Source organism: Zalophus californianus, chromosome 12, assembly GCF_009762305.2.
Source record: "Zalophus californianus isolate mZalCal1 chromosome 12, mZalCal1.pri.v2, whole genome shotgun sequence".
Classification (NCBI taxonomy): Eukaryota; Metazoa; Chordata; class Mammalia; order Carnivora; family Otariidae; genus Zalophus; species Zalophus californianus.
Window position 1 is genome coordinate 29,089,256 of NC_045606.1, and position 72,089 is coordinate 29,161,344.

General features: G+C 36.9%; 1 pseudogene; it reads right to left on the reverse strand.

Moving 5' to 3' along the window:
- Positions 1-26,317: 26,317 nt before the first annotated feature.
- On the reverse strand, positions 26,318-52,618 carry LOC118356126 (annotated as a pseudogene).
- Between the last annotated feature and the right edge of the window lie 19,471 nt (positions 52,619-72,089).

The following is a 72,089-nucleotide window of genomic DNA, read 5'->3' on the forward strand; positions in this document are numbered from 1 at the left end:
CTATGTTAACTAATCTTACATGCCCTACATGTTAACTACATTTTACAGTGTAATTAATACCAACGTTATATAACCTCCTTAATCCTCTCAGGGAGAAAGTTATAAGAGTATGAAGTCCAAATCCTATCCATTATATGAAACCAACTTTTTTTTACATGATTTTCTTTGTTTAACCTAAAATGTCAACCATCCAAATGAATGAAGTTTCAAAGAAAACTGCTCAGTTACAAAACTTAATTAGCAGCTTCTTTGGGGCATGTAGTGTTTGTCTTAATCTCAAATTGGACTTCGAAAGTCTAGAGTTGAATTAGAAAATCTGAATTATAGTACTCTCAGTGGAAATCTCTTATTGGGTTAATGGGAAAAATTGGAATAAATCCTTCAGCCATGTGAAAGTCACCTAAGCCACAGACACAGAATATTGCCAGGAAATTCTCAAAGCAAATAAAGTAGATTATGTGGATATATTTAGAATTTCATGAGAGCAACGATTCATTGCTAGGGTCAGTCTGATTAGACTGAATGGTTCTAATATTTACATTCTGGAATTACTACTAAAATCAAATTTTCTATAAATAATACACTTTTATTTGAAGGGTTATATCCTCAAATCTGGAAAATAATATAAAATGACACATCTAGCCATATAATAAGCTCCTTTGATATTGGAAAAAAACTGTCAAAATTATTCCTTTTGAAATGTTTGTATTTATAGTAACTGTAATATTTGATATTAAAATAACTCCTTTTTCTGTTAATTGTTTTAAATAAAAGTGTGGGTCTGTGTCATTTTATACATTGGCCTTAGATGAGAAGAAAGAAGCAGAAGTTGATCAGGGCCATCAAGAAGATACTGGCGTTGGGTGCCTGGATGGCTAAGTCAGTTAAGCATCCAACTCTTGATTTAGGATCAGGTCATGATCTCAGGGTTGTGAGATTGAGCCCTGCATAGGGCTCTGTGCACAGCATGGAGGCTGCTAAAGATTCTCCCTCTCTCTCTGCCCCTACCCCCTCCTTCTCAAAAAAATTTAAAAAGATACTGGTGTTGCCTACTGGGTATTTACCCCAAAGATACAAATGTAGGGACCCGAAGGGGTACATGCACCCCAATGTTTATAGCAGCAATGTCCACAATAGCCAAACTGTGGAAAGAGCCAAGATGTCCATCGACAGATGAATGGATAAAGAAGATGTGGTATATATACACAATGGAATATTATGCAGCCATCAAAAGGAATGAGATCTTGCCATTTGCAACGACGTGGATGGAACTGGAGGGTGTTATGCTGAGTGAAATAAGTCCATCAGAGAAAGACATGTATCATATGACCTCACTGATATGAGGAATTCTTAATCTCAGGAACAAACTGAGGGTTGCTGGAGTGGTCGGGGGTGGGAGGGATGGGGTGGCTGGGTGATGGACATTGGGGAAGATATGTGCTACGGTGAGCGCTGTGAATTGTGTAAGACTGTTGAATCACAGATCTGTACTTCTGAAACAAATAACACAACATATTTTAAGAAAAAAGGAAAAGAAGAAGATAGCAGGAGAGGAAGAATGAAGGGGAGTAAGTCAGAAGGGGAGACGAACCAGGAGAGATGATGGACTCTGAAAAACAAACTGAGGTTTCTGGAGGGGAGGAGGGAGGGGGGATGGGTTAGCCTGGTGATGGGTATTAAAGAGGGCACATTCTCCGTGGAGCACTGGGTGTTATGAACAAACAATGAATCATGGAACACTACACCAAAACAAATTATGTAATATATGGTGATTAACATAACAATAAAAAATTTTTAAAAAAGATACTGGTGTTGCAAAATGATTGATGGCCACTTCAAGAAAATATTTGCTCAGGAGTTCAGGAAAAAGGGTTGAAAATGGGATGACAGAAAGAATCAAAGGCAGAACTGATACTCTTAGAGGATTTTTTTTCTAATCAAGTTTCCTTAGAGTGAGAAGGAGAAGACAAAGTCTTCATTTATACATCCATCAGTGTTTTAAATCACTAATAAATTGAGTTTAGCACATAAAAATATATTAATGAAATCAATAGTAGATAAAGTTGTAGAGAGAAGTTATTACCAGTATATATTTTGAAAACAGTCAAATCAGTGCCTAAGCTTAGGGAAATATGACATTTATGTTTCGATATTACTTTTACCAAAACCTGAGTAGGTTCTAAAATAGTCATAAAGGAATGCAAAAAAATCCTAAAAACTAAAACAGTTCTAAAAACACCAAAATTTAATAATACTTTAATTTTCCCCTCCTCTCCCGTGATATATCAATACTTGTGATTGGATAAAAACACACTGGACTGGGAGTCATAATACAATTACCGAGTTCTCTCTCTTCACTAATAAACTCTATGATCTTTACCCAGTGTTTCAGCCTTTCTGGAATGTATCTAATAAAATGGGAAAAGATAATTCCAGACACCCCTGGAGAACTTAGAGTCTTTCCCTTACATAATGTGGAGCATTAAGATGGTGAAAACACAATGGGGGGGGGGAAAGCCAAGTGAATGGGTACAAGACAATTAAGTTTTGAAAGGGTAGACATAGGACATGAAACTGGGGATGGTAGCAGAATAAAGGAGGGCTGCAGGAACATGAATGAGTGGGAATTGCCAAGAGTTTAGGATAAGGGTAACAAAGACCTAGATGAGGAGTGAAAATGAAAAGTAAGAAGAAAGTGGAACAGAAGTCTGAAGCAGGTATTTGAAATGCAAATCCTGAGGTAAAACTATTTTCAGTGACCCAGGTGCACGCTGCTGGTCTAACACGTTAAGGTTGTTTCGGGAACCACCTAAACTGAGATTGTTACATTAGATTGTTTTTCAACTGGAAAAGAGACTGGACTTAGTGTTGGGGTGCTTTGTAATCTAGCAAGCCTAAGAAAACTTTTGATTCTCTAAACCTGATTAAATAGCCCCCATTAACAGAACCCAGAAACATCTTTATGTCCACAGAGATTTATCTAAGTTTAAGTTAGGATTGTCTACATTTATCAAAGAACTTTGTTCATTGCAAGAACTCAAAATATTAAATAATAGAGCTCTTTTATTACTGTATGTAGACAAAACATTAGTACATGCAAAGTTCATAATGAAAAACAATTAAAAAGTATGTTACAAACATTTTTATTATGGAAGGATAACAGGTCACCATCTCAATGATTTGGATCAGGCTTGAACGGTTCATTGCTTTCCTTTTACTACCTGTCACTTAGGGACTCGGGGTTGACCTTCTCCCATGTAGCATTAATAATGAAAAGTATCTTAAGTTTCCCTTCTCGAGGTGGTTTATGTTCTTTCTTTGATGACAAAATTCCAGTGGACCTCTAATTAGAGTTTATTCTACCTGTGATATTTTAAAATGTATATATCCTTATTTTTTTATGATGTAACTTGTCAAGGGTTTCTTGTTCTAAAGAGGCCTTGGCAAAGAAGATATATTCTTGCCTTATGCCTCATGTACAAGCTACTCCCATCAAGGTTGGTTTAGAGAGAGGGAAAGGGTCCTTGTTTTCCCTAAGAAAACAAAAATAGATCCACGTCAGTAGATGGCTTCAACACTAATATTACATTTATTTATATACACTGTAACATATATAAACTTACAAAAGAAAATGCAACTTTAATTAAATGTCAATACAATTTTAATAACCTTTACTAAAACTGGAAAAAAACGGAAAAAATTATTTTAAGTGAGCAGTATTCTTTTTCTTTTCTATTCAATGAAAGGAAAACACTCCAGTCAAGTCCATTTCTTTATTCCCATTTTGCAAGGATTACAATCAGTTGAAATGCTAATTAGAAAGGACAGAAAATTGCTATTCTAGAGAGAAAGGAAATATCATAAGGTTTCTGCGACTTAGGGTCATTTTTATATTTCTGAATGTGAAAATAGCGTTTTCACTTACTAAAAGCTAGAATTTTATTTCATGAAGAGCTATGTCATTGCCACTTTGTTTTCTTGGGTTTTATTATTGCTAATGAGTATGAATGACTTTATTTAAGCCTAGTATTTACTTGAATTATTCAATGAAACTTTTCCTTCAGAACCACAAACCTTTGTTGAAACATAAAATGGATCAGAAGACTGTGTGGTTTCTGTAAAAAGATAATGAGAGCAGAAATTTTCAAATGTTGGGGTGAAGACCACACAATGTTACAAAAGCAGTTTAGAGAACTGACAAATTTAATACTTTGTTAAGGAAACATCAGGGAAGGGGAATCCACACAATCCCATCTTAGCTACGATCATTGGAATTTCATAAGAGAAAATCCTATTGTCTCTCTTCCTATAATTTTACAATCCTGGTATTCAAACTGTTTGAGAGAGTAAACAATTGAAAGACATGAAGAGGATCTATTTTACTGTTTTCACTTCCTTATCAGTATTCTATCTTCACTCAGAACATGGATTGTACTTTTTGTTGGAATTTTAAGAGAAGTTTAAGGGTTAGGGATTGTGAGCTCTGCCTGCCCATCATCTTAGTTTTTTTTTTTTTTTTTGAATTTTTATTTATTTTTTGCTCTTTATTTTTTATTTTGTCATGTAATTTAGAGAAACATGATGACATCAAAATGTATATATCATAAGTATTCTAGATGTATGTATATTTGTATCAAGAATAGTAAGTAAATGCTTGTGCTTAGCTCCTTTTTTTCCAAATTAGAATATTACTAAAACCAATGAATATCAGTACTAAAACAATGTCCTTGTTTCCCCTTCCTATTACCTTCTCCTTTGTCCCCATGGGTAATTAATACTCTTCCAAGATTTGCTTGTATCATTTGCTGTTTTCTTAAAATAATTTTACCACACCTAAGTAATAGGATTTTGTCTCTGAACTTCCTTTAAATTGTTTTCAGCTCTATAGTTTTATATGCCTTGCTTTTTTTTTTTCCAACATTCTATTTCTGAGATTCATCTCTGATGTTGAGCTGTTGTGTGTCCCTAGGCAGAACCTTTTCACTGCCGCTATTAAGCTACTACTTTTCTTGAAGTGACACCCCTGCTCTACATACGGATGCTTTGTAATGATGATACACTTCAATCTTCTCAGCTTGCCTCTGCTAAACGTGAACTGGTGCTAGAGTGTTTGGGGCACTCTGCCATATCTGGGGTAGGGCTTCCACTATAAAAGTGTTAGGGGCTGAGGGGAGGAAGGAAGCCGCAAACATCCAGCTGCACTTGCCTAGAGGAGAGCTTCTGCAGTACTCAACTGGATGAGGTGGGAGAGGAATGATAGATGCTGGTGGCCAGAGAGAAACCGTGGTTCATGACTGAGAGCTGGAGAGAGAGGGAGCCTTGTCTTCTTGCTTGCACCTGCCTAGAATAGAACTTCCCCAGCTGGGGTGGGGGAAGAAAGGAGGACGTTGTGACTCAAATATCAGAAACTCATTGTTAACACCCAGATTTAGTAGATTTTCCTGAATACCTATTTGTCCATTTCCTGAAATCCTTTTGAACTCTTTGCAGAGATTGTGAATGGTTGTTTTCACCTATTACAGTTGTTGCATGGAGAAGAGTTACCATGGAGCTCCCCACACTGCCATTCTGGAAACTAGTTTCTCTGTATTATTATATTTAACATGCCTTGCTGTAGACAGAAGATAATTGTTGCATATTTTTTAAAATTCTGACAATCCCTGTCATTTTATCAGAGTGTTTAGATGTTTCAATTCAATACAATTATTGATATTTTTTAAAAGTAGGTATAGCATTTCTGTTTGTTGGTTTGCTTTCTCTCATTCCCTTACTCTGTTCCTCTTTTTGTCTCCTGAGTTAATTGCACATTTATCATTTTACTTAAATTGATCTCCTCTTTGTTCTTTGTATAGTTTCTCTCTCTCTCTTTTTTTTTTAAGATTTTATTTATTTATTTGAGAGAGAGAGAATGAGAGCCAGAGAGCACGAGAGGGAAGAGGGTCAGAGGGAGAAGCAGACTCCCCGCCGAGCAGGGAGCCCGACGTGGGACTCGATCCCGGGACTCCAGGATCATGACCTGAGCCGAAGGCAGTTGCTTAACCAACTGAGCCACCCAGGCGCCCTGTATAGTTTCTCTTTACATAGTTCTTATGATCATTCTCCAAAGGGATTAATGATAAATTTTCACATTCTGCTAGAAACAATATTTTACTACTTGCAGTGGAAATAGAAACCTTAACAGAATATATATTCCTTACCTCTCCCCTTAGACTGTATTTGCCATAATAACATTTACATTTCATCAGAGAATGTTAAACTTTTTCATTCAACCATCAAATGTATCTTAAAGAACTCGAGGACATACAAATTGTCTATCACATTTACCCAGTACTTAACTATTTCTGCTGCTGCTCTTCCTTCATTCCTAATGATCCAAATTTATGTCTGGTGTCTGTGGCCGAAAACCTTCTCGTAGTAATTCTTTTAGGGCAGGTCTTCTGGCAACAACTTCTCTTGATTTCATTTCATTTAAAAGTGTTTCATTTCCCCTTCATTCCTAAAGGCTATTTTCACTAGATATAGAATTCTGGGGTAAAAGTTGTATTCATTCAGCCCTTTAAAATTTTTATTTCATTCTTTCTGTCCTCCCTTATTTCTGAAATAAAATTTGTCAACCTTCAAATCATTATTCTCTAACAATGATGGCAGGTTTTTGTTTGTTTTCTGACTGCCTTGAAAATGTTTTTTCCTTGTTTCTAAGTTCTAGCACTTTTATTACACCAGATATAAATTTCATGGGGTTTATTCTATTTGGGGTTGATAAGTTTCTGGAAGCTGTAAGTTCATGACTTTTATAAAATTGGGGAAGTGTTCAATCAATATTTACTCAAATTTTTTTTCTGCACTATATTTTTTTCCTCTCCTAGTGTAATTTGGTGTTGTTCAATATGTTCCTTAAGCTCTGTATATTTTTTTTCTAATGTGTTTTGTGTCTGTCATTTATATTTATACTAATCTATCTATAGTTTTACTTACTCATTTCTCTGTTATATCCACTCTGCTAGTAAGTACATCCAGTGAGGTTTTACTTGGGAGGTTATTTTTAAGTTACAGAATTTCCTTTTGAGCCTTGTCTATACTCTTTATTTTCTGAGCATTTCTAGCTTTCCACTGATTTCAAAAGTGATCACTTGACTTTTTGGAACGTTTTTTAACAGCTGCTTTAAAATCTTTGTCAAATAATTCCAACATCTGTATCATGTTACTGACATACATTGATTATTGTATCACATGCCTGTTGATATTTTCCTTGTCTTTTGTGTATGGAAAACTTTCTAAATGTATCTTGGACATCTAGAATGTTGTATTATGAGACTCTCACAGCTTCTAAAACCTGTAGGTAATGTTTATATTTTGTTTAGCAGACTTGGGTTTAGGCCACTGTTCTAGCTAGCCAACTCTGAATTGTGTTTTCAACATTATTTTTGTTTTATTTCCAAAGTGTCCCTAACACACTGCAATAGTCTAGGAACTGGGTGGTTGTCTGTCTTTTAGTTTGGTTCCCAAGATGATTTGTCTACTTTTTAGGACAGATCCATGCATGCATGCATACCTTGGCATGTATAGGAGGGTGGATACTCCCAGGAGCTGGTAACAACTTCACAGATTATCTTTCTCAAGTTCTTCCTTTTATTTGATGTCCATGATATCTGCCAATTCTCTAGAGCCCCCCCCCCCCAGTTTTGTTTCTCCAGCTGGAATGCTGGCACTTTATTTACCTCGTACTGCTGCACAGTCCCTGTCACAGTACTAGCATCTAGCACCAATTATCAAGTGGACAGAAAGAGAAAAGATCGACAGGAATGTGCCACGCATGCTGGGGCCACAGCTTCCCCAGTCTCCCCCAGAGAGGAAGGTTCACTTTCCTCAGAGTTCTAGATGACCATGGACTCCTGTTGCCTTGATGTTGCTGACAGAAAACCTCTTGTTCTATCTATAGGCCTGAACTAAAGAGTGATCCTACAGTAACCTGTACATATGCCAATGCTACCTTCCACTTAGGCCAAGGGATCCTAGAGGAAAAAACACAGGGTGGCTTGATTATTGATTCAATGTAACCTCTATTTCCTCTTTCCTCCCAGACTTCCTGTTACTATTTACTTTTTGGAGTTCACCTACTGTTCGATGCATTCTGTTTAGGAATTTTAGCTTCATTGAATGGACTCTGAGTACAGTATGTTCACTCCATCTTATCGAGAACCAGAATACTATTAATGTTCAAATATAATATCAAATCATAATTTCTTTATAATTTGCTAACCTAATATGACTTAGATGCATAGCTTTTGGTAATCATACTGGATAGATATTTTAATAATTTTATTTACTTATTTATTTGGGAGAAAGAGAGCAAGCACAAGTGGTGGGGGAGAGAGAGGGATAAGCAGACTCCACACTGAGTATGGAGCCTGACACTGGTCTCAATCTCACGACCCTATCATGACCTGGGCCAAAATCAAAAGTCAGATGCTTAACCGACTGAGCCACCCAGGTGCCCCATATATTGGATATATTAACATGCAATTTTGAAAGTCCTGGTAAGTAAGTCATTTTCAAGATCAGGGTAGATAATGGAATCCTAATAATCTATATCCTTACCCTACAGTAAAGGAATAGTGTCTTGACTTTGATACTTTTTATGTCCATCTAAAGGAAAATTATCACGCATTGCATACTTTCACATTATTAACCTTTTCTGAAAATAATAAGTATCCTATACAGATGTGATTTACACATATGAGCAAAATCAGAGCAGATTAATGTTTGAGAAATATTCCCTTAGAATATATCTTTCAAGGGTTCATTGTCCTGAGTTTTTATAGAGTTGGTCAGTAAATACCTCTTGATACAGTTTCTAGACACCTGCCTAGAATACTTAATTGAAAATAGGCCTTTTTTTGTTTAGATATCAATTGTCAAGTATGGGGATTTAATTACAAATAACAGACTGTAATTTTTGCCCTTCATTTAATAATATTTTTTTAAAACATGTTTTGACCTCTAACTGGGATAAGTATAAAAGTACCTGGTATCAGGGTCAACCTTTCCTTCAAGACAATGATCTAAAAATGGTTTTACACCAAATGCAGACTTAACAAAGGCCTATTGTGCCGTAACACAGAATATAATAACATATATCTTAATCTGAACTATTTTTAGAAAAGTATTATCATTTAATATATAAATTATGTGTGAAAAAGAAGTCCTATAATTATCTGACATACAGTGGGTAATTTTAGAAACACACCATTAGATAGGAAAAAATACACACCATCACATTCCTATACCATATTACCTAAGGAAATGCAACTCAAGATTTCACTGGATTTAAGTTCAAAATTGGGCATGATAAATTAGACTGCATTTACAAAGAATTGATGAAAAAGGGACGAAACCAAATTAACTTGGTCCCAAAGTCATTATCCTGGCTATATTTTTAAATGATCTTGTGTTATATCAACAATGTCGATGAATATAAATTATCCACGAATCCCAGGATACAAAGGGATCGAGCACACACGTTTCACACAATCTACAATGCCAAAATACAAGGTAGAAATATGTTACCAGCTCAAGAAAAGAAAATCCACTTTGATATTCAATATATAATCTCTTTTTGATAGGCCTTCCTAATAGAAACATTTTGTACATCAAATAATAAAAGTGGCTTGTTTTAATTAGGGGCATTATTTTAAAGTGCTTTGGTAAGCTGCTTGTAATGTGCGTTTGCATGCACTTAAGGGATCAACAAAAGAAAGAAAAGTCTTTTGATGATTCAAATCCAGTGCTCCTCCCAATAAGATCACTTTTTGTGGGATCTAGGCTACGTCCCAAGCTAATGGTCCATTAACTAACATGGAAACTGGCTTCTGTCATTGCTGCAACTCAGTCTATAGACTGAGCAGTAATAACCTAGAACAGACTTGTGGTGACCAAGGAAAAGCCAAATGCCAAGTCTGAATTATGATAGTTCTGCAAACGAGACATCTCACATTACCACAAACCTTTTATAGAAGATTGCTGGAGTGTTTTTAATTATGACTCACATCATTTCATCATCTTGTGTTATCTTTGCTGAACATCAAGTACATATTCATATGGGATGTGTATTTATGATTGTTTTGACCATCCGGTTCTTCCCTGCTAGGATAATCTAGGGTTTGGATTTTACTTAAGGGTTGTTAGCATGCTTTCTGAATTTTAAGCAATTTAAACAATATAGTAGACATAGCATTCTGGATTTTGGTTTCTCATTAAAAGGCTAGTCTCTTCCTTTGAAATATGTTACATATGTATGTACTTGACACAGGAAAATCTAGTCAGAATCTAACTTTAAAAATGTATTTGAGACTGATGTAGTTACATTCAAATTAAATCGGAGACTTAAAGGAGAAACTGTGGAGAGAAATTTGGTCAATGACTTGATAAATTGTTAAGGTAGGAGTGTGCCTGTGTGCCTAATAAATTATGTACCTAGAGAAGAGTGTGATACTTATGGTTGGTTGAGATTACTCCATTCCCAGGAGTTACTATCATGTTCCCCAATGAGCTTTGAGGTTTTTATTTTTAAAAAAAGACCATATGTTTTATTACTGAAATAGCTGCTTCAGGGTCCAAATTTTAATATAAATAAATAAATGTGTGTGTAAAGTATATATATGTATAGCATATATATTGTACATACACATAATGCTTTCATGTTAAGCTTAAATTCTGGTGACAATCAAGTAAATATGCTTAGTATATAGCAATGTAATTGTTCATACTTATTTCAAGGCTGAGTGTTGCATCTGTTTCTAAATAGAATTTGTTTTATTGTTAGCTCACATTTTATGTTATAGATCCAGTCTGTTTTTTTTATTTTCCCCACCACAGTGCTTCTGTCTTTTGCTCACTTGATCTATTTATCTTTTTTCTAAAGCATTAAATTTTTTTTTTTACCACCTTTACTCCATGTTTCCACTGGCTGCTTTTCATTCCCTGTTGAACTGATTGGGCATATAAGCATCTGTAAAAGCAGGCTCTTCAATCTCTATTTGAAACCTCAGTGTGCCAACCTAAGGACTTATGTAATTGTGGTAAAATTGCTGTCCAAACATCAAAATTATAGGTCATCAGAAATAAGTTGCCCAGGATTCTATCCAGATGGGTCTGTGTCAAAATATTTAGATGGAATGTGGTGATAAAATGACTCACATTTTCCTCAAGTTTTGACTTTTTTTCAAAATGACTGATTGGTTAAGCCATATATTCTATCAGACTTAAATACATGATATACCCATATGCACATCAACACTTATTACATACTTTCATATTATGATAGTCTAATCACATATTATGATAGTCTAATCATACAATGCTATTCTAAAATAATTATTGCTATGAAATAAAGCTGTGTAGTATATTATGTGTTTGCAGATCTATGTACAGTAAACTACTGGATTTGATGAATAACACTATTAAAATAAAACAGGTGGAAACTTACATTATAATTTCTATCAAGTAGTTTTGAAAATAAAAGTTTAATATTGGGTATCATTTTAGACATGTGGTCATGGAGAATCCTGCCTTCTTTAGGCATTACTTTGATGTAGTGTCAAGTGCACACTTACTGTAGGACTTTTTCTAAAGCTCAAAATTGCACTGTAACAGAAAAAGTAATAAAGTCTTGAGGTTGTTACTGCAAAATAATGAAGCTTTATTTACAAACAAAAACCAGTAGCTAGCACACTTCACATGCCCCTCACTCTTTTACTTACTACTGTGAAGTGTAATTAATGGAGTGAGCAGCCTTAGCAATGCTTCAGAATTTCTGATAGTATTAGAGACTGTCTGATAGTGTATATATCTTCTTTGAGGAACTGAATTTGAAAATCATATGAAGCTGTTGTCAGGATCTTTTTTTTCCTTTAAATTTTTTTTTATTGTTAATCACCATACATTACATCATTAGTTTTTGATGTAGTGTTCCATGATTCATTGTTTGTGGATAACACCCAGTACTCCACGCAGAATGTGCCCTCTTTAATACCCATCACCAGGCTAACCCATCCCCCCAACCCCCTCCCCTCGAGAACCCTCAATTTGTTTTTTCAGAGTCCATCGTCTCTCATGGTTCTTCTCCCCCTCCGATTTCCCCCCTTCATTCTTCCCCTCCTGCTATCTTCTTCTTCTTTTTTTTTCCTTAACATATATTGCATTATTTATTTCAGAGGTACATCTGTGATTCAACAGTCTTGCACTATTCACAGCACTCACCATAGCACATACCCTCCCTGATGTCTATCACCCAGCCACCCCATCCCCCCCACCCCACCCCCACTCCAGCAACCCTCAGTTTGTTTCCTGTGATTAAGAATGCCTCATATCAGTGAGGTCATATGATACATGTCTTTCTCTGAATGACTTATTTCACTCAGCATAACACCCTCCAGTTCCATCCACGGCATTGCAAATGGCAAGATATCATTCCTTTTGATGGCTGCATAATATTCCATTGTATATATATACCACAATTCTTCATCCATTCATCTGTTGATGGACATCTTCAGTCTTTCCACAGTTTGGCTATTGTGGACATTGCTGCTATAAACTTCGGGGTGCCCATAACCTTCGGATCCCTACATTTGTATCTTTGGGGTAAATACACAGTAGTGCAATTGCTGGATCATATGGTAGCTCTATTTTCAACTTTTTGAGGAACCTCCATCCTGTTTTCCAGAGTGGCTGCACCAGCTTCATTCCCACCAACAGTGTAGGAGGGTTCCCCTTTCTCCGCATCCCCGCCAACATCTGTCGTTTCCTGACTTGTTAATTTTAGCCATTCTGACTGGTGTGAGGTGGTATCTCATTGAGGTATTGATTTGGAGTTCCCTGATGCCAAGCGATGTTGAGCACTTTTTCGTGTGTCTCTTGGCGATTTGGATGTCTTCTTTGGAAAAATGTCTGTTCATGTCTTCTGCCCATTTCTTGATTGGATTATTTGTTCTTTGGGTGTTGAGTTAAAGAAGTCCTTTATAGATTTTGCATACTAGCCCTTTATCTGATATGTCATTTGCAAATATCTTCTCCCATTCTGTGGTTGTCTTTTGGTTTTGTTGACTGTTTCTTTTGCTGTGCAGAAGCTTTTTATCTTGATGGAATCCCAATAGTTCACTCTTGCCCTTGCTTCCCTTGCCTTTGTGATGTTTCTAGGAAGAAGTTGCTGCGGCTGAGGTCGAAGAGGTTGCTGCCTGTGTTCTCCTTTAGGATTTTGATGGACTCCTGTCTCACGTTTAGGTCTTTCACCCATTTGGAGTCTATTTTTGTGTGTGGTGTAAGGAAATGGTCCACTTTCATTCTTCTGCATGGGGCTGTCCAATTTTCCCAACACCATTTGTTGAAGAGACTTTTCCATTGGACATTCTTTCCTTCTTTGTCAGAGATTAGTTGACCGTAGAGTTGAGGGTCCATTTTTGGGCTCTCTGTTTTGTTCCATTGATCTATGTGTCTGTTTTTGTGCCAGTACCATACTGTCTTGATGATGACAGCTTTGTAACAGAGCAGGAAGTCCAGAATTGTGATGCCACAATTGTTTTTCTTTTTCAAGATTCCTCTGGCTATTCGGGGTCTTTTCTGGTTCCATACAAATTTTAGGATTTTTGTTCCATTTCTTTGAAAAAAGTGGATGGTATTTTGATGGGGATTGCATTGAATGTGTAGATTGCTCCAGGCAGCATTGACATCTTCACAATATTTGTTCTTCCAATTCATGAGCATGGAACATTTTTCCATTTCTTTTTGTCTTCCTCAATTTCTTTCATGAGTATTTTATTGTTTTCTGAGTACAGATCCTTTGCCTCTTTGGTTAGATTTATTCCTAGGTATTTTATGAGTTTTGGTCCAATTGGAAATGGGATAGACGCCTTAATTTCTCTCTCTTCTGTCTTGTTGGTGGTGTATAGGAATGCCACTGATTTCTGTGCATTGATTTTATATCCTGCCACTTTACTGAATTCCTGTATGAGTTCTAGGAGTTTTGGGGTGGAGTCTTTTGGCTTTTCCACATATAGTATCATATCTGCAAAGAGTGAGAGTTTGACTTCTTCTTTGCCGATTTCGATGCCTTTGATTTCTTTTTGTTGTCTGATTGCTGTGGCTAGGACTTCTAATACTATGTAGAATAGCACTGGTGATAGTGGACATCCCTGCCGCGTTCCCGACCTCAGGAGGAAAGCTCTCAGCTTTTCCTCATTGAGAATGATATTTGCTGTGGGTTTTTCATAGATGGCTTTTATGATATTGAGGTATGCACCCTCTATCCCTCTACTCTGAAGAGTTTTGATCAAGAAAGGATGCTGTACTTTGTCAAATGCTTTTTCTGCATCTATTGAGAGGATCATATGACTCTTGTTCTTTCTTTTGTTAATGTATTGTATCACGTTGATTGATTTGCGGATGTTGAACCAACCTTGCAGCCCAGGGATAAATCCCACTTGGTCATGGTGAATAATCCTTTTAATGTACTGTTGGATCCTATTGGCTAGTATTTTGGTGAGAATGTTTGCATCCATGTTCAGGGATATTGGTCTATAATTCTCCTTTTTGATGGGGTCTTTGTCTGGTTTGGGGATCAAGGTAATGCTGGCTTCATAAAACGAGTTTGGAAGTTTCCCTTCCATTTCTATATTTTGGAACAGTTTCAGGAGAAGAGGTATTAATTCTTCTTTAAATGTTTGGTAGAATTCCCCTGGGAAGCCATCTGGCCCTGGGCTTTAGTTTGTTGAGACATTTTTGATGACTGCTTCAATTTCCTTAGTGGTTATAGGTCTGTTCAGGTTTTCTATTTCTTCCTGGTTCAGTTTTGCTAGTTGATACATCTCTAGGAATGCATTCATTTCCTCCAGGTTATCTAATTCGCTGGCATAGAGTTGCTGATGATATGTTCTTATAATTGTTTGTATTTCTTTGGTGTTGGTTGTGATCTCTCCTCTTTCATTCATGATTTTGTTGATTTGGGTCATTTCTCTTTTCTTTTTGATAAGTCTGGCCAGGGGTTTATCAATCTTGTTAATTCTTTCAAAGAACCAGCTCCTAGTTTCATTGATCTGTCCTACTGTTTTTTGGTATCTATTTCATTGATTTCTGCTCTGATCTTTATTATTTCTCTTCTCCTGCTGGGTTTAGGCTTTATTTGCTCTTTTTTTCTCTAGCTCCTTTAGGTGTAGGGTTAGGTTGTGTATTTGAGACCCTTCTTGTTTCTTGAGAAAGTGTTGTATTGCTATATACTTTCCTCTTAGGACTGCCTTTGCTGCATCCCAAAGATTTTGAACAGTTGTGTTTTCATTTTCATTGGTTTCCATGAATTTTTTAAATTCTTCTTTAATTTCCTGGTTGACCCATTCATTCTTTAGTAGGATGCTCTTTAGCTAACTCCATGTATTTGAGTTCTTTCCAACTTTCCTCTTGTGATTGAGTTCTAGTTTCCAAAGCATTGTGGTCTGAAAATATGCAGGGAATAATACCAATCTTTTGGTACCAGTTGAGGCCTGATTTGTGACCTAGAATGTGATCTATTCTGGAGATCGTTCCATGGGCACTAGGGAAGAATGTGCATTCCGTTGCTTTGGGATGGAATGTTCTGAATATATCTGTGAAGTCCATTTGGTCCAATGTGTCATTTAAAGTCTTTATTTCCTTGTTGATCTTTTGCATAGATGATCTGTCCATTTCAGTCGGGGGTGTTAAAGTCCCCCCACTATTATTGTATTGTTGTCATTATGTTTCTTTGCTTTTGGTATTGATTGCCTTCTATAACTGGCTGCTCCCATGTTCGGGGCATAGATATTTACAATTGTTAGATCTTCTTGTTGGATAGACCCTTTAAGTAGGATATGTGTCCTTCCTCATCTCTTATTACAGTCTTTGGTTTAAAATCTAATTTGTCTGATATAAGGATTGCCACCCCAACTTTCTCTTGGTGTCCATTAGCATGGTAAATGGTTTTCCACCCCCTCACTTTCAATGTGGGGTTGTCTTTGGGTCTAAAATGAGTCTCTTGCAGACAGCATATTGATGGGTCTTGTTTTTTAATCCAATCTGATAGCCTGTGTCTTTTGATTGGGGGCCTTTAGCCCATTTACATTCACGGTAACTATTGAAAGATATGAATTTAGTGCCATTGTATTGCCAGTAAAGTGACTGTTACTGTACATTGTCTGTGTTCCTTTCTGATCTTTGCTGCTTTTAGGCTCTCTCTTTGCTTAGAGGACCCCTTTCAATATTTCTTGGAGGGCTGGTTTTGTGTTTGCAAATTCCTTTAGTTTTTGTTTGTCCTGGATCCTTTTTATTTCTCCTTCTACTTTCAATGACAGCCTGGCTGGATATAGTATTCTTGGCTGCATATTTTTCTCGTTTAGTGCTCTAAAGATATCATGCCAGTCCTTTCTGGCCTGCCAGGTCTCTATGGATAGGTCTGTTGCCAATCTAATATTTTTACCACTATAGGTACATATCTCTTCTCCCGAGCTGCTTTCAGGATTTTTCTCTCTGTCTCTGAGACTCGTAAGTTTTACTATTAGATGTCGGGGTGTTGACCTATTTTTATTGATTTTTAAGAGGGGTTCTCTGTGCCTCCTGGATTTTGATGCCTGTTTCCTTCCCCACATTACAGAAGTTCTCTGCTATAATTTGCTCCAATATACCTTCTTCCCCTCTCTCTCTTTCTTCTTCTTCTGGGATCCCAATTTTCTAATGTTGTTTCATCTTATGGTATTGCTTATCTTTCTAATTCTGCCCTCATGATCCAGTAGTTGTTTATCTCTCTTTTTCTCAGCTTCTTTATTTTCCATCATTTGGTCTTCTATATCGCTGATTCTCTCTTCTGCCTCATTTATCCTAGCAGTTAGTGCCCCCATTTTTGATTCCACCTCATTAATAGCCTTTTTGATTTTGACTTGGTTAGATTTTAGTTCTTTTATTTCTCCAGAAAGAGCTTCTCTAATAACTTTCATGCTTTTTTCAAGCCCAGCTAGTATCTTTAAAATTATGATTCTGAACTCTAGGTCTGACATCATACTTATCTCCATATTGACTAGGTCCCTCTCAGACGGTACTACCTCTTGTTCTTTATGTTGAGGTGATTTTTCCATCTTGTCGTCTTGTCCAGAGGAGAATAGATGAATGAGAGAACAAAATGCTAACAGGGTAACAACGTCCCCAGAAAATATACTCTAAAGAAATCAGAAAAGACCTGAAATTGGGGGAAAAGAAAGGGAAAGAAAGAAAAAAGAAAGAGGTGGAAAAAAAAGAAAAAGATAAAGATAAAAACAAACAAAAACAGGACAAAACAAAAAAAAAAAACAGAATATGATCAAATATCAGGCTGGTGCATAGATCAGTGCCACACACTAGATTTTGGGTGTATTTTTGTCTGTTAGAAGAAAGTGCCTCCCAAAATTTTAAAGAAAGAAAGACTTACATATGTACATAATAAGAGTTGATAAAATGAAGGGATGGAATATGACTGTAAAGATGAAAATTATAAAAAATTTTATAGAATGAATTGATAAGAAGTTGTTTGAAAAAAGAGGATTTAAAAAAAAAGAAAAAAAAGGGGGGAGAGAATGTGATCAGGCAGAAGGCTAGAACAAAGCCATACACTAGAGATTTAGGGTATATTTTGATCTGTTAGAAGAAACCATCTCAAAATTTTAAAGAGAGAACAACTTATATATATATATATATGCCAAAAATAAGGGTAACTACTATAAAGGGATAGAATATGACTCCAAAAATGAAAAATAAAAATGTTTTTTTAAAAAAGGGATTGATAAGCTGTTGTTTGAAAAAGAGAAAAAGAAAACCTCAGAAAGAAAATTTTAAAAATTAACTTTGAAAGACTAAAGAATCATGGTAAAAAAGCCATGAATTCTATGTTTAGTATTCCGCTTGCGCTGGAGATACGCCGTTCTCATTGATCGGTACACTTGGTCTTGGCTGGCTGTTCTCGCTGCTCTTCTGGGGGAGGGGCCTGTTGCCGTGGTTCCCAAATGTCTTTGCCGGAGGCGGAATTTTCCCGCCCTTGTCGGTCCGGGCTAAGTAATCTGCTCGGGTTTGCTCTTGGGAGCTTTTGTTCCCTGCAAGCTTTCCATTCGGCTTTGGAGGATGAGAGTGAAAATGGCGGCCTCCCAATCTCCGCCCTGGAGGAGCCGAGAACTCGGGGCCCCACTCCTCAGTGCGCCTCGAGAGCAAAGCAGTCAATCACTCTGGTCTCCCCGGTCTCCGGCCGCACCCTTTGCTCACCCGGCCTATGACCCAGCGTTTTTATCTCTGACTCGGTGTAGCATCTTTTTATCACCGACTCGGTGTAGCGTCTTCAAACCCAGCAGATACCTGCGCTCCCGCGCAGCTCCTCCCGGAGGAGGAAGGTGAGTCTCTGTGGATCTGCCACTTGTTGGGTCCCTGCTTCCAGAAAGTGGTCACTTTTCTGTTCAGAGGGTTGTTGCTATTCTTTTCTTTGATCTCCTGTTGAGTTCGTAGGTGTTCAGAATGGTTTGATCCCTATTCAGCTGAATTCCTGAGACGAGATGAAATCCAGGTCTCCTACTCCTCTGCCGTCTTGGAGCATCTTTTGCCTGTTGTCAGCATCTTTAAGTATAGCTTCATAATAACAAGGAATCACATTGAGAGAAATAAATTTTATTTTTTTTACATTTTTAAAATTTTATTATGTTAATCACCACGCATTACATCATTAGTTTTTGATGTAGGGTTCCATGGTTCATTGTTTGCATATAACATCCAGTGCTCCATTCAGTACGTGCCCTCTTTAATACCCATCACCGGGCTAACCCATCCCCCCACCCCTCTCCCCTCTAGAACCCTCAGTTTGTTTCTCAGAGTACATAGTCTCTCATGGTTTGTCTCCCCCTCCAATATCCCCCCCTTCGTTTTTCCCTTCCTACTGTCTTTTTTTTTTTTTTTTTTTTTAACATATAATGCATTATTTGTTTCAGGGGTACAGGTCTGTGATTCATCAGTCTTACACAATTCACAGCACTCACCATAGCACATACCCTCCCCAATGTCCATCACCCAGCCACCCCATCCCTCCCACCCCCCTCCACTCCAGCAACCCTCAGTTTGTTTCCTGAGATTAAGAGTCTCTTATGGTTTGTCTCCCTCTCTGGTTTCATCTTGTTTCATATTGCTCTCCCTTCCCCTATGAGCCTCTGTCTTGTTTCTCAAATTCTTTATATCAGTGAGATTATATGATAATTTTCTTTCTCTGATTGACTTATTTCGCTTAGCATAATACCCTCTAGTTCCATCCATGTCATTACAAATGGCAAGATTTCATTTTTTGATGGCTGATTAGCATTCCTTTGTGTATGTATGTATACATATACACACCACATCTTCATTATCCATTCATCTGTTGATGGACATCTAGGCTCTTTCCATAGTTTGGCTATTGTGAACATTGCTGCTATAAACATTGGGGTGCATAGTCTCCTTCGGATCACTACATTTGTATCTTTGGGGTAAATACCCAGTAGTGCAATTACTGGGTTGTAGGGTAGCTCTATTTTCAACTTTTTGGGGAAACTCCTTACTGTTTTCCAGAGTGGCTGTGCCAACTTGCATTCCCACCAATAGTGTAAGAGGGTTCCCCTTTCTCTGAGGATGGAGAGAAATACATTTTATATACCAAGTCTTAAAAATATTGTTCCTGATCATTTTCTCTATAAAACTGAACCACCTGGATAATGGGAAGCAGATGGTTACACTATTTCCAATATAATAAACAATTTTATTTAACTACTACTTTAGATTGATTTAACAAATCTGTGATTTTATAATTGAGAAGAGCTCAGTTTTGCAAAAGATACTTTCCTTAAGGCCGTGTGCAAATCAGAGATTATTTTAACTTTGGCTAAATGACCATGCATTATATTTTATGTTCCTCAAAGTACATAACAGAATTTAAATATAAAACTAAGTAAAAATAGAGTAATACATTCTTAGGCCAACTTTTTGTTTTTCTTCATGTTTAAGTATGACAAATTTTTCCTCCATGCCAGATGTCCTGGGAATTATCACTCCGTGTCCTTTTTACATTTGCATGATTTCCTCACACTCTGATAAAGCAATTGCTGAAAGTGTGGTGTATACATGCACTTATCCAGAAATTGGAAAAAAACATATTAATAAAAAGAAACCCTCTGTTTAGATTTTGTGGAGGCTTTAATTTGCTTCAGTATGACTTGTCAATTCCTGGATGCCTGTTTTACTTGTTAATCAGAGAAATATGTGTTTATTCAGCACATCTCTCATTTGACTGGCAATTAATCTTCATTCTTACACATTTTGCAGCTATGAAGAGCTGAAACTTCCACTCTCTTTTAGTGAGAATAGCTACTTATGAACAAAATCAAACTAAATTTCTATCCAGTAAACATAAACAGGGATATTATCATACCATAGATGTCATCATTAAACCATATAACTGTTCTAAATTGGAATTTTCTGACCACTAATGAGTGAACTAAGAAAAGCTGGAGTGTGCACTGAATTTTTCACAAAATTTCATAGGTACATTTCATAGACATGTTTGTGTTGACTTGAAATATGAAAGTCTGGGTGCTGTAGCCATCATGCCATAGCATAAGGGATATAAGATGGGGTTATCATCCTCATTTATGACATTGACTATAAAATCCTTTTTCCCCCTCTGGGGAGGTTGAGGGAAATAAAACAAAAGGAGAGACAATGAAACTTGCTCCACATCACTAAAAATCATTGATGTGCCTGAGGATTGAGAGCTACAGAGACTGTGGAAACAGGAATTGGGAAGATCTGGTATTGCTGATAAAAAGGAAATGTAAAAGGACTCCTGCGTTACTCTAGTCTGAGACATGAACCTTGAATTATGTACCATTCCTTATGCTATGTTAACTTTGATTCTCAAGGCAGGGTAACTGTGGCAGTTAAATTGCGAACTCTGAGGCCAGTCTACTTAATAACTTTGGACTGTGAGCCTAGCATGCAACTTTTCTGTGTTTCTGTTACCATCTGTAAAAATGGAATGAAAACAATATTACCTAATTCCTAAGGTTGTTTTGGAGATGAAATTAGATAAAGTCTGTGAAACATTTCAAATAGTGTCAGGAAACTAGGAGTCACTACATAACTGATTAATGTTATTACTCACATCTTTGGGAGCTTGTCTTCTCTGTGTTCTAAAAGACATGTTGTATCTATTGAGAGAGACACAGAACAAGAGAGAGACAGAGAGACAGAAGAGAGAGAATGAATACAAAGCCTTGGGGAAAACTTTTGATGAACTACTTTGGAATCCCTGTTATCATCCTAATAGGTATCAAGATATAACATGTTGGCCTTTTTTATAAAAAAAAAAAAACCATGAAGATGGAGATTTGTTTTACAAATTTTAGTTTGGATTCATCAGCAAAATGTGAATTTAGTACTACCATTAGTAATAACAAAATCATTACAAATCAGTGGGGTTTTTTTAATCCATTTCAGTGTATAACTCATTTTAGAGTACAAATCATGGTTTCTTTAGCAAAAAAAAAAAAAAAAAAACCCTGAATATATACCATATACCTAAGGGTTCTCTGTGTGTGTATGTATGTGTGTGTGTTTAGAAGTTTTGTGAATTTGCTGAATTATATCTTTGTACCTCAAGCTAAGAACTTCTGAATAAGAGACCATCTCATGAGATATTTGATACATAATGAAAATTTGTTTGCTTCAGCCAAGGTTAAGTTTAACTCCTTGACAGAAATAATAATGAATTACAATTTCATTATAAAAAAATGCCCCAAGTATATAGAATAAGTTACATTTAAGATGTTAATTTTAAGATCGCTGCTGATGGAGTTATTCTCTGGGTACATTATTCATTCTTTTAATGTTAAACATACAGATCTAGAAAAAAAAAGCTACTTAGAATTTGCTCATATTCTCTAAAGCCAAGTTCAAGAAATAGCCCTCACACATTGATACACCAGGCAGATGAGCCAGAACACATGTATCCCTAGATGTAACCATTGATCACATTCCCTGATGTACGCCTAGCTCCAGAGCGCTTCCTTTGAGACCACCATGTTTCCCTAGTGACTTGGCACATCTGTAAAATGATGAAAGACTGAACTGGTAAGCTGGGACAAGGAGGTGTTATTATCTTCTCTTTTCATGATGTAGCCAGTAAGTTCAGATTACTTTCACAGAATTGCAGGACTTACTGGACCCACAAGGGCTAACTTTAATGCTAAAATAGTTAACTGCAGTGCTTTCTAATCTCCAGTTACTTCTGAAGAATCACCTCTCCTCAAATTAAAGAAAATCAACATAAGTCTGTGCCGGTAATTCTGTTTTTCATCCAGTAATTACACCTCTTACCATAATAGTGCAAACTAATGTAGGCCATGTACACAGCACACAAACACTGCACGCTAGTTACTGAAGACTTTGCAGAAATACTGAAATGCTGTGTCCCATTTCCATTGAGCCAGAAGACTTCTTTCTTAAGTGAAGTCTTGAAACAGGCAGCAGAGCACTTGGCATGTGGTTTGAGTGAGGATAGCAAGCTATATCTTGAGCTCAGATAAAAATAATCCTGGGGGCACCTGGGTGGCTCAGTCGTTAAGTGTCTGCCTTCAGCTCAGGTCATGGTCCCGGGGTCGTGGGATCGAGCCCCGCATCAGGCTCCCTGCTCTTCCGGAAGCCTGCCTCTCCCTCTCCCACCCCCCCTGCTTGTGTTCCCCCTCTCACTGTGTCTCTCTCTGTCAAATAAATAAATAAAATCTTTAAAAAAATTCCTGAAATTTGATGCTGCTGAAGGGAGAACAGTAGAATGAGGTTACTCAATGGAATTCTATTTTCCAAATATGTAATATTCAATTTACCTCTTTTCTATATGATTTAGTAATCTCATTAGGAGACATTAAAAGGATAATCATTCATGAGAAGCTTTAAAGGAATAATCAGTATATCACAGTGATAATTATCCATAGTGCTGATTATATGATTTTTGTCCTAAACAATGAGATACAAAGACCTGCATGGAATTCAATTTCTTTTCTCTTCATCTATTATTATTTGTTGCATCTGGTAAGTTGCAAAGTTTGAGACTGAATTTCAAATGAAATTTCATAATTGTATCCCCAACTAAGCATGTTTTCAATACATAAGGGAGAGAAGAGAGGAACACATCCAGTTGAATAATTAGATAGTAGAGAGAGAATCCCACCATCTTTGCTCGACCTCCATCCTCCGAACCTCTAAGTTCTCAAGGGGCTGAAAAATGCTACCGAAGAAAATTATCTTTTTGTCTTACTATAACCTCAAATGGCAAAGGCAGAGGTGTTGTACCTATGATACATTCCCGAAGTTTCCCAGCAGCCTGATGGTGAACCACACCCGGAACTCACACTGAGACACAGCTTTACACGTCAAGCAAACATGTTCTGTGCATCACACAGAAAAACCCCTGACTGTGTGTAGGGAGGACGGAAAGCAAACAAATTCTGTTTTCACTCATTTACACATTACGTTACCATAAGTTTTACCCTTTCCAAATAATATACAGATGGAAAATTAGGCAACATGCTGCTGTAAATCACAGTTAGGGCTGCGGTGGTGGCAGAAGAAAACAGTTAAGGGATTCACTTTTCTTCCAAGAAAATCTTTGCAAATCCATCTGAATCACCGCCAAAGGATTACTTCTTATCTGGCTGTAATACATGCTCTTTCCACCAGTCTTGAATGTAAAAATACACCCCCTCGTTGAACTAAAAAGTACCGTCCACTCCAAGGTCAGCCGCGTTGCCCAGCTTTGCAATCGGCTCTGCAGCTTGTGTTTTCATGGAGGAAATAGGTGAGCTGACCCGGATGTAGTTCCGGCTTTTACGTTTCCTGCCTGAGTGGTTTCGAAATGAGTTTGAGCTTTAAGGTTCAGGTCTTTATGGCCTCCCTGGTGGCACCCATTTATTGGATTGGCGAAAAAGACAAGAAGGTGTTCTGTTCACTAGGATGCGGGAAAGACTTTTAAAGGAAATGACAGAGGCAATGTTACAATGTATGATCCCTGGGTCTCCCCACAGGAAGTCCTGCTGAGAGCCTAAATCATTTGTGTTAGAATGATGAGTGAGGAAGGAAGTGGTACAAGTCGGATGCCCTGAGCCTACCGCCAGCATTGCTGTCACACAGCTCCAGGTTGTAGGCCTCTTCCAGATGGGCCTAGAGTCCCAAGACTCACAAGGGCAGCTTGCCGCCAGCCTGCCATGCCTAAAATGCGTAAGAATCGTGCTGCAGGGCTATATGTGTCTATGCATATACCAGAGTTCGTTTCTCGCTTTGCATCATTCCCGTCCACTAAATGTAGACACTTTGCAGTATTAAGAAGGCAAGAAGCCTCAGAATTTCAAAAAGGAGCCTTGTAAGGGATGAATCAGATTGGGAAAACAGTGGAAAAAGGAAAAAAAAAAATACAAGCTAAGTGAAACTACTCATGTTATCATTTGGGGAATTAGGAACAGGTATAAAAATGGTGCCAATAATCCAGGAGAACAGTCTATAAAGAGACAGCATAGTTGGCATTTCACGTGACAAAAATGGAAAATTAAGGTAATTGTCCCTGAGTGCATTACATCATAAAATTGTGAGCTATGGCACCTCCAACTGGATGATTACTTCTTGAAGGACACAGCTGTTTGGTCCCACTTAGAGCTGAAGTTGTAAAGAGGTTGGAAACTTAAGTGCGTTTCCCCCCCCCCCCCCCACTTTCAGTCTAAAAATGGTTCGGGTTGCACATTTGACTTGGCAGATAAGATTAATGACGTTGATTTTAGATTTACTTTTTGGGAAACAAAAAGAATCCATGCATTCCCAAAAAGACTACACCAATTCTTCTGGAATATTTAAAGATATGAAAAGATTTTTAAGGTGGAAAGATCTTAGAGTTTTAGAAACTCCTATTCAGCAGAGCCAGAGCAGTAACTCCTTCTTGTTATCAACCATTTTTTGGAGCAAATTGAAGTTTACTTTCATGTATTTTCAAGCTTCACTGAAAGATATTGTGGGGTTTGGCTAAGGATACAGACAGGAGTTTGCCAATCAGATATTCTTCTTAATGGAGATACTCAGGCTTGCTTGTTTGCTTGCTTTCTAGTAACTTAACTGTAACATATGTACAGAAATGCACAGGCCAAGCAACAGAATATTGCCAACACCCACAAGTACCTCTTGTGCCCCCTTCCAATCACTAATACCACCTCCTCCCTCAATATTAACGAAATTTCCAGCACTATAGATGAGTTTCATCTGTTGTAGATTTTATATAAATGTAATTCTCGTAATTTTTGTATTTGACTCCTGTTGTGCTACAGTTTGTGGGTGAAGTCTATGTTCTATCAACAGTAGTTTGTTTTCTTGTTAGATACTGTGCCATTTTATGAATATGCCACAGTTCTTTTGTCCAACTCTGCTGTTGATAGATGTTGGGTTATTTTCAGTCAAATTTAGCACAGAAAATGCTGCTATGGATTTCCTTAGGTACAACTTAGGGTAATGAAATGTATTTCTCTTGAGTCAATATTAGGGATGGATATTTTGGTCATGATGATTCTGTATATTCAGCCTTAGTAGATACTGCCAAACAGTCTTTCAGCATGGATATAAAATTTACACTCCTACTAGCAGAGTGGGAGAGTTCCAGTTTCTCCATATGCTGTCAGCACTCGGTATCTTCTTTGTTTTAGCCATTTTGATGCTGTGCAGTGAAAGGTGCTTCTTTATTTTTATTGTTAATTTTTTAATTTATTTCTTTCTGGGAGGGAGACCACTGAACAGATGCCCAGAGTGGGCAGGGCAGGAAGCCTAGGGCCAGTTCCTGAAAATGTCACCCTTAGCAAACATGGGCCACGTCACCCAGAAAGAATGTATGAAGTGGGTACGGAGCTGGGCACTTGTGCAGCAGGGGTGTGTGATACAGGAAGGTGATGAAATCCATGCAGTTAAGCAGGTAACTAAGGGAGGCATGCTGAGGTCAGAGGTGCAGGAGGCACCACAAGAAGTAGGTGGGGTTATGGAAGACACTCCCACCTGAATGTTAAAACCTTAGTGATGCCTCTCAGCTCCTCCTGCTCCTTCATCCAGACACCTTGCACCTGCTGTGACTCTGTGTCCTGGAAGGTCTGTCTGTGCTCTAGCAGTCCAGTAAGCACTGCTGCTGAGTCCATGAATATAGGCTCCATTCTGCATCAATGATGTGGGTCTCCCACTCCAGGCTGGAGATGACAGTGGCCTGGCATCAGCTGTTCAGCAGCAGCCGATCGGCCAGCTCCCTGTAGAGGTGGTCTCTGAAGGAGAACACACAAGGGTTGCCATAAACCAGGTGTAGGGAGCCCAACAGTTCCCACCCCCCAATAGATCTTGGCCTTTTTTCACTGGTGGGAGAATTTCTCATTGAATTTTCTGAAAGCTTGTAACTGTCAGTGAAAAATTTATGCTTGTCCACCTGGGCAATGATCTCCTTGAAGAGTTGACACCATTTGAGACCTACCATGTGTCACATCACCTTGTCCATGAAGCGGAAGGAAGTGTTGGTAAAGAGGGCCACCTGTTTCCCATGGGCCACCAGGCTGCTCAAGGTGGCAAAGATTTCCTCCTCTCTCAGGAGGAACTTCTCCATGTCTCGCTGGATCCACTGGTATATGAGACCCTTTGTGGCACATCTCAACCAACATGTATCACATCCTTGTAGAGGCCCACTTGGACAAACTCCATGTCATGGGCCAGATAGTGGTCCACCAGGCAGGAGAGCAATGCTATCTCTGGCAACAGGAAGATGTCCGTGAACTACTGGATGGAGGGACTTTTGCTCTAGAAGCCACCGATCTGCTGCAGTGGAGTGTGCTCAATGCTCCCATATAGATCAGTCACTTCCATTCCTGCTCAATTAGAGGCCCCTGTAAGTAATCCCCAGTTGCACATAATGGAAGGCCTCTGTCTTTATCTGGAGGCCCCTATGAATGTCTTGGAGTATGCAGATAGCAAGTTGGAGTAGTAGTCATCCCTTTGAATCCCCCTTGGGTATTTGTGCTCAAGCAGGATGTCATGGTGTGGCACTGAACATCCCCCATTGTAGTGTATCTGTGTGCTATGCCAGCATATAGTCAGAGTTGAAGCTATACATCTCAGCATCACTCAGGCTCATCTTGTTATTGGTGTAGATGCCTGCTGGTTTCAGGAGACTGAAGACCTGGGGGGTTAGGAGTGGGAGGGGGGTGCAAAAGGTTATGCATCAGTCTCTGTATGTCCTGGTAAAGAACCTACAAGTTTGTGTCAAGCTTGATGCTGCTGGCAGGCACAGAGCATGGCCTGCCCAGACAGAGGTCTCTGGAGTGAGGAGGCTGCAGCCATGGCTGAAGGCAAGGAGAAGGCAGCTGGAGGCCCTCTATGGCCTCTACACAGCAGATAGTGTCAGCAAGTGCCAAAACCCCACACCCAGCATGCCTGCTGAGAGCCAAATGGGCTGCCTCTTGGGTGGGTGGATAGGCCAGTCCACCTCTCTAGCTGCGAGTATAACTCTGCATTTGAAATAAGTGATGCGGGTAAACATCCTTCCTTATATTTATTAACCATTTGGTTATGATCTTTATCAAAGTGATTTTTCTTTTGACCCTTTTTTTTTAGATTTATAGAGGTTTATATGAGTTTTCTTTGGTAAAATGTACTGCAAGTATTTTTCTCCACTTGATGTCTTGCTTTTTTTTTTATTGCTGTATTTTAGTGAAATGAAATACTTAATTTTTAATGTAACTCTCATTTATTTTCCTTATGGGTAGACTTTCTGTCCTGTTTAGGAAATCATTACTTATTCCTGAAGTCATAGATTTTTTTTAAATGATTTTATTTATTTATTTGACAGAGAGAGACACAGCAAGAGAGGGAACACAAGCAGGGGGAGTGAGAGAGGGAGAAGCAGGCCTCCCGCAGAGCAGGGAACCCGATGCGGGGCTCGATCCCAGGACCCTGGGATCATGACCTGAGCCGAAGGCAGACGCTTAACGACTGAGCCACCCAGGCGCCCCTGAAGTCATAAATTTACTCTTCTATGTTCTCCTCAATTAGCTGTATGTTTTTCAATAAGTGATTTTTTTTCAAGAGAAGAAACAACTTGATAATAATAAAAGGATTATTATCACTAAAATCTGATATATGCAATTAATTTCCTTCATAAATTAAAAAAATCACTTGGTAATCTTTAGTAATGAAGAAATGTTGACAGAAAATTGCAAATACAGGGGATAATCACTGGGGATAAAATAAATTATTTAATGAAGTATGCTTCTACATTGAGAGTACTTTGGGGAAAATAAGTTGTATACCTTACTGTATTTCTGATTAATCAAAGATTTAAAGATCATCGTAAAATACTAGAAGGATTTTATGGTAGACTTTACAATGAAGTAGGGATCACTATATCAAAAACTAATGTATGGTGACTAACATAACATAATAAAATAAAAATTAGAAAAAAATAGACTATATAATTTTTAAATATGTGAATAAATCTTACAAATCTGCAATACTTTTCATTTTCACATTGTTTAAAGAAAATCAGGAAATGGATTTGCAAAAAATGTACAGAAAAGACTCCTACATTATAAAAGCTCACTAGTCAATTTGAAAAACAAAGATCTCCATTTCGAGTAAATAGAATGGGGCATATATGTTCAAGGATTACAATATGTACTTCACAGGAAGAAAAAAACAAACGGCCCAAACTACATGAACATATGTACCACTTGACATACAATGAAAGACCTTCATACTGATTCAAGGAAATACTCTGTGTGTGTGTGTGCGTGTGCGTGTGTGCGCGCGCACGCGTGCATGCACTCATGCATGCACAGGCGTGCATGACCCTGCATGTGTGTGAATGCTGAAACTACTAAGAAATGGTTTTCTATACTATGGACAGAAATTTAAACATACCTAGAGTGCCCTTTGTCAATAACTATCAAAACTGAAAACACATACCTTTAACCCAACAATTCCATCTTCAGTAGATTATTCTATGATCATACTTCCATGGGAAGTTATAAAAAACAATTTTGAAGGCAGCATTCTTTGCAGTAGAAAAATATGTACTTAATGGAATAATACATTCATATATTTATTTTTATACCAGGAAATAGACCCAAGACAGTTTAAGTCGTTACAGGAAAAAATTGCATAACTATGTTTATTTGATTGACTTTGTATCAAAAATACAATTGTTCACGAAACATTTTTGGACACATATACAAGAAACCAGTAACGAGGATATTTTTGGAGGCTGGTGGTGTTTGGAATCTCTTACTTTTCATTTAAAATTTTTATGTGTTTTGGCATTTTTATATAAGCGTATATTTTTATAATGAAAAAGAAAGGAATGATTTCTCTGAATTTTAAAAATTGAATCCTTCTACACTAAATGTGCTTAGTTACTATGCTGTTTTTGTAACTGAGTTGTATAAAAATTACAATGTTTTCTTTTAAAAAATGTGGAATTGCCAAAGCTAAGCACACAATATCTGATGCCATAGAGTTGGCGAAAAAAGAAAAAGTAGTGAATTAAGAACTAGAAAACAAACAATACTACTTCTGAATCTATTTGATTTCAATTCCATGCTTTATCATCTACAATTGCCATGTCAATGATGTCACTGATCTCTTTTCATTTTCTTTTTCCATTCAGTTTTATTAAGACCATTTTCCTGTATATTGTATTTATCTACTGTATTAAATGGAAGTATAATAAAGCATTTTATTTTATTTTTATAACCATTCTTATCTGATCTCAACTATCTGTAGGCAATTGTACCAAGAAATAGCAGGGCTAAATTCATACCCTGAGTTACATATTCATGAGTCTTTTTGTTCTACTCTCTGTGTTCAGTAAGACCTGAAATTGTCTTCAAAATTATTCTTACTTAGAGGTGTTTTCTTGGACAAGTTTTCCCAATTTTTCTGACCTTGGAGCCATCTACTGGTCAGCAAGGTTTCCCCTGATCCCAAAGCCCAGAATAGTGCCCATCTGTCAAGACACCTCTAGTTTGCTGTTACACTACCATAATAAGAGCAACTACTTAATGGTAATCCCTGGGTGCTTCCAGCCAGTCTTGATAGCATTGCTGTCACAGGACAGGTCCTGTTTGTTTTTTTTTTAATTGTTGTGATTTTGACTTTTAGATTTCACATATAAGTAAAATCATAAGGCATTTGTCTTTCTCTGACTTCCTTCAGTTAGCATAATGCCCTCATCCATATTGTTGCAAATGATAGGATTTCCTACATTTTTTTAATGGCTAAATAATACCCCAGTTGTGTGTGTGTGTGTGTGTGTGTGTGTGTGTGTGTGTGTGTGTGTGTGTGTGTGTGTGTGTGTGTGTGTGTCACATTCTCTTAATCCATTCAACCATTCAATGGAACCTTAGGTTGTTTCCCTGTCTTGGCTATTGTAAATAATTCTGCGATGAACATGGAGATGCAGAAATCATTTCACCTTAGTGTTTTTATTTCCTTTGGATAAATATCTAGAAGTAGAATTGTTGGATCATATGGCAGTTCAATTTTGAGGTTTTTTGAAGAACCTTATTTCTGTTTTCCCTTGTGGCTGCACCAATTTACATTCCCACCAACAGTGCAAAAAGATTCCTTTTTCTCCACATCCTCACCAACAGTTGATCTTTCTTGTCTTTTTGATAATAGCCATTCTAACACGTGTGAGGTGATACCTCATTGTGGTTTTGTTTTTTTTTTTTTTCCCCTGATGATTAGTGATGTTGAGCATCTCTTCATGTACCTTTTGACCATCTGTATGTCTTCTTTGGGAAAAATGTCCATTCAGATGTTCTTTTTTATTAGATTGTTTGGTTTTTATTCTATGAGTTCTTTATGTATTTGGATATTCTTTATTGGGTATATAATCTGCAAATATTTTCTCCCATTTGGTAAGTTGTCTTTTTATTTTGTTGATGGTTTTCTTTGTTGTGCAGAAGGTTTTTAGTTTGTCCCACTTTTTAAATTTTTGATTGTGATGTCTTTGCTTTTTGCTGTCAAATCCAAAAAAATCATCTTCAATATTCCCAAGATTACTTTGGCTACTTGGGGGGTGAGGAATCTTCTTTGTTTCATTACAAATTTTAGTATTCTTTGTTCTATTTCTATGAAAAAATACCATTGGAATTATGATAAGGATTGCATTGAATCTATAAATTGTTTTAGGTAGTATAACAATAATAATAATTCTAATCTATGAGCTCAGAATATCTTTCCATTTATTTGTGTCATCTTCAGTTCCTTCAATCAGTGTCTTACGGTTTTCTGTGTATGGGCCTTTTACCTCCTTAGCTAAATTGAATCCTAGGTACTTGGTTCTTTCTCTTGTAATTGTAAATGAGATTTTTTTCCCTCAATTTTGCTTTCTCATAGTTTGTCATTGGTCTATAAAAATGCAACTGATTTTTATATATTGATTTTTGTGTCCTGCAACTTCATTAAATTCATTTATTCTAACAGTTTTTTGGTGGAATCCTTAGAGTTTTCCCCATATAATATCATGTCATCTACAAATAGAGAAAGTTTTACTTCTTCCTTTCTGATTTGGATTCATTTATTTCTTTTTCTGGCCTAATTGCTCTGGCTAAGACTTCCACTACTATGTTAAATAGAAGTGGTGAGAATGGACATCCTTGTCTTACTTCTTTTTTTTTTTTTAAGATTTTATTTATTTATTTGACGGAGAGACAGCACAAGCAGAGAGAGTGGCAGGCAGAAGGAGAGGGAGAAGCAGGCTCCCTGCAGAGCAAGGGAAAGCCCAATGTGGGACTTGATCCCAGGACACCAGGATCATGACCTGAGGTGAAGGCAGTCCCTCAACCAACTGAGCCACCCAGGCACCCCCTTGTCTTGTTTCTAATCTTAGAAGAAAACCTTTAAGGTTTTCACTACAGAGTATGACATTAGATGTAAGACCAATATGCTTTTTATTATGTTAAGTAGTTCCCTCTATACCTACTTTTTGATAGATGTCCATTTATTATAAATGGACATCTAATTTTATTAAATGATTTTACTGCTATTGAGATGGTCATATGATTTTTTTATTTCATTGTTCATTTTGTTTCATTTTGTTGGTTTTGATCCTTCATTTTGTTAGTGTGATGTATCACATGGATTAATTTGGAAATGTTGAACCTTCCTTGCATGCCTGGAATAAATCCCACTTGATCTTTTAGTGTATGGTTGAAATGAATTTACTCATATTTTGTTGAAGATTTTGCATCTATTGTCATTGGGAGCATTGGCCCATAATTTTGTTTTCTTGTGGCATCCTTGTCTGGTTTTCATCTCAAGGTAATGCTGACCTTGTAAAACAAGTTAAAAAGTGTTTCCTCCTCTTCTGTTTTTCAGTAGAGTTTGAGAAGTAGTGGTATTAATTCTTCCTAAAATGTTTGGTACATTTCACCAGTGAAGCCATCTGGTTCTGGACTTTTGTGTGGTGGGAGGAAAAATAGTAAAAGTATTTTTTTTTTGTCTTTTTTGTTTTGTTTTTTAGTTAATTTTCTTCAGAGCGCTGAGACACAAGTCACTAAAGATTAGCTGGACAAATATATTTTGTCTTCATGCCTTTATCAGTCTTTTAATACTTTCATTTTCAATAGTTTTTCTGTTTTCTTGAATTATGATATATCCCAGTAGGCTTTGTAGACTGTCCATAGATAAGCTCCTGGAAGAGGCCAATACACACATCTAGACATGCAGAATCTTAGTAGTAAAGAGATTATGATAAAAGAGAGAGTCACACATCTTCACTGTCCTCAACTTATATACATACATAAAAGTGTAATATACTTACATTTATACATAAAATATTGTTCTGACTTTCTAACGAGTAAAAGAAAAATAAACTATTCAGGGCTATATGAAAATGCCCCCCAAAATTCCTAGCAGGTTTTGTAACACCCCAGATTCTCACTTTTCTCATAATAATAACTGCCCTCGTCTACGTCTCACAAAGTTCTTTCAAAGTTCAAAGGAAATAGCAAACATAAATGTCATTGTTTACCATAGGGGGGAAACATAAAATATAGAAAAATCATAGCACTGAAGTTATGTTCCCACAGTTCATTCTGACAGCCCAAACCAAGATATGCAAATCATTGTTCACTTAGATTGGCTTTACACCTCTATTTAAAACATATTACATCATGACAAAAGGCTGGAACCTGAGCATTAAGTTTTTAATCAAGAAAGTAAGGATCAAGAGCAAAAATGTATTCTATGCCAGTTTTTCCATTGAGTAGGTGACACTAAGCCAATCATGTTTTTGGTAAGATCGCTTTTGAGCATATGTTAAGGCATTATTTTGCACTCTTGGTAATTAACTCCTCTGAACCACAGATTGTTTCTCAGTATAGTGAAAGAAAAGAGTTAGTCTGATCCAGTAGTGTGCTGTCTACTAAGTTCTAAACTCTTTGATAAGAAATAGGCAATTGGGAGAACATACACTTAAACAGAGCCAACTCTATAGGGAACACTTATATTTAGAAGGTACTGGAAAAATAAGCATACAATATTAATGGCATTCCAAAGATAATATTTTTTTACTGAGAACTATATTTTAGAAGTTTACATGACTTCTTACAAAATAGGGAAATTCATGCATCCCACGTCTCCAATTCCTGACTTTAATAATATAATAGGAGATAATAGAACATCTGACTGCCTAAATTTCCTTGGAGAATATAAAAAGAGCCTTCGCTTTTCAGAGATAATCAGTCTGTAAACCACTACCATACCACTAAGCTAAAGCACGCAGACTATTCCATTTGGCAACTATTTTATTGTATCTTCTTTGATTTTTTTTTTTTAAGCAGTTTGTAGAGATTGGGTGTAAATTATGACAAACTTTGTATGGATCTATTCCTGCAAGGCTGTGTCATCATCTTGGTTAAATTCTTTGTTATGCCTCCCTCTAAAGTAGTGGTTATCTTTGAAGACTTAAAATTGTGCTCTGGCTTCACAAGATATATGTCCTTCGAAACTATCATGTAAATGACTAAAGAAATCCTATTCTGAGATACAGCAGGGTTATTATGTACCACATGGACTATTTCAAGGAATGGCTGATATCATTCTTGAAATAGATTGTTCACAGAGGAAATATGCAGATTTTATATTAATGCTTTCTGTTACTGTTTCACCCTGGGACTTAACAAGATCCATGTGTTTAGTGAGATCTATAAGAAGAAACACGCTCACACTAGTGCATGCCTTCAGGGAATGGAGCCTTGTCCAAGATTAATTTGTTAAGACAGGAGCACCCACTTGCCACCAATTTAAAGAATCAGGGTGAGTGAAAAGAATGAATGGGAAATTCAGGGTATTTGTCACAGCTAAACAGCATTGACTTGTGGTAAGAATACTTTCCATTTGCAGGGAATCTATTATTTTCCAAAATATTTTGTAAATGCTATTTCATCTAATTCCCAACACAAATTTTTATAGGTAATTAGAGAATGTCCAACAATAATAATCATAAAACAAAAACAACTAGTGGTAGTGGGTTGTTTTTTTTTTTTGCACCAGTCTCTTTGTGCTTTATAAATAATCATTTATCTATTTTTCACTAATACTCTGTGAGTTAAGTCCTATTTATAGGTCTATTTCACAGCTCAAGAGAATGCAGCAAAGAAAGATCAAATAATTTGTCCAAGGAAACAAAGCTAGGAAATGGTCAAGCCAGGCACTCTGTTGATGTCAGATCAATGACAGTCCAACTAGGCTAGAGTTCTTTAGTTCTTTTGACAAAATAAATTTGTTTCATTGAATAAATCTTTTTAAGATTAAAAAGACATTTAAGAGACCTTGAGCTGCTAATGAGAGTGAGAATAAACAAACATTATTTTGGCTTAGTTGTGTTTTTTTCATCTCTAGTGATGATCACTTTAATCACATTTATTTGACTGCCCATGAATGTTTGGATAGTAATCCAAAACACTTGACAGAGATTCAAGACTGTACCATGCTATAGTGTAGAATATTAGAAAGGAGCTGAATAGATGGGGACTACATTTTCCATCATATCCATCTCCAGGCATAGTACTGGTTCTCAAAAATAAAATGTGACCCAAGGTGTTTTAGAAGAAGTTGGGCTTTTTCTCTACCACCTCTTCTCTCCTCTGCCTACTTGGAAGTGATAACCAGGGCATTCTTGAAAACCTTTTGAGATTAGAGAGGGAAGTGTCAGCCAACCTGGAATATCCATTTTGATTTTCATGGGTGGTCTGTCGTGTCTTAGGATTATTACTCTGGGTATTATTTATTTAACAGGTTCTTTAACCTAACTTATACAATGCCTATTGATTTGGTTATAATTTTAAAAACCAAAAAATAAACTCACAAACCTAAGTTGGAAAAATTATATATTATTACAATTATATATTATTACAAAAATTATATATATTTTATATGTGTGGCAGTGTGGTGGAAGTGGGTTTGTATTTTCTTAACTTTCTGGGACATTGGGGCTTTTCCTCATTTTCCCACCATCTCAACCATGCAATTAAAGAGAACTTCTAGAGTAAACAAAATCAGTAGATCTTTAAAGTGACTTCTAAAAAAGAAAATGAGAATGATAATTTCAAATTAGCATGTAAAAAGGAAAAAATCAAGTAGCAAAACAAGTATAAAGCAAGCAGAAAAAAACAATTATCCAATAAAAAATTAGACAACAGAAAAAATACTAGAAAAATATTTAGGTAATCTCAGAAAATTTAAATCTCTAGAAAGAAGTTTTGTATTTAGCACTAGAGCTGCCTGGATATCCAGAGAAAGATTCCCAATAAGGAATACATTAAACGTTTGAGGAAATGTTAACTATGGAGGATTCTTGACAAATGGTAGTAGTGACAATGCTTTAATCTTTTTCAGTTCTCATATTTGAAAAAAAAAAAAAAACAGTAAAATTATCTAGCAAAAACAAAAACTCATGGAAAGTATTTACAACATAACTAGGTGCAAGTTACCCCTGTGAATCCCAAAATACAAGTAGGTTGAATTAAAAAAGAAAAAAAGCGAACAAAAAAACCCACCAAACCTGCATGGCATCCACCTATGTGAGGCTGAAAGCAAAGGGAAGCTGCAAGGCATCTGACCCACCCAAGAGCAGTAGAAATTGCTGTGAGTCAACCTGAGAACATTAGCTGCCATGGGGAGGAGGTCTGCCGAGTGAAATTGTGGATGAGTACATTGGATCCACCATAAGCACTAAAGTCTTTAAGAGCTCTGCAAGCTGACTACCCTGAAGAGAAACTGCTGAGAGTAATAAAAATTAAGCAAGATAAGAACAGAGAGGAAAGAAGAAAATGTCCAGATAAAAGTAGGTAAAGGTTAAGAGACCCAGTAAATCTCAGAAAGCATGCTAGTATTTTTTTTTCTCACTCAAAAAAATAACAAAATGCAGCACTAAATTCAAAAAGTTTCAGAACCATGTCTCCTTTTAAAAGTTCAGAAAACTATTTTGCATAATGACAAGCAACATAATTATCAAGGTCAAATTCCATACATATGTATTATAAGAAAAAAAGATAATATGGTAGAGAATAACATCCCTATCGAAAATAAAAATTTTAGGATAAGTTAAAAGCCAATTGAAAACGATAGTAGATATAAAATAACATAAATGAGAATTAGAATAAACGTAATTGAAGTGATATTACTCAGGAAAGAATTAAAAGAAAAAAATGACAGCATAATTTTAAAAACAAGTAAATAAAGTAGAAAATGCCTTTTTTAAAATTTGAACTTTAAAATTTGACTATTTTAAAAAGCAAAAATAAAAAGTTTCAATGAAAAGTGTTGGTTACCGAAGCCAAGCAAAGAAAATCAAAATACACATGATATGACTTTCTAAAGAAGAAACCCAAAGCATGGAAAAATAACATACACAAAAACAAACTATAACTTAAGAAAATTTCCCTGAAGTTAAAATAGTGTAAATTCATACTAAAGAAGATCCAGAGTGACTAACCCCAAGACATATTTTATTAAAATCATTACACTTGAAAAGATTTTTAAAAGCAAAAGCTCAATTGGGTATCAAGACAAATCTTAAATTATCATTACATTTTCAACAGTAAGGTTATTTTTGTACAAAAATAATGGAGTAATATATTAATACATTCAAGAAAATAACAAAAATATTTGAGTCAACATAAAATCCACCAAAACTGACTTTCTAGTATAAAGGCATGAACAAATTTGTATCAACATGGAAGAACTCGGGGATTATTTTTTTCTGGAGCCTTCCAGAGAAATCTACAGAACAATCTTCAGATAACCAAATGTCTCTAAAGGCATTGACACAAGGAGGGTGGTGAAAGTTAAGCATGTAGTTACTCACAGAATTAAAATTGAGCAAGGCTTAAACATGAAGGAGAACAGTAAACAATGATTGCATGACCAGACATTGTAGATATAATACAACTATTGAAACTGTGAGAAATTGGGAAAACACATGCAAAAAGTTAAACTGTTCTCAGTGATTACTTATGTGATGGAAGAATTAATGTCATTTTTCTGGGAATATGTGTATAATGTGGGATAAAACTCTATTATCTTGTGTGCCCTAGAAAACTTGGATTCTAGTTACAAAAGAAGGAAGATAGGAATGTAATGTAGAAGATCTATAAAAAGTCTGGTAGTCCTAAATTTGAATGGAAGTGGTATCAATAAGACTTCATGAAGCCTTAGATCTCTTTAAAGTGTCTGTCTAGGGCACCTGGGTGGCTCATTTGGTTAAGCATCTGCCTTCAGCTCAGGTCATGATCAGGAGTCCTGGCATGGAGCCCTACATCAGGTCCCTACTCACTGGGGAGCCTGATTCTCCCTCTCCCTTTGCCTGCCACTACCCCCCTGCTTCTTCTAAGTCAAATAAAAAAATAAATCTTAAAAAAAAAAGTATCATCAACTTAGCTTCTTTACTTAGTTCACGGTAAAGGTGTAAGAAGAAGGGCCAACTGAGTATTAATAAGAGTATTAAGAGTTTTTATTTCCCAAATTGGGGTCTTCATTATTTTTCCTACTATGGGAAATGAGTATCTCTTAGAGAAATGGCTGACTCTAATTCTGAAGCAGAAAATGTCCAAGTTAAGCATGGAACATGGTGTCACACAGGATTGTAACAAAGATATCAAAGATTTTTAGGGTCACATCAAAAGGACCAGGAACTAATTTGAAGTGAATGTTCATGCTAAAAGTAGAAAAATTTGAGTTTTGGAAGTGATAATAATTACAACTGGTAGAAATGAATCATACATGTTGTTGTACTTACTCTTTTTTTAATTTTTTTATGGTGTACTTTTAAGTAAATGACATTCAGTTTTTCAAATATTCTTGAAATTTTGTTCATTCTGGAGCAATAATGTCATGGAATTTGAATCTTAACTTTTGTTGAAATTTATAATACTAAAGGAAAGATAGATATTTTAAGCTTGAAAATGAAATTGAGAAATAATGTGGGAAGAGATACTAAAATAACTTCATGATTGCTGCAAGACTCTCCCAAATGACTACATTTTGGGTTGTAGGTAGTTTTCATCAAGTTTTTTTTTAATGCCATATTTTTGGTGATGTTCCTGATACTCTGCAAAAAGAGTTGATCTTTTCTAACATCTTAAAACAGTATGTTTCTCCTCTGATTTCATTAAATTAATGTATGTACATAATTTATATGTATTCCTAGGAAATCAGTTGAGAAAATATCCATGACTTCTTAGGTCCATATCCTTGGTCTAGTATCCTATAAATCACAAAGAAGAAGAAAAAAGTTTAAAAAGACAAATAATCTAGATTTCAATTGTATCAATAATTTAAATACTTTGAAATTTGATCAGCTTAATTTCATAGGTTTTTAAGGAATAATGTGGAAAGCCAGAGATGACTAGTAGTGATATTCCTATTGTTTTGAACTAAGAATGAGAAGTGATTTATATAATTGTGTAAATTATGTAAAACAATTATCAGAAGAACAAAGTGACACAAGCAAACTTACATCAAAAAAAAAAAAAATCCTGAATAATTTACTAAACATGGAAGGGTATTGTGAGACAGGTAGAGAATTAAATCTGGAAAGTTGTACACAAAACAAAGGGGCACAAAAGGTGCATGTTGTGACTAAGCAAGGAGTTTTAAAAATGTTTAAGGACATCTTGTTAATTGATGAAAGGGATGAGCTAAAACTATTTTTGGCACCAAGAAGCAGCTTGGACCTTGTTTGCTTCTGCTCTGTCCTCTTTGGGAAGAAGCATTTGCCTATTCTCCTTGGATCTCACTCATGGTAGTTAAGCCATAGCATAAAGAGTATGGGTAGGTAGAAAAGGGCAGGATTGGAGGGCTAACCCTTGGTTACACTAAGATTCAGAAGTTGGGTGCACATACCCCTTCAGATCACTACATTTGTATCTTTGGGGTAAATACCCAGTAGTGCAATTGCTGGATCGTATGGTAGCTCTATTTTCAACTTTTTGAGGAACCTCCATACTGCTCTCCAGAGTGGCTGCACCAGCTTGCATTCCCACCAACAGTGTAGGAGGGTTCCCCTTTCTCCACATCCCCGCCAACATCTGTCGTTTCCTGACTTGTTAATTCTAGCCATTCTGACTGGTGTGAGGTGGTATCTCATTGAGGTTTTGATTTGGATTTCCCTGATGCTGAGCGATGTTGAGCACTTTTTCATATGTCTGTTGGCCATTTGGATGTCTTCTTTGGAAAAATGTCTGTTCGTGTCTTCTGCCCATTTCTTGATTGGATCATTTGTTCTTTGGGTGTTGAGTTTAAGAACTTCTTTATAGATTTTGGATACTAGCCCTTTATCTGAGATGTCATTTGCAAATATCTTCTCCTACTCTGTCAGTTGTCTTTTGGTTTTGTTGATTTTTTTTTTTTTTTTTGCTGTGCAAAAGCTTCTTGTCTTGATGAAGTCCCAGTAGTTCATTTTTGCCCTTGTTTCCCTTGCCTTTGGCAATGTTTCTAGGAAGAAGTTGCTGCAGCTGAAGTCGAAGAGGTTGCTGCCTGTGTTCTCCTTTAGGATTTTGATGGACTCCTGTCTCACGTTTAGTTCTTTCAACCATTTTGAGTCTATTTTTGTGTGTGGTGTAAGGAAATGGTCCAGTTTCATTCTTCTGCGTGTGGCTGTCCAATTTTCCCAACTCCATTTGTTGAAGAGACTGTCTTTTTTCCTTTGGACATTCTTTCCTGCTTTGTCAAAGACGAGTTGACCATAGAGTTGAGGGTACATTTCTGGGCTCTCTATTCTGTTCCATTGATCTATGTGTCTGTTTTTGTGCCAGTACCATACTGTCTTGATGATGACAGCTTTGTAATAGAGCTGGAACTCCGGAATTGTGATGCCGCCAGCTTTGCTTTTCTTTTTCAACATTCCTCTGGCTATTCGGGGTCTTTTCTGGTTCCATACAAATTTTAGGATTATTTGTTCCATTTCTTTGAAAAAAGTGGATGGTATTTTGTTGGGAATTACACTGAATGTGTAGATTGCCCTAGGTAGCATTGACATCTTCACAGTATTTGTTCCTCCAATCCATGAGCATGGAACGTTTTTCCATTTCTTTGTGTCTTCCTCAATTCCTTTCATGAGTATTTTATAGTTTTCTGAGTACAGATTCTTTGCCTCTTTGGTTAGATTTATTCCTAGGAATCTTACGATTTGGGGTGCAATTGTGAATGGGATCGACTCCTTAATTTCTCTTTCTTCTGTCTTGTTGTTGGTGTATAGGAATGCCACTGATTTCTGTGCATTGATTTTATATCCTGTCACTTTACTGAATTCCTGTATGAGTTCTAGCAGTTTTGGGGTGGAGTCGTTTGGGTTTTCCACATATAGTATCATATCTTCTGTAAAGAGTGAGAGTTTGATTTCTTCTTTGCCAATTTGGATGCCTCTGATTTCTTTTTGTTGTCTGATTGCTGTGGCCAGGACTTCTAATACTATGTTGAATAGCACTGGTGATAGTGGACATCATTGCCATGTTCCTGACCTCAGGGGGAAAGCTCTCAGTTTTTCCCCATTGAGAATGATATTCACTATGGGTTTTTCATAGAAGGCTTTTATGAATTGAGGTATGTACCCTCTATGCCTATACTCTGAAGAGTTTTGATCAAGAAAGGATGCTGTACTTTGTCAAATGCTTTTTCTGCATCTATTGAGAGGATCATATGGTTCTTGTTCTTTCTTTTATTAATGTATCACACTGATTGATTTGCAGATGTTGAACCAACCTTGCAGCTCAGGGATAAATCCCACTTGGTCGTGGTGAATAATCCTTTTGATAGACGGATTCTTTTGGCTAGTATGTTGGTGAGAATTTTTGCATCCATGTTTATCAAGGATTCTCCTTTTTGATGGGCTCTTTGTCTGGTTTTGGGATCAAGGTAATGCTGGCTTCAAAAAACAAGTTTGGAAGTTTTCCTTCCATTTCTATTTTTTGGAACAGTTTCAGAATAATAGGTATTAATTCTTCTTTAAATGTTTGGTAGAATTCCCCTGGGAAGCCATCTGGCCCTGAGCTTTGGTTTGTTGGGAGATTTTTGATGACTGCTTCAATTTCCTTAGTGGGTTGCGGGCCTGTTCAGGTTTTCTGTTTCTTCCTTGTTCACTTTTGGTGGTTGATACATCTCTAGGAATGCATCCATTTCTTCCAGATTATCTAATTTGCTGGCATATTGTTGCTCATAATATGTTCTTAAAATTGTTTGTATTTCTTTGGTGTTGGTTGTGATCTCTCCTCTTTCATTCATGATTTTGTTGATTTGGGTCCTTTCTCTTGTCTTTTTGATAAGTCTGACCAGGGGTTTATCAATCTTGTTAATTCTTTCAAAGAACCAGCTCCTAGTTTCGTTGATGTTCTACTGTTCTTTTGGTTTCTATTTCATAGATTTCTGTTCTGATCTTTATTATTTCTCTTCTCCTGCTGGGTTTAGGCTTTATTTGCTGTTCTTTTTCCAGCTCCTTTAGGTGTAGGGTTAGGTTGTGTATTTGAGACCTTTCTTGTTTCTTGAGAAAAGCTTCCATTGCTATATACTTTCCTCTTAGTACTGCCTGTGTTGCATCCCAAAGATTTTGAACAGTTGTTTTCATTTTCATTGGGTTCCATGAATTTTTTTAATTCTACTTTAATTTCCTGGCTGATCCATTCATTCTTTAGTAGGATGCTCTTTAGCTAACTCCATGTATTTGAGTTCTTTCCAACTTTCCTCTTATGATTGAATACTAGTTCGAGAACATCGTGGTCTGAAAATATGCAGGGAATGATCCCAATCTTTTGGTACCAGTTGAGGCCTGATTTGTGACCTAGGATGTGATCAATTCTGGAGAATGTTCCATGGGTACTAGAGAAGAATGTTTATTCTGTTGCTTTGGGATGGAATGTTCTGAATATGTCTGTAAAGTCCATTTGGTCCAGTGTGTCATTTAAAGTCTTTATTTCCTTGTTGATCTTTTGCTTAGATGATCTGTCCATTTCTGTCAGGGGGGTGTTAAAGTCCCCCACTATTATTGTATTGTTATCAATGTGTTTCTTTGCTTTTGGTATTAATGGCTTATATAATTGACTGCTCCCCTGTTAGGGGCATAGATATTTACAATTGTTAGATCTTCTTGTTGGATAGACCCTTTAAGTAGGATATAGTGTCCTTCCTCATCTCTTATTACAGTCTTTGTTTTAAAATCTAGTTTGTCTGATATAAGGATTGCCACCCCAGCTTTCTTTTGGTGTCCATTAGCATGGTAAATTGTTTTCCACCCCCTCACTTTCAATCTGGGGGTGTCTTTGGTTCTAAAATGAGTCTCTTGCAGACAGCATAGGAGAATAGATGAATGAGAGCAAAATGCTAACAGGGTAACAGTGCCCCCCAAAAAATATACACTGATCAAATCAGAAGAGGCCTGAAACCAGGGGAAAAGAAAGGGAAAGAGAGAAAAAAGAGGAAAAAAAAGAAAAAAATAGCAAACAAACAAACAAAAAAAACAGAATATGATCAAATATGATCAGGCTGGTGCATAGATCAGTGCTACACTCTAGATTTTGGGCATATTTTGGTCTGTTAGAAGAAAGTGCCTCCTAAAGTTTTAAAGAAAGAAAAACCTGTATATGTAGAAAAATAAGGGTAAATACAATGAAGGGATGGAATATAACTGTAAAGATGAAAATATAAAAATTTTATAAAAGGAATTAATAAGACAGGAAGTTGGTTGAAAAAAGAAAGAAGAGGATTTAAAAAGGGGGGGAGAGAATGTGATCAGGCAGGAGACTAGAACCAAGCCATACACCTGAGATTTAGGGTATATTTTGGTCTGTTAGAAGCAACTGTATCCCAAAATTTTAAAGAGAGAACAACTTATATATATATATACCAAAAATAAGGTTAACTACTCTGAAGAGAAGAATATGACTCTAAAAATGAAAAATAGAAAATATATTTTTAAAAAAGGGATTTATAAGATGTTGGTTGAAAAAGGGAAAAAGAAAAATTCAAAAAAAAAGTTTAAAAAAATTTACTTTGAAAGACTAAAGAACCTGATAAAAAAGCCATGAATTCTATGTGCAGTATTCCCCTAACGCTGGAGTTCTGCCGTTCTCATTGATCGGTAAACTTGGTCTTGGCTTGCTGGCTGTTCTTGCTGATCTTCTGGGGGAGGGGCCTGTTGCTGTGGTTCCCAAATGTCTTTGCGGAGGCGGAATTGCCCCGCCCTTGCGGTCTGGACTCAGTAATCTGCCCCGGTTTGCTCTTGGGAGCTTTTGTTCCCTGCAAGCTTTCCATACACTTTTGGAGGACAAGAGTTTAAATGGTGGCCTCCCAATCTCTGCCTCAGAGGAGCCGAGACCTCGGGGCCCCAATCCTCAGTGCGCCCCCAGAGAAAAACAGTCAATCACTCCCCATCTCCCATCTCCAACCACGCTCTGTGCTCAACCGGCCTGTGACCAAGTGTTTCTATCTCTGATGCACGTCCCTGTGTGGAGTCTCCAAATGCAGCAGATCCCCGCAGTGCGCTCCCACGCCGCTCCTCCCAGGGGAGGAAGGGGAGTCTCCCCAGCTCTGCCGCTTGTCGGGTCCCTGCTGGAGGAGCAGTGGCCCCACTGTGCCACAGATCACGGTTTATGGCAACCCTGAGCTGAGAGCCTGTGCCTTGGCTCCGTCTCAGCAGCTGGCTTCCCTGCTCTGATACCTGGGAGCTCTGCCACACTCAGGCACCCCCAGTCTTTCTGTGACCCTGAGGGTCCCACCCCCCCCAACCCCTGCTTAGCCACTGGAGCAACGTCCCTCGGTGGAGCCAACTTCTAAAAGTTCCGATTTTGTGCTCCGCGGCTCTATCAGTTGCCAGTAGCGGCCGACTGAGGCCTCCTCCCCCGCCGTCTATCCTCCCGAATATCACCCCAGATTCACTTCTCTGCACATCCTACCCTCCAGAAACTGGTCGCTTTTCTGTTTAGAGAGTTGCTGCTATTCTTTTCTTTGATCTCCTGATGAGTTTGTAGGTGTTCAGAATGGTTTGATCCCTATCTAGCTGAATTCCTGGGACCAGATGAAATTTAGGTCTCCTACTCCTCTGCCATTTTGCTCCAGTTACCAGTGCTGTGCTCATTTAAGAACCATCCATGTTGTTGTAAAACGACTTTTCATATAGCCCATTGAGGAGGCAGAGTTGTGAATGGCTGACAATACATAAGGAGCACAATTCACATCCATAATAGTTTTTAGTTTATACCGTTTTGACTCCTACACTTGTCCCATTTTAGTATGTTGTCCTTTGAGAGTGGCAATAAAATAAATAAGCCATCCATTTTATAGATGAAAAATAGGACATTTAGAAAACTTAAGGGACTTGTCATAGCTCATGTGTCTGGTTTCTGCAGAGATGAACTCAGTATCAAATCCTATGACTCTGAATCTTTTATATGTAAGTTAAATCTTCATGCATTTGTGCACTGCTTGTATGTAGTTCAAGAAAAACTCTCCATTCCCCATAATTTTATGAAGGAAGTGAGTTCTAAACCATTTAAATGGTCGGAAAGACAACAGATAGGATTATTTTATAGAGAAGCAATTATCTACTAAAAATAATAGTTATCTCAATATATATATTTCAAATACATCTATTTGTAATCTTTAAATGAAAGAAACTATTAAAATAAGAAAAAAAGCAGTAAAACGTGGTGAAAGAATAAGCAGGAAGGAATCCTAATTGATGATATAAGTCAATTTTAAATAATAGGGAAAGGGAAGAAAAACATTAAAATTGAAGGTTGGAGGAATCTTTTTAAGAAAAGGAATTTCTTATATTTACATCAACATAGGGCCATACTACATAATGTGAATCCATTTTATTCAATAGATCATTTATTAAGACATTTATATCCTGTTGTTTAATCAGTTTGTCAAAAGTTAAAATTGGGCATTCAGTCAATTCCTATTTGTAATTAATAATATAGTATATTTGAGGAGTAGAGGTTCAATCATTATACCTCAATAAATGGAGCTTAGGTTTTAGGGTTTCTATGGCAGTGAAAGACATCATTATCTCAAGGGAGAGTCAAAATAGGACACATAATGTAAACAGCCTTTGCAGAGGTGGGATCCATTACTTATTAGCAATAGGACATCTAGTTTGATGGTTTGCCATTACAAAAAGTAGTCTGTGTTCTGCACATTTAGCCTAATTTCCTAATGATCTTATTCTCCACCATACCTCAGCCACCACTGCCAAGTTAAAAACTTAGACTTTGGCATTCCAATAACTATTAATTCTCTAAAAGTATAGTTTCACTCTCCCAATTTCCTGATTTTCAGTAGCAATCTCAATTCAGCACAGAATTAATCAAATTTTATTGTTTCCTACTTTTCTTACATTATCAACTTACTCTTTGGATTTCATCAGCCCTTATTTACAACTTCACCTCTCTTAATCAGTCTAACCTAATGATACTTCCTTAGGATAATCTCAACCCTGGTTGAATTCATTTCTCTAGTTCATGGTTTCTCTATATAGCTAAACATGTTTTAGAATCATATCACCATTCTTATTTTTTTAAAGATTTTTTAATTTATTTTTTGACAGAGAGAGACAGCCAGAGAGGGAACACAAGCAGGGGGAGTGGGAGAGGGAGAAGCAGGCTTCCCGCCGAGCAGAGCGCCCGATGCGGGGCTCGATCTCAGGACCCTGGGATCATGACCTGAGCCGAAGGCAGACACTTAATAACTGAGCCACCCAGGCGCCCTCATCATTCTTATTTTAAATACAGGATTATTGTTTCTGGTAACATTGATAGCAGACTACATTTTTAGGCCAGTACTGATACCAAAATAGCTTAATATGTGGGATGAACATACGAAAAACAAAACATTTTCTTAGAAGTAGGAATATCTATGAAGATAGCAAGAATTTCAAGGCAAAAAGTAATTTGAAGAAGTTGTTTTTGCTCTGAACGTATTTGCCAATCATGATGAAATACAGCTGAAAAACTGAGCTGTGGTTGTGAAGGCTCAAATAGCCAAGGGGACATGCGGGCTATACCCTTGAAGACAATAACAGATTACAGCTGTCCATTCAGAAAAAGTTGTAGTCCTAGTTTGAGCACAAAAACAAAACAAAGCAAAGTTAAATCTTTTCTCCAAGAGATTTTGAACCCCTGGTCAGATAGCACATTGATTTTAGCTCAAACTTGCTTGTTTGAGTGGTCAAAGAATCTTCAAGCCTGGATTCATTTAAACTCTTCTTATTTGGTAGTACCTCAGGTGTTTGGTGAAAGCAAATGAAAATGCAAATAATCTCTGGAAAAGACACCTATTTTAAACATTAGTACGCACCTAGAAGCCATTGTGAAAAGTCATCACAGAGCACCAGGCAAAGAAAACCAAGCACACAGCAAAAAGTTAAGACTGAACCTGAGCAAAAATGTTAAAGAGAAGGAGTTAATACAAAAAAAAAAAAAAAAAAAGATACTGAAGTTATTAGACCGGATGCTAAAATATATACATATTTAATATTTTTAAAGAAATGAAAGGGAAATTTCTCCAGAGAATCAGAAACTATAAAATCACAATGCAGATCTAAAAAAGAACTAAATTTTGGGTCGCCTGGGTGGCTCAGTCATTGGGTGTCTGCCTTCGGCTCAGGTCATGATTCCAGGGTCCTGGGATCGAGCCCCCATTGGGCTCTCTGCTCAGCGGGAAACCTGCTTCTCCCTCTCCCTCTCCCACTCCGCCTGATTGCGTTCCCTCTCTGTGTCTTTCTCTGTCAAATAAATAAATAAAATCTTAAAAAAAATACAAAAAACTAAATTTTAATTATATATAATTATTATTCACAGATACAGTGTAGTGATACTGCTAATAACCAGAACAATTAAAAAATCTTATACAGAAGTTACCAAGAAATCTATCTTACAGGAAGTAAAGTTAACCTTAACAACTTCTCACAAGGAAATGTGGGATCAGAGAATAGTAACATGCTCTTTAATGTCCTAAAAGGAAATAACTTCAACAAATGAAAATGAAATAGTTTGAGAACACATAAATGAGAGTCTGGGACCAGCAGACATTTACTAGACAAAGTTCCAATGAATGTATTTGAGGTAAGAGATGGTAAAAAGCAAAAAAAAAGTGATAATTATAGAATGTATGTTTATGTAAATAAACATAAACTACATATAACAACATCTAGTGGAGGTTTTAGAAAGGCAAGTGAATTGAAAATATAAAACAACAATGACAAATGGTTTGAAAAGAGTTTAAATGCAGCTGGTATGTCCTAAGGTTTTTGTTTGAGGAAGTGGAGGTGGTAATTTTAGATTGGTAATTATGTGTGTCGTATTTTTTATTGAGTGAAGAAAAAGTTGGAATATGAGTAAGACTTCAAACAGGTGAAGAAAAAAATACTCAGCATGAAAGAAAAAAAAGCAAAACATGGAATGGACAAGAACAATAGTAAGCATAAAATAAAAGGAAAGATTTAAATCTAAATATATCAAAAACTTCAGTACATGAAGGTAGACTAAAGCCTTCAGTTAAAACAAAAGAAAAAATACACAGTTTAGATTAAAAACTCCAAATATGCAACATTCAAAAAAGACACATGGTACACAGTAGGGAACAGGTTGATAGTAAAACTTGGAAGGGTATACCAACCAAACACCAACCAAAAGAAATATAGTGTAGTTCTGTTTTTTGAGATAAAGGATGTCACATCATTGAAAATAAAAACCTAGTTTAAAGGATGTCACGTCATTGAAAATTAAAACCTAGTTTACCAGTAAAGTCTATCAATTTTGCATTAGTATAAATTCCAGTGGACTTAAGTCATGGAGAGCAACTTCTTTCATAATGGTACAAATAAGTCTGAAAGTAACAATAAACAAAATTAGGAAAAGCTTTCTATTGGAAATTAAGGAATATACAAATTATCATTGGCTGTGGAAAAATCAGAATAAAATTTAAAAATACTTTGAATAAACAATAAAGAAACAGTACATTCTGACAGTTCTGTGATGTAGTTATAATACTTAACAGTGAAAAATGCCTTCGGTCCTACATGGACAACTGACATATGGCAGAGATGGCATGGTATATCAGCCAGAAAAGAAGGGTCTTTTCAAAAAAATATGCTGAAAAAATTGGGTATACTTATATAAGAATATGGTATCAAATGATTTCCTAACAATATATAAAAAATTAGTTACAGATGAATTCCAGAACAAACTATGGAAAACAAAACTATAAAGTTTAACAAAATATTACACTAAGTAGATAATAGATATAAGAACTGTGTAACCACATAAATAATCAGAAGATTGCAAAAAAAAAATTGGTAGATTGCAAAAAAAGTTTGTAGAATAAATTACACATTCTTCAGGTTGTCAAAGTTTCAATGTCTGACAATGTTGTTAATAACATGGAGCAGCAACTTACATGGTTCTATTTATATGGAATGTTCAGAAAAAGTGCATCTGTAGCGATAGAAACAGAAGTTGTTGCCTGAGACTGGAAGTGGGAATGGAGAAGAACAGCATTGGCCATGACAGATATTCTTAGGGTGAAGGAAATGTTTTAAAATTGTGTAATGGTGATAGTACATATCACCATATTGATGATAGGTACTGCTAAACTCTATAAATTTACTGAAAATGTTTAATTTGTTTATACTTGAAAACAAGGGTATTTTGTGTTATATAAATTAAACTTCAATAAAACTTAAATTTTTTTAAAGATTTATTTATTTGAGAGAGAGTAGAGTAGGGGGGTGCAGAGGGAGAGAAACTTCAAGTAGATTCCCTGCTGAGTGCGAAGCCCAACAGGGGGCTTGATCTTACCACCCATGAGATCATGACCTGAGCTGAACCCAAGAGTCAGACATTTAACTGACTGAGCTACCCTGGCACCTCAGCTGTTAAAAATGTTTTAAAAATAATGTGTAGCAACATACACTGACACACAATTCTGACAAGAATGTGAATCAGAATAACCATGAAAAATAGGTGTAATCTACTAGACATGATAATATCAATATACCTATGACCCAGCATTGCCAGTCATCGGATATACTGAAAATTATTTTGCCCAGTTGCAAGAGTGTATCTGAATAAAAAGTGTCAAAGGACTAAGTTTGTAACTGCTTTACTAAAAACATCCAAGTTATTTAGCAAACATCAATGTAAAAAAATCCAGCTCAAGTCAAGAGTATACAATTGATATAAAGCTTTATTCCATACTTATATGGTTCAAGGACATGCAAAATAAAATTGTTTTTTAGCGACATATATATCTTATTTGGGTGCACATATGTGGGAAGCCTATAAATCTACACAAAATCAACACCAACTATAGAGGGAACGTGCATGGTTCAAAGACATGCAAAATAACATTATACCTTTTGGCAACATACATATCTTGTTTGGATAAACATAGGTGGTAAGCATATCATTGAACAAAATCAATAGCAATGATAGAGGGGAAAGAGCAATGTGGATAACTGACATATTGTCAATGTGTTATTTCTTGAGCTATATACATTTCTTGAGTTATGTACATTTTACATTTTTATTAAATTGTGCATATAACTATGCTTTTTAATAAATTAGGCATGTACGGCTCATGCATTTTTCTGTATTTGCTCTTTTTCAGAATAAAAAGAACAAGTAGACAAATACTTAGAAAATATGGATGATATTTAGACATGGCAGAAACTAGCTTTCAAAACTTTTGATAATATATGTATTTAATACTATTATTTATAAGCATATATATACATATATATGATCGCTAATATATATATATATATGTTATTAGGTCCTAGACTACCAATACCATTGTTTTTAATTAATGTGCTAGAAATGCTAGGTAATTCAATAAGTTAAAAAAAAAAAAAGGCATCAAGGATTGGAAAAGACCAAAAATGTTATTTTTCACAAATGTGATTTTCTATATAGAAATTTTAGAGAACTACCACCAAATTATTTTAATTAAAATTCAGTACTACTCCATGGTCAATTAGTCTTTGACAAAGCAGGAAAGAATCGCCAATGGAAAAAAGACAGTCTCTTCAACAAATGGTGTTGGGAAAATTGGACAGCCACATGCCAAAGAATGAAACTGGACCATTTCCTTACACCACACACAAAAACAGGCTCAAAATGGTTGAAAGACCTAAATGTGAGACAGGAGTCCATCAAAATCCTAAAGGAGAACACAGGCAGCAACCTCTTCGACCTCAGCCGCAGCAACTTCGGGCTAGACACATCTCCAAAGGCCAGGGAAACAAAGGCAAAAATGATCTCTTTGGGTTTCATCAAGATAAAAAGCTTTTGCACAGCAAAGGAAGCAGTCAACAAAACCAAAAGATGACCTACAGAATGAGAGAAGATTTTTGCAAATGTCTTATCAGATAAAGGGTTAGTATCTAAAATCTATAAAGAATTTATCAAACTCAACACCCAAAGAACAAATAATCCAATCAAGAAATGGGCAGAAGACATGAACAGACTTTTCTCCAAAGAAGACTTACAAATGGCCAACAGACACACACACAAAATGCCCAACATCACTTGGCATCGGGGAAATACAAATCAAAACCACAATGAGATACCACCCCACACCAGTCAGAATTGGCTAAAATTAACAAGTCAGGAAACAACAAATGTTGGCGAGGATGTGGAAAAAGGGAAACCTTATTACCCTGCTGGTGGGAATGCAAGTTGGTGCAGCCACTCTGGAAAAGAGTATGGAGTTTCCTCAAAAAGTTAAAAATAGACCTATCTGACGACCCAGCAATTGCACTACTATGTATACACCCCAAAGATACAAATGTAGTAATCCAAAGGGGCACCTGCACCCCAATATTTATAGCAGCAATGTCCCCAATAGTCAAACTATGGAAAAAGCTGAGATGCCCATTGACAGAAGAATGGATAAAGAAGAAGTGTATATATATATATATATATATATATATATATATATATATATATATATATATATATAAAAATGGAATATTACTCAGCCATCAAAAAAATGAAATTTTGCCATTTGCAAGGACGTGGATAGAACTAGAGGGTATTATGCTAAGCAAAATAAGTCAATCAGAGAAAAATAATTTTCATATGATTTCACTCATTTGTGGAATTTAAGAAACAAAACAGAGGAGCATAGAGGAAAGGAGGGAAAAATAAAACAAGACATAATCAGAGAGTGTACTGTAAGAGGCATTTAACCATAGGAAACAAACTGAGGGCTGCTGGAGGGGAGGGGAGGGCGGGGGGGGGAATGGGGCAACAGAGTGATGGACATTAAGGAGAGCACATGATGTAATGAGCACTGGGTGTTACATACAACTGATGAATCACTGAACTCTACCTCTGAAACTAATAACACTATGTTAACTGAATTTAAATAAAAAATTAGTACTGTTGATGCACTTCATTCATTCAAAAGAAAAAAGTCATGTCTGTAAACTGCAAACATAAAGAAAATGTAATTTTTGAAACATAATTATATTACAAATATCTATCTTATAGGAAATATGACAAAATATGCATATCTATTGTAGGGTACATACTATGCACCAATCGTTAGGATAAATATTAGAAGTTTAAAGAAAAAGAAGGCAACTGTGTCCATTCCTCATGGAGTATTTTGTGTTAGAAACAGAGAATTGATTAGCGAATTAACAATGTTAGGGTTGATAAAGCAAAGTTTGCAGCAAGTAGAGTAGTCACAGCTCTATTTGTTTCACTGGCAGAATTATAATAGCACCTCTTTTTAACCCTCAATTATGTCCAAGTTTGGAAGATAAATTACATAGTCATCCTACCTATAGGAGCATTAGGCATATATAGGGGCTGCCCTAACCTGAACTTGAAGGTATGAGGAAAGATGTTACTGATGAAGTGGATAAGGTTGGCTCAATAAGCAAGAGCCAAACCCGCACCGCTGGAGGAGCTTGTAGGCTGTTTAAGGAGGATGAAGAGGCTATAAAGAGACCACATATGTTCATTGTGAGTGGAGGAGCAGAAATATGATTGCATATTGGAGTGACTTCAAAATTTTTGCTCTTCCTTATATATATATATAGCTGGAATTCTGGGGGAAGCTAAAATTTACAGAGATTACAGAGGAATAGAAATCAGGAACCTGAGAAGAATCAGAGAGATGGAAAGAGACGAGGAAGGCATGATGCCATGCAAGCTGAGGGGGAGAAAGATTTAAAAGGGAAAATGTTCAACAGCGTAATGTACTCCAGAGAAGTCACGTCAGGTAAATAGACGTGAGATTCTTATTTAGGCTATTTAGGAGTAAAAACAAAATTGAAATTAAGGATGGCTTATGTACTCCTGAGTGTATTTATGCTGATTTTTCTCACACCTGACATCTAAACAAGAAAAGCCAAGGTCCTCCTCAGCATCTTACTGCTCTTTGTGTTTCTACAACAGATTGAGCCCAGGGGCTATTGACATTTCTTCCCAACTGTGCCTGAAATATACTCATTTTTCTCTTTTCTCTTTTTTCAGCTCCTTCCTTTCTGTATAAATCAGTTTCTTATTGTCTGTTTCTTAAAACATCACTTTACCTGCTTAGAAGTAATGAAGTGTATAAAGTTCTGTTGTCATTTTTACATCAAGTTGAGAAAGAAAAGCCTTCTAGGGAGGCAGTTCTAGGAGCAAATTCTCAGGTCTGACATGAAAAGACCAGATGAAACATACTATAAAGGTAGTATAAAAATCAATAATTATCAAGTTATTTTTAATACATTAATAATGCCAAGAAAAATTAAACCGTTCTCTTTCAAGTTGCTCAAAATGAAATACTTGTGTTAATTTTCTTTTGGTCTATCTTCAAACCACTCACATTTAAAAAATTTTAAGGCCTACGAAAAGGAAGTGAGGTTTTCTTAAGAAAATGGTTACTTAATCCTACACATACTGCAAGTGGTTAAGGCAGGGGTGGTATTAACGGAGTGGTTACAGAAATAGGCGAGCAACTCTGACATTACTGGATCTGTAACTTGGACAGTTTACTTAACCAATTCTGGCTTCAGTTCTTTTTGTAAACTGCGGCTGTAATTGTGTCTCCCATATGTAATTGCTGTGAAGCTTAAATAAATGCCCGGCACATACTAATTGCTCAATAAATATTAGTTATTTGTTACTAACCCATATTCTTTATTTTTATAGGAATTATATGATTTATTGTGAATCAGTTTTTGTTTTTACTTTCTACCTTGAACTTTCATACATTTATAAAAATGAGTCTTGTAGTGAGTATGGTGAACAGTTTTTATTTCATATACAGATTGGTATTAAGAATCTCAAACAAACTTCTTTGAATCTTAAAAGAGAAGGCAGTGTTCCCGATGTTTTACATAGAAAACTTCCTTTATTTTTCTCCTCTAATTTGTGTTTCCTTCTTCTCTGCAATAATTATGTTTTTCTTTGTTGGGACCATGAAACTCAGTAGAGAGCCATTATATCCACATCTTTTCTTCCCATATTGGCCACCTTAGTTCATTTATTAAGCCAGAAATTCATCTTAAATGTTCTTAATTCCTTGTCATATACCCACAAGCCATAATTTGTTAAATCACTTTTAATGATTTTCTAAACTTCCTAGACTAGTTTATATATTCCTTTTCAGTCTTTCATTAAATATTAAACAGACTCTATAATTGACGATAGAGATGCTTAAAGCAAAACGTGAATTTTTCCTTAAATTCTCTCTAATGTTTTATTATTTCTCCCATTCCTCAGTTTTTGCCCTCTTTCCATCCAAGCAGAAACACTTTACAGTTTCTTTTTTGCCAAGGATCCATCTTCTGCTTTCCATTCACTTCAACAGACTCCACATCCTGTGATAGTTTTATGAAACTATTTTCCACACAACTATATAAAAAAGAAAGTCTGGTGTTAAAACGTTTCTTCCATATTACCAGACAGTACTGATTTTGTTGTAGACAAGTTTGTTATGAGGCATAGTGCCATGTTTTGGTGTTGTGCAAATAAATATGTCCTGGCATTGTCAAAGATTAAGATGAAATGCACCATTCCATTTGGCCAATATAGTCAGCAAATTTCTGCTTCATTCATCTCTGGCAACAAACCCCTCATGCAAACACTGAGGGTGAGCATCCATAGAAACCAAATATTTGCAGAAAGGTGTTTAAAGAAAATTTAAAAATCAGAGTGCAAATTGAAATTGCCTTTTGGTGACAAAATTAGTTCCAGTTTTTTAAAAAGTGCACATAGAGAACATGTGCCTAAGAAATAAAATGTGGCTAGACAATATTTCATTTACCTAATGTGATCTTCTCATTCTCTAAGGTGATAAAATGCATGCCTCTGTGCACTGAATCCCCAGGAATCACCATCTCAAAGCAATAAATGTTCATTCTGCTCTTATTCTTTGAAGGGCAAAAACCTGTGTAGTTACAAAGTGCTGCAAACATAGAAATCCTTTCCACTTGTGGTTGGCTGGTGGAAATTCACTGTAGAGGAGAGACAGGAGAGTCTACTTGGCTTTTCCCTTACCATACTGGACAAAGAAAATGAAAGATTTTGAAAACTTGAAGACTTACTTAAAATATATATTTTGTGGTTCAAAAGTGGAATTTTACCTATAATTTATACATACATACCCCCTTTCTTATTACAGTGTGGAAAAAAATCAGTGATGCCCAGAGATGAGAATTTCAACAAAACAAAACAAACATCTCTTATAATTTAAATGATCTGAAATATTTTGATTTTCTTCTGCTTAGCAATTATAGGGACAAGCTCCTAAAGCGTTTTGCTTTCATTACATACAACTTTCCAGAATATTTTATCTCCCCAAAAGAGAAACAGGGATCTAGAGTTTTTCTTACTCATACAAGTTGACATTCCTAAGTTTTAGCATTTATTAAATCCATATTTTATTTTTCCTATGCTGAAATTTCTTAAACTCTTGATACTCTGATTGATGTTACTAATACCCAAGTCAGTGACAAGTGCAAGTGACTTTGTAACCTTACTCATGGCGACAGACATAGGGTCATATGCACGTGATAGGCTCTGGCCAGACCCAGACACTCTAGAGAATTCTTCCCACTAGCAGTCTATCCACTTCTAGCTCTTTTTTTTTTTTCTCTTAATAGTTTTACTTTGATGGGTCCAGAAAATTTCAGAGTGGAGCTCTACAGTCTAGAGAGGTAATTTATTTTTATTGGGAGGGAGAAAATGTAAGTACGTTACAGGGCAACAAGAAACCCAAGGTAATGTTGCATTTCTTGGCTCTAATAGTCATTTATGTTCTCAGGTATACTCTCTGTACCTTATATTTTCCTCTGACATGGTAAGAGAACCACACTTCAGGGAATATTTCAAGGTAAATTATTTCCAGAAATGTAATGGTAAAGGAAAAGCACTGTATTCCTTTGCCACCATATCATGTAATGGTACATTTCCTAGCTACTTCACCTAATTCCCTGTGTGGGTCAAAGAGAGCATGTCCTCTCTGTGGATATTTGCTTTGGCATAATCTTGTCTCTCTAATTTTCTCCACCCTCCCTAACCTTGCTGAGGTGAGAGGCCCCTGAATATTCACAGCACCAGACAAAATCCACCTTGTCTTAAAGTTGGTCAAGGGGAAGGCAGCATTCTGGGTGTGGACAGGGGAACAGATCTATCTCTGTATTATCACTCTGCAATTCTGGTCTCAGTTGCTCTCATCATTTCTCTGGTTTGTTCTTCAACAGAGAGACACTTTGACAGAGTTCTCATTCTCTCTCTTTCTCTATTTTTTCCCCTTAAACTCTCAGACACTAGATTTTTCAGTTAAAGAATTTAGAGATTCAGAACACAGCTCAAAAGTCTGCAAAAATTAACATTCTATGATTATTACAGAATAACTACATGATAGTTTGTATAAATACATCGATCAAAATATTTGGGTCAACTCTGTGCTATGTCACTGTTTGAAAAGAACTTTTTCCCCCTCACAGTGCTCTGTTGAATATTAACAGAGCAAAGTTTTAATATGTTGAAAAAAGCACTTCACATATCTTTTGTGGCAGTTTGATATCCTGCAAAGTTGTTTGTCTCTTGTTTGTAAATTGCGTTAGCGCATCACATGGCCCACTCATTTCAGTGTTTTGTCTTATAACCACCACTATAAAGGTTTGCACATTAAGCAACCGTTTATGTGTTGTTTTTGGTAGCAGTGGAGAAGCTCATCTGTGAAAGAAAATCTCCTGGCACCTCAGTATGCAGCCCAGTGGTTGAAAACTCTAAAGCTTACAATTTTGCCCTGCTGCTTCTGATCCAGTCCAGATTTTCTGCAATAGCCAGGAAAATACGGCATATTTATTTATGCTGTATTTACTTATGGCCAATGGATAAGAAAAAAACAGGAGATACCTAAAAATACTGATAAATTAGCTTTCAGGTACTATGCTTTCTTGCATATTATCTCATTTAATTCTCATATAAACCATGTGTTAGGGTTAATATAAGATTGATATGAAAAGCCTTAAATTTAGAGACATGAAGTGAATTCCCAAAAATCTCACAGCCACTTAGCAGGGGGCCTGCATTTGGATGTGGGCTGTTTGCTCAGTGCCTGCCGTACTCCACCAACGAATAGAGCGTATGTTTAGCCACTCATCTTTCAAAAATGTTTCTGCCTATAATTCTTGGTTCCTGACATCATTTACTGAGTCCTGTTCTCAGAGACAGATGAGTTGGCCAACATTTCATCTTTTCCCAAGACAGAAAGTTCTGATGAGCAGCACATTTATAGAGCAGAGGAGCAGCCCTGCTTTTGTGTTTTGTTTGAACCTCGTTGCTTAATTTAATAATCCATTTACTCATTAAAAAAATGAGTGCGGTTACTTTCCATTTTTGTTAACATAAAAAAAGCAAGAGATTGGCTAACCTGTGGGAAGAAAGGAGATGATTTAGCTATCCGGCCTGAGACTAGATCTCTTACCAGAACTGATGGAAATCTAAGTCCAGAATCAGAGCCAGAAACTGAATTTTTTTCCTATTTGCAGAGCAAGGACTTGCTAGAGAAAGCTTGGTTCTCATTCTCAGTTTTCAGAAGAGGACACACTTAACCTGTGTATTTTGGGGGCTAGCCTTGTGCATTATCTTTTATGTTAGAATTTGGTGTTTGTGAAAATTTTGTTAAATTACTAAATTTTGTCAGATCTCCACCCATGAGTAGGAGAAGCTTACTAAACATCATTACCACTCTCTACTTAATTCTTGAGGTGGCAGCTCTGGTCATGCTAGACCCTCTCTTTTATTCTTTCCAAACTCCATCGATCCTACCTGTTCTTCATTTGAGACCAGTGCACTACATCTCAGATCTTAATCTTCACAGGAACCACCCAAGGATTTTGTAAAAATGCAGATTTAGATACAGTGGGACCGGAGTTAGGCCTAATAGTTTCTGTTTCTAATAAGTTTCTAATAAGTGCTGCTGGTTCAAAGACCACACATTGAGTAGAAAAGTTTTAGCCCAGTTGTTTTGGAAGGGATGGTCCTGTACTACCAGCATTAATGTAACCTTGGAACTTATTAGAAATGCACATTCTCAGGCCCAATCTCAACATCAGAAACTCTGAATCTGCTGCCCACTGAAGTTTGAGGAATAACAGCTTTAGACCATTTTCTCTCTCTCCATCCACTTTGCCAGTGCCTTAGCTCAAGTGCGCATTGAATCTCTCTTACACTGGCTAGAGGGCTTTCTGAGTGATCTTTTTCTCGCAAGCGATCTTTCACATTATTATTAACCACAATGATCTTTCAATAGAAAATTGGAAGATGTTCTCAAATCTCTCTGCCCTCTTTCCTTGTAAAGTGAAATCTCAAGTTGGTATCCCAGCATTTAGAAACTTATTAAAATAAATTTTAATGATTTGCAAACAAGAAGTAATGACTCAAAATAAAATTTCTAGTTAGAATATCATACACAGATGCACAAAGTTGTTTGGTGCAACATTTCATAGAAAAAAAAAATGATGGCTCAGGGAAATCCTTGTTCTTGATCTTGTTCTCCCTAACTGTGAAAGAAAGTGGGGAAAAAAGTAGAATGGTAAATCTGAGAGGTGCTACAGCAAGGTTTTGTCTTTATTTAAGAAAAATGTTGAGTAATGATAGTTCTTGTTGTTCTCTGAGCCTTGGTTGAATCATCTCTCTCAGCCTCTAGGTAGATTTTTGAATGAAATTCTAGACCAGGGAAAGAAAAAATGAGGTCAAACTGAAGAGTCTGGAAAGTTACAAGTATCTAATTGCTTTATACCCATGCCAGGCTTTTTTCTTTTAATATGAAGGGCATTAATTATAGCTGGGGTTATTTTTCCAATCACTGTGCCACAATTTGGCCTTTTGGTGCAAAGAATAAAGTTTAAAAATGTTTTTCACACCCTCTAATTTTGTTTCCCAAGATCTGTTTTTAGATTAGGTAGATGAACCCATTTACAGTTCATTCCAGAAGTGTTCGTGTGATATTTTCCTTTTGAAAATTGAGCCCATAGGGGTGGTTATAGTCAGTGTTGTTTAAAGAGGGATTTTAAGGACTTGCCTGATGAATAGCTCAAAATTGTTTGAGTTTTAAAACTATCTTGGTATGTTACAAATGCTTTCCTTTCATTTGAAAGCTTTTACTTGTGCTTTGATTTTTTTTAGGGATATTGTTAAGTAGTGTAAGATTCAAAGTTAAATTAATGAAAAATAGGTTAGAAAGTAGATAAAAAGTTAGAAGAAAGGACTTTCCAAAGAAAATAGACTATGCAGTCTTATAAACATTTGTATCAAGGTTTTCAAAAAGATTTGCTAAAAGTTACTGGCGGTGGTGGTGATGGTCATTAGGTTAGGTTAACTTCCTGATTAACGCTATATAAACAGTTGAGTGAAACTATTATAATGAAAGATTAAAAGAAATGCATTGTTTGTCTACACTGTTTCTTTTGTGTAACCCTAAGGAAAAAGACTGCCTTAGGAGAGTAAGTCCAAGCACATGGAAATCATAATTATTGGCAAAACAGTGTTTAAAAAAAAATTCAAGTTCTGTGTTCTGATTTTGTATAAATCACTTATTTTTGGAGATTTAGTAAAATGAGTTGTGGTGTGGAGTAGAATATCACTGCGGATTCTTTAAGCCTAAAGTACTCTGATCTAGTTAGTAATTAAGAAATTAATGTCTTTTTTATAATGGAAGGTGACTCCCTGCTTTATTCTTTCCCTGCCAGGTACTCCTTCATTTCCTACCATATAGAAGTTCTACTAACATTGAAAATATATATCCAGACAGTCTTTCAAGTAGCTTTTTTGAATTAACACATTGAATTAAAAATTTGTACCACATTCAATTGGCAACACATGTTGATTTCACTCAGGTCTTTCAAACAAGACCATTTCCTTACATTTTTTACATGGCTGTTTTTTAACCATTGGGGTAATAAAAATGTACTTTAAAAGTTTCAAAGATTCCGCATAGATATCCATAAAATGTAACACCAACAACAAAAAACTAAGAAGAAAGGCAAGTATATAAAAGCCATGTTGGTCATTTTTCACTTGATTGGTCTATTTTTCAGATCGGTCTTGTATGTTTAAGCACAAAGTTTTTTTTTTTTTTTAAATCTCCCAAAAATGAATGAGCCAGAATTTCACAGAGAGTACCAGAAATCAGAGCAACCACATGGAAGCAATACGGGGACGAGCGGGGGTGGGGGTTCCAGTGGGCGAGAACAGGGAACGGTCATGGATGAACTCTGGGGCAAGTTTACCACATAAAACCCTTCGAACAACACTGCAGAGAATTTTGACTCCTTGAATTTTATAATATTCAGAAGATGGATGAAAAGGGATATAAGTTTGGCAGAACATTTGTGAAAGCAATGCTGTGAGGGCAATGTTGAGAGAATTAAGAGGTCTTAGTCTAGAATTAAATCATCTGCCACTTGTGTAATTAGCTTGATAGTGCACTTAATCTTCTCCCCAGTTTCCTTCTCCATAAGTGTGTAGATGAGAAAAGTTTTCCTTTTTATCTTATAGAAGTACATGATTAGAGGCACCAGGTGGCTCAGTCATTAAGCACCTGCCTTCAGCTCAGGTCAGGATCCCAGGGTCCTGGGATCAAGCCCCACATCGGGCTCCCTGCTCAGCGGGAAGCCTGCTTCTCCCTCTCCCACTCCCCCTGCTTGTGTTCCCTCTCTCACTGTGTCTCTGTCAAATAAATAAATAAAATCTTAAAAAAAAAAAGTACATGGTTAAAATAGGTAGCGTACTTGAAAGTGCTTTTTAAGAAGTACCCAGTTGTTTATAGCTCTAAAATATTGTTCATAGTTAAATAAAGATAACCAACCTAGATTGGAAATTGAATAATTGCCACTAACCGCAGTACTAAATTTCTTAAATATATTACCTGATTTAAAACTAACAATAACTTAAAAAAAAACTGTTGGGTAATCTTTTTAGTTTCATTTCAGTGAGAAAACAGGCATGTGTATGCTCTTGCAGTTTATTAAGTAGAGCTAGAGTTCAAAACTAGGACTGATGATATTCAAACTTGTTTTTTGAGTACCTAGTAAATTCCAGGTACCACGTGGAATTTATTTACTTTGTATCTCATAATAAGTATTGTGCTCAAAATTTCTTTGGTAGAATTGGAATTCAAACTAAGTCTATGGGTTTCTATGTTTCTGTTTTTCAAGTTGTCAAAACCACCATTACAATATTCTTCCATAATTTGGTTCTTTGAGAGCTGAAAACTTGTCATACGAAATTACTTCACACAAGAAATAAAGCATCTCAAACAAGTACAGACCCCCAAAATACATTTTGAGATTTCATGTTAAGCATTCCCATTTTCTAACAGAAAGCAGCCTAGCATATCTATGAAAAAATGTTTAACATATATGCCTATAAACTGCTAGTCTGGGCTAACCTTTAAAAGAGAAGTTCTCAGTAATTTTAGTAGCTTCTAACTTACTCTTTTTTTTTTAATTTTTTTATTGTTATGTTAATCACCATATATTACATCATTAGTTTTTGGTGCAGTGTTCCATGATTCATTGTTTGTGCATAACACCCAGTGCTCCATGCAGAACGTGCCCTCCTCAATACCCATCACCAGGCTAACCCATCCCCCTACCCCCCTCCCCTCTAGAACCCTCAGTTTGTTTTTCAGAGTCCATCATCTCTCATGATTCGTCTCCCCCTCTGACATACTCCCCTTTTCTTCCTCTCCTGTTATCTTCTTCTTTTTCTTTTTTCTTAAAATATGTTGCATTATTTGTTTCAGAAGTACAGATCTGTGATTCAACAGTCTTGCACAATTCACAGCGCTCACCGTAGCACATACCCTCCCCAATGTCTATCACCCAGCCACCCCATCCCTCCCACCCCCAACCACTCCAGTAACATTCAGTTTGTTTCCTGAGATTAAGAATTCCTCATATCAGTAAGGTCATGTGATACATGTCTTTCTCTGATTGACTTATTTCACTCAGCATAACACCCTCCAGTTCCATCCACGTCGTTGCAAATGGCAAGATCTCATTCCTTTTGATGGCTGCATAATATTCCATTGTGTATATATACCACTTCTTCTTTATCCATTCATCTGTCGATGGGCATCTTGGCTCTTTCCACAGTTTGGCTATTGTGGACATTGCTGCTATAAACATTGGGGTGCACGTACCCCTTCGGGTCCCTACATTTGTATCTTTGTGGTAAATACCCAGTAGTGCAGTTGCTGGATCGAACGGTAGCTCTAATTTCAACTGTTTGAGGAACCTCCATACTGTTTTCCAGAGTGCCTGCACCAGCTTGCATTCCCACCAACAGTGTAGGAGGGTTCCCCTTTCTCCACATCCCCGCCAACATCTGTCGTTCCCTGACTTGTTAATTTTAGCCATTTTGACGGGTGTGAGGTGGTATCTCATTGAGGTTTTGATTTGGATTTCCCTGATGCCGAGCAATGTTGAGCACTTTTTCTTGTGCCTGTTGGCCATTTGGATGTCTTCTTTGGAGAAATGTCTGTTCATGTCTTCTGCCCATTTCTTGATTGGATTATTTGTTCTTTGGGTGTTGAGTTTGATAAGTTCTTTATAGATTTTGGATACTAGCCCTTTATCTGATATGTCATTTGCAAATATTTTCTCCCATTCTGTCGGTTGTCTTTTGGTTTTGTGGACTGTTTCTTTTACTGTGCAGAAGCTTTTTATCTTGATGAAATCCCAATAGTTCATTTTTGCCCTGGCTTCCCGTGCCTTTGGCGATGTTTCTAGGAAGAAGTTGCTGCGGCTAAGGTCGAAAAGGTTGCTACCTGTGTTCTCCTTTAGGATTTGGATGGACTCCTGTCTCACGTTTAGGTCTTTCAACCATTTGGAGTCTATTTTTCTGTGTGGTGTAAGGAAATGGTCCAGTTTCATTCTTCTGCATGTGGCTGTCCAATTTTCCCAACACCATTTGTTGAAGAGACTGTCTTTTTGCCATTGGACATTCTTTCCTGCTTTGTCAAAAATAAGATGACCATAGAGTTGAGGGTCCATTTCTGGGCTCTCGATTCTGTTCCATTGATCTATGTGTCTGTTTTTGTGCCAGTACCATACTGTCTTGATGATGACAGCTTTGTAATAGAGCTGGAAGTCCGGAATTGTGATGCCGCCAGCTTTGCTTTTCTTTTTCAGTATTCCTCTGGCTATTCTGGGTCTCTTCTGGTTCCATACAAATTTTAGGATTATTTGTTCCATTTCTTTGAAAAAAATGGATTGGATTTTGATGGGGATTGCATTGAATGTGTAGATTGCTCTAGGTAGCATTGACATCTTCACAATGTTGATTCTCCCAATCCATGAGCATGGAACGTTTTTCCATTTCTTTGTGTCTTCTTCAATTTCTTTCATGAGTATTTTATAGTTTTCTGAGTACAGATCCTTTGCCTCTTTGGTTAGATTTATTCCTAGGTATCTAATGGTTTTGGGTGCAATTGTAAATGGGATAGACTCCTTGATTTGTCTCTCTTCTGTCTTGTTGTTGGTGTATAGGAATGCCACTGATTTCTGTGCATTGATTTTATATCCTGCTACTTTACTGAATTCCTGTATGAGTTCTAGCAGTTTTGGGGTGGAGTCTTTTCGGTTTTCCACATACAGTATCATATCATCTGCAAAGAGTGAGAGTTTGACTTCCTCTTTGCCGATTTGGATGCCTTTGATTTCTTTTTGTTGTCTGATTGCTGTGGCTAGGACTTCTAATAATATGTTGAATAGCAGTGGTGAGAGTGGACATCCCTGCCGCATTCCTGACCTTAGGGGAAAAGCTCTCAGCCTTTCCCCATTGAGAATGATATTCGCTGTAGGTTTTTCATAGATGGCTTTTATGATATTGAGGTATGTACCCTCTATCCCTATACTCTGAAGAGTTTTGATCAAGAAAGGATGTTGTACTTTGTCAAATACTTTTTCTGCATCTATTGAGAAGATCATATGATTCTTGCTCTTTCTTTTGTTAATGTATTGTATCACGTTGATTGATTTGCGGATGTTGAACCAGCCTTGCAGCCCAGGAATAAATCCCACTTTGTCGTGGTGAATAATCCTTTTAATGTACTGTTGGATCCTATTGGCTAGTATTTTGGTGAGAATTTTTGCATCCATGTTCATCAAGGATATTGGTCTGTAATTCTCTTTTTTGATGGGGTCTTTGTCTGGTTTTGGGATCAAGGTAATGCTGGCCTCATAAAATGAGTTTGGAAGTTTCCCTTCCATTTCTATTTTTTGGAAGAGTTTCAGGAGAATAGGTATTAATTCTTCTTGAAATGTCTGATAGAATTCCCCTGGGAAGCCATCTGGCCCTGGGCTTTTGTTTCTTGGGAGATTTTTGATGACTGTTTCAATTTCCTTAGTGATTATAGGTCTGTTCAGGTTTTCTATTTCTTCCTGGTTCAATTTTGGTAGTTGATACATCTCTAGGAATGCACCCATTTCTTCCAGGTTATCTAATTTGCTGGCATAGAGTTGCTCATAATATGTTCTTAAAATTGTTTGTATTTCTTTGGTGTTGGTTGTGATCTCTCCTCTTTCATTCATGATTTTGTTGATTTGGGTCATTTCTCTTTTCTTTTTGATCGGTCTGGCCAGGGGTTTATCAATCTTGTTAATTCTTTCAAAGAACCAGCTCCTAGTTTCGTTGATCTTTTCTACTGTTCTTTTGGTTTCTAGTTCATTGATTTCTGCTCTGATCTTTATGATTTCTCTTCTCCTGCTGGGTTTAGGCTTTCTTTGATGTTCTTTCTCTAGCTCCTTTAGTTGTAGGGTTAGGTTGTGTATTTGAGACCTTTCTTGTTTCTTGAGAAAGGCTTGTATTGCTATATACTTTCCTCTCAGGACTGCCTTTGCTGTATCCCAAAGATTTTGAACAGTTGTGTTTTCATTTTCATTGGTTTCCATGAATTTTTTTAATTCTTCTTTAATTTCTTGTTTGACCCATTCATTCTTTAGTAGGATGCTCTTTAGCCTCCATGTATTTGAGTTCTTTCCGACTTTCCTCTTGTGATTGAGTTCTAGTTTCAAAGCATTGTGGTCTGAAAATATGCAGGGAATGATCCCAATCTTTTGGTACCGATTGAGACCTGATTTGTGACCTAGGATGTGATCAATTCTGGAGAATGTTCCATGGGCACTAGAGAAGAATGTGTATTCCGTTGCTTTGGGATGGAATGTTCTGAATATGTCTGTGAAGTCCATTTGGTCCAGTGTGTCATTTAAAGCCTTTATTTCCTTGTTGATCTTTTGCTTCGATGATCTGTCCATTTCAGTCAGGGGGGTGTTAAAGTCCCCCACTATTATTGTATTGTTGTCAATGTGTTTCTTTGCTTTTGTTATTAATTGCCTTATATAATTGGCTGCTCCCATGTTCGGGGCATAGATATTTACAATTGTTAGATCTTCTTGTTGGATAGACCCTTTAAGTAGGATATAGTGTCCTTCCTCATCTCTTATTACAGTCTTTGTTTTAAAATCTAGTTTGTCTGATATAAGGATTGCCACCCCAGCTTTCTTTGGGTGTCCATTAGCATGGTAAATGGTTTTCCACCCCCTCACTTTCAATCTGGGGGTGTCTTTGGGTCTAAAATGAGTCTCTTGCAGACAGCATATTGATGGGTCTTGTTTTTTAATCCAATCTGATAGCCTGTGTCTTTTGATTGGGCCATTTAGCCCATTTACATTCAGGGTAACTATTGAAAGGTATGAATTTAGTGCCATTGTATTACCTGTAAGGTGACTGTTAACTGTCTGTTGTCTGTGTTCGTTTCTGCTCTTTGCTGCTTTTAGGTTCTTTCTTTGCTTAGAGGACCCCTTTCAATATTTCTTGGAGGGCTGGTTTCGTGTTTGCAAATTCCTTTAGTTTTTGTTTGTCCTGGAAGCTTTTTATCTCTCCTTCTATTTTCAGTGATAGCCTAGCTGGATATAGTATTCTTGGCTGCATATTTTTCTCGTTTAGTGCTCTGAAGATATCTTGCCAGTCCTTTCTGGCCTGCCAGGTCTCTGTGGATAGGTCTGTTGCCAATCTAATGTTTCTACCATTGTAGGTTACATATCTCTTCTCCCGAGCTGCTTTTAGGATTTTCTCTTTGTCTCTGAGACTCGTAAGTTTTACTATTAGATGTCGGGGTGTTGACCTATTATTATTGATTTTGAGAGGGGTTCTCTGTGCCTCCTGGATTTTAATGCCTGTTTCCTTCCTCACATTAGGGAAGTTCTCTGCTATAATTTGCTCCAATATACCTTCTGCCCCTCTCTCTCTCTCTTCTTCTTCTGGGATTCCAATTATTCTAATGTTGTTTCGTCTTATCGTATCACTCATCTCTCGAATTCTGCCCTCGTGATCCTGTAGTTGTTTCTCTCTCTTTTTCTCAGCCTCTTTATTTTCCATCATTTGGTCTTCTATATCGCTGATTCTCTCTTCTGCCTCATTTATCCTAGCATTTAGTGCCCCCATTTTTTATTGCAGCTCATCAATAGCCTTTTTGATTTCGATTTGGTTAGATTTTAGTTCTTTTATTTCTCCAGAAAGGGTTTCTCTAATAACTTCCATGCTTTTTTCAAGCCCAGCTAGTATCTTTAAAGTCATGATTCTGAACTCTAGGTCCGACATCGTACTAATGTCCGTATTGAGTAGGTCCCTGGCTGACGGTACTACCTCTTGTTCTTTTTGCTGAGGTGATTTCTTTCGTCTTGTCATTTTGTCCAGAGGAGAATAGATGAATGAGAGAACAAAATGCTAACAGGTTTACAACGTCCCCAGCAAATATACTGTATACAAATCAGAAAAGACCTGAAACCAGGGGAAAAGAAAGGGAAAGAAAGAAAAAAGAAAGAGAAAAAGAAAAAGAAAAAAAAAGATAAAAACAAAAACAAAACAATACAAAAAAAGCAGAATATGATCAAATATGATCAGGCTAGTGCATAGATCAGTGCCACACACTAGATTTTGGGCGTATTTTGGTCTGTTAGAAAAAAGTGCCTCCTAAAATTTTAAAGGAAGAAAGACATATATGTACAAAATAAGGGTTGATACAATGAAGGGATAGAAGATGACTGTAAAGATGAAAATTATAAAAGATTTTATAAAAGGACTCGGTAAGATAAGTTGTTTGAAAAAAGAAAGAAGATTTAAGAAAAAAAAGAAAAAGAAAAAAAGGAAAAAGGGAGAGAATGTGATCAGGCAGGAGACTAGAACAAAGCCATACACTAGTGATTTAGGGTATATTTTGATCTGTTAGAAGAAACTGTACCTCAAAATTTTAAAGAGAGAACAACTTATATATATATGCCAAAAATAAGGGTAACTACTATGAAGGGATAAAATATGACTCTAAAAATGAAAAATAAAAAAATTTTTGTTTTAAAAGGGATTGATAAGATGTTGGTTGAAAAAGGGAAAAAGAAAAATAAAAAAAAAACAGTCAACAAAAATTAACTTTGATGAAATAATGAATCACGGTAAAAAAAAAAAAAGCCATGAACCTATGTGCAGTATTCCCTAGCGCTGGAGTTCTCCCATTCTCCTTGATCGATCAACTTGGTCTTGGCTTGCTGGCTGTTTGTGCTGATCTTCTGGGGGAGGGGCCTGTTGCTGTGGTTTCCAAATGTCTTTGCCGGAGGCGGAATTGCCCCGCCCTTGTCCGCCCGGGCTAAGGAAGCTGCTCCGGTTTGCTCTCAGGAGCTTTTGTTCCCTGCAAGCTCTCGGTACAGCCTTGGAGGACCAGGGCAGAAATGGTGGCCTCCCAATCTCCACTCAGTGGAGCTGAGAACTCGGGGCCCCACTCCTCAGTGCGCCCGCAGAGAAAAGCAGTCACTCCCGTCTCCCCGGTCTCCGGCCGCACTCCGTGCTCACCCGGCCTGTGATCCAGCGTTGCTATCTCTGGCACCCGACCCCACACGGAGTCTCCAAACCCAGCAGATCCCTGCAGTGCGTTCCCGCACCGCTCCTCCCCGGGAAGGAAGGGGAGTCTCCCCGGATCTGCTGCTTGTTGGGTCCCTGCTGGGGGAGCCGTGCCCCAACTGGGCCGCAGATCACAGTTTATGGCAACCCCGAGCTGAGAGCCCGCGACTCTGCTCCGTCTCTGCATCCGGCTTCCCCGCTCCGATACCTGGGAGCTCTGGCGCACTCAGGCACCCCCGGTCTCTCTGTGACCCCAAGGGTCCTGAGACCACACTGTCCCGGGAGGATTCCACCCCCCGCTTAGCCACTGGAGCGATGTCCCTCCGACAAGCCAACTTCTAAAAGGTCCGCTTTTGTGCTCCGCGGCTCTATCACTTGCCAGAAGCGGCCGACGGAGGCCCCCTCCCCCGCCGTCTATCCTCCCGAATATCGCCTCAGATTCACTTCTCCGCACGCCCTACCTTCCAGTAAGTGGTCGCTTCTCTGTTCAGAGAGTTGTTGCTACTCTCCTGTTCGATCTCCTGTTGAGTTCGTAGGTGTTCAGAATGGTTTGATCCCTATTCAGCTGAATTCCTGAGACCAGACGAAATCTAGGTCTCCTACTCCTCTGCCATCTTCAGAAGGGAGTCCGCTTCTAACTTACTCTTGATGGGAATTATTAATAAAAGGCTCAGTATGCCCCCAGACATTACTCTCTGTGGAATATTATGTCAAATCGGTGGTTGGTTGAATATGTTAAATAGTTTTATCAAAAAATGTATAAGATATTTTTCCACTCATACAGAAATATCATTATCAACCATTTTCTCTGGCTTTACAAATAATTTTTACACCTGAAATTGTTACTGAATATAGCCCTGGTTGATATATTAAAACAAACTTTTCCTTCAATCATTTGTCTAAGTTAGTACCATCAGCTTTTGATTGAGATATTCCTACCCTACTTACAATTTGATACATGCAGGATATTCCTACCCCTTTCCAACTAGAAAATCAGTGTATGCTATAAAAAAGCCAGTAATAGGACATGGATCTAGGAAGGAAGCCTTTTTTTTTTTTTTTTTTTTAATTTGGGACATAAAGCATAGGTTATCCTGACTAAATTCAAGAAGAGAAAATATAAACAACTAAAATATAAGGGCTTTGTACATGACATGCAGACAATGAAAACAAAACTGAAAAATAATATAAAATACTTTAAGAGTTGACTTGGGTAACAGGAATTTTTCACAATCTTACATCTGATATTGCATAGAAGAAGTATGTTCTTTTCATTCATATCTGGGTGTCACACATTTAGATAAAAAATGCAGGTGACTCCTATTATCAAACACCTGATTATAGTGGTCTACACATAAAAGAGTGTATTTTTCTCATACAACAAGAAACCCAGAAATAGGCAGTCACTAGCATTCTTTCTGTAGTTCAGGATATAGGGGCTATGGTTCTGTGTTTCCCTTAGCCTTTTCATCCTGGTCCTAATATGGCTGCTGTAGGTCTGTCCATCCATATGTGAAGCAACAAGAATTAGGATGGGACAGAGCAATAAAGGGTGCTTCCCAACTGAGTCTCAAGTCTTTAAAGTGCTTGCCCTAAAATTTCATCCAAGAACTGCTTACATTTTCTTGGCACCCTCATTGCCAGGAGGCTGGCCCATGGAGTTTGACACTGGAAAATTTGCCAGTAACCCACAAATAGAGATTCTAAAACTCAAGACAAAGATGAGAATGTATGTGGGAGAAACACACAGTAATTTTTTGTACCTGCAGCCTAGGGAAACTGTTTCACAACTGATAGAGTGAGAAAGGTTATATAATTGTTGATTATTAAGTCGTAGACCAGTAATAACAGCATGAGTTCAATTATTAGATGGGGCTGTGAGATTTAAAAGTTGGAATTTTCCATCAATCCATTTAAACACATTATAAAAAGGAAATTCATTTAGCCAGTTAAATCAAATAATTACAAGTATCAGTTTCAAGTTTTCATCAAGGAATTTTAATATACCTTACACCTACTCTAATGCTATTAGTTGGCTTTTAAAGAAACAGAAATCAAGCCACACAAAATACTTCCAGAAAAAAATATGAGACTTCAAATCAGAAAGAGAACAATGAAACTTGCATGGCACTCATATTTTTGAATTTCAAAACCAGTCTTCAATTTGCTTTGTCATGTTATTTTCAAAAGTAAAATGTCCAAGTTATGACACTTTATGAATAAAACATAGTGGGAAGTGTGTGTGTGTGTGTGTGTGTGTGTGTATATACACACATAGTTAACATCAGAGGCTTTTTAATGTATTTCTTACCTTCCTTTATGTTTTGCTTTATCACTTAGACTGTAAGTGGTATAAAAACTTATGGACATGGGGGATAAAACATGTTATTCAACATAATGTACCTATATTTTAAGGCTGCCTGGCTGACCACTATATTTGAAATATCTCCCTGCTTCATTTGTTAGCTGTTTCTTAAAATATTTAATAGCGAAATGAACCCTTAATATACTTGCAGGATTACTCTAATCTACTTGGTCCTTTCTGTAGCAGATAGAAGTGACTAAGAAGGTACCAGTCAAATTATATAATTCCTTTTGGGAATCCCAGATAAGTTAATAAGGAGCAACTTAATTTAATGATCCGAAAATGTGCTGTTTACATTATGCATCTGATTAAGTGCCAGAATAGTTTTTATTCAGTAAGTATGACTGCATTCATTTTCTTATATTACATTTTACAGATGACAGATGGCCCTAACATGTGTTCTCTCCTGGCGTGCAATCTAAATGCCTGATTCCAGTGACTGTGCATGTATGTGTTTGTGTACAGATGTGTATGTACAACAAATGGAAATGTGGACATCCACACCACATGTTCTTGTCTCATGTTGAAGGGGGGGAAATGACATATTTAACAAAAAATAATTAAAGAGGTCAGAACCCTGATTATTTTCTTTCTATAGAAGGGACATAGGAGTAAAGGGCTTCTCAAACAACCTGAAGTAGATTGTTGGAAATATCCTCTATTCCAAAATGTTAGTGTTGGATGATTCCTTAGAAAGGATTTGGGATCCCCCATTTTAGGAAAAAAACAAAAAACTTGAAGTCTTAGCCTGAAGGGTTTAAGTAAATGAACACGATCACCCGTGTTTCAGGTGAGAAATAGCACTACTTCAATCTTTACAAGCAGGAAAAATACAGACCTGAAAGTTACTTAACATTTTTAGGCTGCTAGGGAAATGAAGTCACAGAGCAACCAAGTAACCAGAAATCTAGGGAGAGACAGGCAGTGCAGGGAGAAATAGGACCTGAACACTTGCTTACCTGAATTCTCCAAACACCACCATACTTCATATTTCCTGTAAAAAGATGCAGCTCAAACTTTTCATGTAATTGCTAAAGATTGAGAGTAGGGTAACGGGAATATGAAGCCTCTGAGGACAGGTACACTGTTTTAAGCTTTGCCTCCACGAAGGCCACCACAGACTCATAGGAAATATCAGGGAGAATCCTGAGAAAGCTTTTATAGAGGTGTTGGCTCTGCCAGGTTGAGGGCCAGGAGTGGTCTACAGACATCACTGCAAAAACTCCATCCATACACATTCTTCTCCCCTCATGGAAATGAGCCTTAATGCCTTAACCTGCAAAGAGTACCACTTTAGGTTACTGGTAGAAAACCATTCCAGTGGGAGGAGATAAAAGGGGAAAAAAAAAGCATTATCTCCTAGAATGACCAGGGATACATGCTATCCTTACTCTAAAGTTGTAGGAGAAGCTAGTATTATAAGGCCATACTACTGTGACCCAGGAACACAGCACCATCCTAAGGCTGTGGCTTAATCAGAACCCAGAAGAACATTAGTCCTTCCCATCCTAAAGATAATAAGTATAGCATAAAAGACAGTGGAATACAGTTGTGAGTCCTGCAAGATAGATCCCTCATTCCTCAGGCACAGGGAAAAGGAAAGATCCAAAACCAATGTGGGGAAATAGTCATTGACAAGAATGCTTTGGCAGTCTACTTGATAAACAGAT